This window comes from Pinus tabuliformis, chromosome 5_2 (genome assembly GCF_031772625.1).
Source record: "Pinus tabuliformis cultivar Carrire ecotype Pingquan chromosome 5_2, CPIR1, whole genome shotgun sequence".
Lineage (NCBI taxonomy): Eukaryota > Viridiplantae > Streptophyta > Pinopsida > Pinales > Pinaceae > Pinus > Pinus tabuliformis.
Window position 1 is genome coordinate 1,120,438,159 of NC_142306.1, and position 72,089 is coordinate 1,120,510,247.

At 36.9% G+C, this 72,089-nt stretch overlaps 1 protein-coding gene across 1 annotated transcript; it reads left to right on the forward strand.

The window, feature by feature from the left end:
• The first annotated feature begins 43,754 nt into the window (after positions 1-43,754).
• Positions 43,755-58,651, forward strand: LOC149163149 (tubby-like F-box protein 1). Its single transcript, XM_089437547.1, has 4 exons — positions 43,755-44,630; positions 52,113-52,200; positions 54,118-54,247; positions 57,621-58,651. The coding sequence occupies exons 1-4, from the start codon at positions 44,271-44,273 to the stop codon at positions 58,267-58,269; spliced, it is 1,227 nt and encodes a 408-aa protein (XP_089293673.1). The 5' UTR covers positions 43,755-44,270; the 3' UTR covers positions 58,270-58,651.
• Positions 58,652-72,089: the final 13,438 nt, after the last annotated feature.

Consider the following 72,089-nt stretch of genomic DNA (forward strand, 5'->3'; position numbering starts at 1 on the left):
CACTTTTTATAATTTTAGTCAGTTAGCTACCTCGTTTTTAACTCATTTTCAGTTGCCAGTCCGATATGACAATGGCACGGAATTGTTAACTTTGTTAAAGCAATTGACATCCACTTACATTTCAGATCATATTCATGAGTGGAGACGTCGAAGGCGTTTAATGAAGGTTTTTATTCCGTATCAGATCTTGGCTGAATGGTTCGTAAAATCTTTGTTGCCAAAAATCACTGAAGATGTAGCTAAAGCCGGAGTAGTTACTGAGGAGCAAGTAATTGCTCAAGCACAGTACCTTGACTTGGTCTACACTCAGTCAGGTACGTTACACGAGAAAATCCCCGATCTTCCCAAGCAAAATCAAATCACTGCAGTTCCTTCGGGATCTCATGCCGCCGATGGTATGATTGGTACGGTTAACACTAAAAGTAAGAAGAAGTCTTCTAAGAATTCTTCTCCTATCATAACCTTACTTGATTCCCCGACAGGAGATTCTTTTGCGGAGATTTCTGCCGATATTCACGTTGTAGATTCATCTACAACCAAATCAAAATCCGGTGGGAAGAAGAAAGGAAAGAAGAAGAATAAAACGGACAAAAATTCAAAGGAGAAACCTGAAAAATCGGAATCCAATGATGAAAAACGCAAACCTCATTATCCTTGTCTCATTTGTGATGATGAACATTTTACAAGAGACTTCCCTCATCCTGCAGAGGTTGCGAAGATTGTCAAAGGTTCCCAAACGCCTGTTGTTTTGAAGGATCCTTTTCCAGCTAGCTCATGATAGTAAGATGATAGGTTCTTCCTCGAGTGCCAATGAAGAACCCATACTGATGATGTCCCATGTTAGGATTGCGACTCGATCGCATGATTATGGTAGTAAAAGTCTTGTTGATGGTAAAGAAGCAGAATCTTCTCATTCTAATCCATCAACCTCAGCTCCCGGTTCCGATCCACTACAGATCGAGAAACCTAATCCAGACTTGGTAATCAAACCGCCCACCACGGGTATACCTCGAAAGTCAGCTTTCAATCCACATGCGAGAGCGGCTCAGAACTATAACATTGTTGAGGATTTAGCTATTTCACCCTCAGCAATGTCGGCTTTGGAAGTGCTGCAATCATGTCCAGCACAGCGTAAATTACTTTTGTCGGCTATAGGAGTTGTTGACGTTCAGGACTCGAATCTAATAATTTTCGATCTAGAAAATAGTACACCGCGTTTACCTCATCAAATGGCTTTCCAGATTCTAGTGATAGTAAAAAACAGGCCTATTCATCGGACTGTGATTGATGAGGGAGCCTCAACGTGTATTATGTCGATACAGTGTTGGAGATTGCTTGGTTCTCCTTCGCTAAATCAATCCCCGACAATTCTAAAGGCCTTTGATGGCCATGGGTTTCATCCTTTTGGCATTCTACAGGATTTGCCTATAGGGGTTGAAGGAAAAACCTTTAATCTAGATGTGGAGGTGGTTGATGCCCCTTTAGATTACAACCCTCTCTTAGGTCGAAGTTGGTCTTACGCTATGACAGCTGTTGTTTCATCGGTCTTTCGGGTTATAAAGTTTCCTCATAATGGAAAGATCGTAACAATAGACCAGCTGGCTTACTTTTCATCCGACCCGAAGAGCCCATTGCGGACGAATCCTTGTTTCTAATCAGCACTTTAGATCCATGGTATGGGGATATCATCGTTTATCTCCAGATCCAATCCTTTCGGCCAGAAATTTCAAGGTCAGAACGTCGGAAAATATGATTCCAGTCCCAACAATTCAGGATTATTGGAGATACTCTTTATCGCCGTGGGACGGACTCTGTTTTTCGACGTTGCTTAACTCACGAGGAAGCTGAAAGGGTTCTAAATGACTGTCACTCTGGAGCGTGTGGCGGTCATATGTCTGGGTATGCCACAGCCCAAAAGATATTGCGCGCTGGCTACTTCTGGCCGTCTTTGTTTAAAGATTGTATTACTACGGTCTGAAAATGCCACAACTGCCAAATTTTTTATCGAAAGATGCGCGCTCCACCTGCTCCTCTCCACCCTATAATTGCCGTTGGTCCTTTTGCCAAATGGGGTATCGATTTTATTACATGTAACCCTCACTCGGCCGGGGGGCATGCGTATATCATCCTTGCGGTAGATTATTTTACCAAGTGGGCCAAGGCGATGCCTACATTTGAGGCAGACGGCAAGACAGCTGCAATTTTCATGTTCAATCACATAATTGCTAGGTTTGGTGTCCCACAAGCGATAATCACTGATCATGGGCGTCATTTTCGAAACGTTATGATGACCGAACTTACAGGCCAGCTTGGTTTCCGTCACGATAGTTCAACCCCTTATTATCCACAAGCTAGTGGTCTGGTTGAATCCATCAACAAAGTTTTATTCATCATGATCCGACGAATCATTGGGATTCATCGGTCGAATTGGCATAACATGCTATTTTCAGCGCTTTGGGCGTACCGAACTTCAGTAAAAACATCAACAGGGTTCACTCCTTTCCAACTAGTTTATGGTCTGGAAGCTGTGTTGCCCATTGAATGCGAAATCTCGTCATTGCAAATGGCCATCGAGTTACTTCCAGCCACTTCCGAAGAGGAAAAGCGTTTGTTATACTTGGCTCAATTAGATGAGAATCGACGTGATGCTGCATTGGCGATCGAGACTCACGCAAAACGTATGAAAGCTCAGTTTGATCGAAATGTGACCCCTCGAAATTTTCCGGAAGGAGATCTAGTCTTAGTTTACGATCAAGCTAATGATAAATTAGGCGCTAGAAAATTCGTTCCTATGTGGCATGGTCCCTATGTTGTCAAGTGAAAGCTAGCAAAAGGGGCCTATGAATTGGTAGATTTTGACGGGGACTCTTTGGGTAAACCCAGAAATGGTCTTTACCTGAAGAGGTATTATTCTTAAAGAATGGGTATGGAGATTTTTTAGTTAGGATAGCTTTTCTTTCTAGCTGGTGTGTTTTAGTTTAAACAGTGTGCTTAGCTTAGAGAGTGTTTTTTCGTCATTATTCCTGCTTATCTTGGTTTTACTCTTGATATTGTAGATGTCGATGCCTCTCCAAACATACATTGGTTTCGCTGATGGTGCTTGTCGTAATACACGAAACATTTCTTCCGCAGCTTGGGTTATCTATTCGCCCTCTGACGAGTTAGTATCTATGCATGGGGTAAGCCTCGGTCAAACAACGAACAACATTGCCGAGTATAGTGCAGTGATTGAGTTATTATCTGAATCTATTTCATTTGGGATTCGGAGTTTGATAGTGAGGTTAGATTCTGAACTCGTTGTATTACAGCTTAATAGAGTGTATGCCATTAGAAATCCAGTGTTATTAAGATTATTTTTGAGAGTGCGTCTCTTGGAACGTGAATTTGATTATATTGAATATCAGCATATTCCAAGATCTTTAAATACATTAGCAGATGCAATTGCTTCTCAAATGTTAAGTAGACATTTGCAATAATCATACATGTAAATTTAAAACCATTCCATAACATGATTTACAAGATAAGCCGGTAATAGTGATATATATATAGGAGTGTGTCAAAAAATACATCGTCCTCGATCATAGGTTGAAAAACACCTTATGATCGGCAAAAATGATAAGTACAAAAAACAAAAATGTCATATGTGCCCACAATAGGCGATCATCCTATCACTGGTGATGATCTCGATAAGAAACCACTGCACGGGCCAACTTGCAAAGGAACCTCCTAAAAGGTCCTGGGACCCCAATCACATAGCGCTGAAGTCGACGAGGAATGTCATCTATAGTGGTCTCCGGAATATCTCCTGTCAAGTGCTCGAGATGACCCTCCAACTTGGCCAAAACCTCTGCTGATTCGTCCTGTGGGGCTGGCGTGGCTGCAGCTGGTTGTTTCCTCTCGTAAGGCCGGAGAGCGGCTGGTGACTGTGGACCCACATCTGCATTTAAAACTTTTACTATCAGTTTTTGGACGATGAAAAATAATAAAAAATTAAAATAGGAAAAATGTTGAAAATGATTTTACCTGAGTCATCCCACTGCTCTCCTGGTGGAAGAGCCATGTCTGGGTCACCACGAAAATCTACCCCAGCGTAAGGGAAGTCCTGAATAGAAAAAACCTGGTTTTCCAACCATTGGAAATACTCAGGTTTGAATCGAACAACCTCTGTCCCCTCGTCCGGATGACGGGCCATAACTGCGACCCATCACATCAGTTTGGGCTCTCGAGGAAGCCCAGCTCCAACAGTAAGGTGCTGCGGGATCAACATGGGAACCCTCTCTAGACCAAAGCTCACAACTAAAGCCCCATAACCAAAGGTCTTTAGTTGTCCGTTCTTGGCTTTGGTCAGTTGGCCTTTCACATTGACCAACACATCATCGCACCAGTTGAAGATGGTGCCTCGAAAGCAGTCAACTGCCATACGCATCTGGGATCCGGTGGCAATATGTAAGGCGACACGCAAAGTCTAGTGACAGTAAACGCAATCACCATGAGTTCAGGAAGGGATATGGTTTTTATGTCTATCCCTTTGTCTCTAGCCTGGCTGTTGCAGAACTCTAGCCGAAGGCTATCGACAGACTGGCCACCTAGCCTAGCCCCGAATAGAGTCAAGTCTTCGCCTCTCTTAGGCAAACTAGTCAAGAAATATATGTCTGCTGGCTCGATTTCGAGCTGGTAGCCACCAATGAAGAAGCACTGGTCCTGTATGCTCCATCTGTCAACCAGCCACTGTAAGAAATCCACTTGGGCCCTCATGCCAGGTATGGCCCAGAATTTGTACAAGCCGCATGCCTTCAAAGCATCAAGCGAAGGTTGATGATTCCATGTGGTAGCATCCACGTCCTCATTCTCTCGTTCACGCCAATCTAGCATGATGTACTCTCTGCATCAAGTCAAAAGACAAATTAGAATGCTAGAAATTAATTTGTTTGGGCCAATTTTGAGAATTTTTGGGTTAAAAACCCTTGCGGCGGGGACCGCACCCTCTGGGTTAGACACAGTGCGTGGGTACGCACCTTGCCTACATGGAAGGTGCGGACCCCTGACTTTTTCCCCATTGAGAAAAATTCGGGGTCCGTGGGCTGGCAGTGGTACACCTGCGGGCCCCTGCGCGCGGGTTTTAAACCTAAAAACCCTCCAAAAAATGAAATGAAAGCCTAAAACAAGAAATGAAACGGTTAAAAATGAAGAGTAGGATGATGTGGATTACCTGGAGAAGACGGCATTCGATTCCGACGGTTGGATTTTCCGCAATCTTCACGGGAAGTTTTCTGATCAAAAGCACTATTTTCTCACCCAAAACTCAAACGGTAAAAATGAATTGACGAAAGCCCTTTTTATAAGTTTTTTGAGTAAATAAATTGTAAATTTGTTTATGTTTCACTTTGGAAAGGTATTTTCGCAACATTTTTATCCATTTCAAACAGGTATGAGTAATGTTTGTGTTTTTGTTCAGGATAACGGATTATTCGGGAGAAATCTATCATTTTTGACGAAAAAAAAATTAGAGTCACCTTTAAGCTCTTTTCTGACTCCTGAAACATGAAAAGATTGCCGAGTTTTTCTTTTAAACTCGTTAAAACGGAACTAAAATACGGTCCACTTACAGCTCTTTTCTGACCGTAAAAACATGAAAAGATTGCCGGATTTTTGTCGTTTCAAATTCGATATTGGTTATAAAACGACGTGTCATTGATCGCTTTTTTACTTTTTCGGATCAAGGGCACTAATTATGAAAAGAAATCCTTGGTCGTAAAGATCAAGCGGTTCTCTCAAGTATTATTTTATACTTTTTCGGGCTTGGGAAACACAAATTTACGAAAAAGGTCAACCCTGCAGTCTTCTTAAGTTTTTTCAGACTCTCTAAAATTGAAAAACGTCAAGTTTCTCCTATACTGGACTCGTTAAAATTTCACAGTAAAGGACCTATTCAATTACAAACAGGAATGAACCACTCCTTCTTAGGGTTCGAATTTAAACTAAGTTGGACTCATCTGAAGGATGAGCTTATAATCAAGCAAATGTTATCCTCCTCAAGCTTGTCAAAAATAAAGAGGTACTTGCCAGAAATGGTGGGGGAAAAGAGAGAAAAATGAGCCTGTTTGTCATACTTTGTAACCACTCTTGAACATGACACTTTTATTCACCTGGGTTGGGAAATCCTTTGCCTAATAGTTGATCAAACCACATTGAAAGTCTTCAGCCGGTTTCTGGGTATTAACTTTGGGTCAAATTGTCACCAAGCCATCTGTCGTGTCATTATGTGTTCAAGAGGTCACTGCCAATAAGCCATTCATCTGCAAAATATCTGTCATCCATATTGACCATCCCTGAGTCAGTCCTTGCAACTAAATTTCTTCAACTTGATCTATGATTTCGTGTTGTGGGCTTGCCTGCGAGTGATCGCTTTCTATCGACTTCAGCTCATTATCTAGAAAGATGATCTAGAAATTGTCAGTACCTTGGGATCTGCATGCCTCAATGGCAGGTTTCTCGCCTTTGACAACAGGCTGCATCATTGACCTTCGATCAAAGGATTCCGTGACATGTTCGACATCAACACATTTATTCACATCTCATGGATTGTACTGGGTACTTTGAGAGCCATTGACATCACTAATGGTTTCTCTCACACTTGTTAACAGTTTACATCATTGACTGGTAATCAAGTGGTTTCTACCATGTTCGACATCAACACATTTATTCGCATGGATAGAATCGTATTGTTTCGAGAAGTAGAAATGAAGACCCTAGATCTAGTTTCCACAATCCAGGATCCGAGGAATTTTGTATTCATTATATAATGGACTATTCATAAATAGATGGCTGCGCCCATACTGTGTCCACATGAGTCTATACTTGTGATGTATTACAAGATCATTCCTGTATCAGAGCAGTAGTTAGTTTTCTAAGTCAGTTTTGATCTGAGTATGGGAATGCCTACCTCAGCGATGATATGATCTCATATATATATCTTGCTTTGAATGTTTTTACAGGTTCCAACCGGGCTCTCCACAAGATGATCCTCGAAATGATAAAGTACTTCACTCTTCCTAAATGATAAATGAAATCCTCATCTACTACAGACTTCGCACTTTAGGGGGCAATCTGTTACACAAAAATATCGTCACCATGATTATTTGCAGTCAGTATGGGTCTATCATCACTTGTACTGTCCTCCTAAGCAAGTCTCAAACCTCAGCTCTTCAAGTCAAGTTTTGAAAATGAGAGAAAGACATTGAAAATCAATAAAACTCTGGTTCCGCACTTTCTCTCACTATTACCTGCGGTCCCGCACCTTCTGTTAACAAAAACTGCGGACCTGCCCGCTCTGTCCTTAAAGGTGTAGGTGCGGACCCCTGTGAAAGTCAAAAAGGCGCAAGTTTATTCTAAAAAACTCACTTTGGGTTAATTCTAGATGATTCTAGAAGGAATTTTGACGTGGATTGGCCGCTCTTAGGTGGTTCATGCATCCCAAAAGGGAAGGAGCTAATCCCTTGATGAGAGGAGCTATCCCTTTGAAGGAGGGCTTTATCCCTTTGAAGGAGGACCTAGTAACTTCCCTCCATTGCACTATAAATTCAGGCATTGGGCTGGTTGCTGGGGAGGTTAGAAGCTAAACATTTTTTAGGGTAAATGCTGGTGAAATTAAGACTTCCTAGTTGAGCTTAAGAGGAGAGATCACATACCTTTTTGGCTTCATTGGGAAGAGAGTGAAACTTGTCAAAGTAGAGGAGACTTCTTGCTGGACCCTGGGAGGAGCTTGTACAGCGTCAAGGCACAGGTTGTAAAGTTCTTCTTCTTCTTTTGAATTAATACAATCAAACTCATTTTTCTCAACAAATTGTCTCATGTTATTTGTTTCATGAATTCCTTGACTTTCATGTTAAATATGTTTTATGATATTGGCTTTTCAGGTGCTATTTAATTTGTTTGCTTGTTTGTGTTTGCAAATTCGCGACAAGGGAGCTCATTTGGATCGAAGGAGCGAAGGCTTCCACAAAATTGCGTTGGACCTAAGGTAGGCCTAAAACACTTGTTTGCCTTTGTTTATAAAAGCATATTTAGAGAAAGATAGTGTGTGATTGGTTTGCTTGTCATTAGGTCTTCTTTAGATTCTAGGAAGGTCTATTTTGTCTGCAAGATCGACTTATTCTATACCTTGTAGTGCTCACCATTAACTCCATATTAAAGTGGTAATATGGCGGCTCGCACCCTGATTGGGGCCTTGACCTACTGATTAGCCATGTTGAAGTCTTTGTGTCTGATCCTGCACCAAGATTTCGTCCAAGGCCCGGTACCATTCATCCCTTGGTTGAATTGGCCATACTTTTTCCATAGGGTCATTTTGGTGACTACATCCTCAATTGGCTAGGAAGTCCGCTGATTAATTTCCTTCTCTTCTAACATGATTGACCATGATGTAATCAAACTTATGAATCAACTCTCCTATTTCTTGGATTAGTCTAGCAGTTCACCAGTTGTGGCTGAGCTTATCCTATTTGGTTCCATGGTTCAGTTTTGTTAGTGTGTTGATGACCAAGCTGGAGTCTCCCTCCACCACTAGATTTATGTATCCCATTTGAATAGCTATTTGCTGGCCTTGCTTGGCCGCGGCGAATTCAGCTTTTTATTGCTAGCGAACCTGCAGGAGTACATTGCATAAATTAACTAGGTATTGGTATGAAAATCCCTTAAGAGACCACCCAATCCAGCCAATCATAGGTTGCCTTTGAGGCCCCATCGACACTCAGTTTTATAAATCCCTCCTCCGGGGTTATGAAATGGTTCAGAGATGTCATTCCCATCTTGTATTTTTTCCATGCTGAGGGAGCTATCATTTCCGGTGATAGATTCAATTTTTGTAAGATTCGAGCCTCCTAGGGGGATGCTTGTCATTCCTCCTAGTGCCATTGCTTCGCTAAGATCGCTTCCTGAAAGTTCTAGATAATTCCTTCCCATACTTTCTCTTAGGGTAAGGATTGATTCTTGAAAATTCGACGGTTCCACTCCTTCCATATAGCCCATAGGGTTAGTCCCAAGGCCAGTCCCCAAGCTCTGTTTACCACAGGTTGGAGAATATATGATCTCTCCAAAGGAGTATTGTTTCATGGATACTATGGTTATCCCGGTCCATTCTTCCTAATACTCCTTGTAGTTGTCTCCATTTCTGTTCTGCAAATGGGCAGGTATTGAGCATATGTTCAAGGTCTTCACTGTGATGTTGGCACAACCAACAGAACGAGGTTCCATGGAACTCCCTTCTTTGGAGTTGGTCCCATGTTAAGATGCGCCCTCTACTTACTAGCCATAAGAAGTGTGACACCTTTGGCCACCATCCTCCCTTCCATATCTTTTTCCATATCAAGCTTTGCCCTTCCTGATCTTGCCCCATCTGTAAATCATATGCCTCTTTTATGGTGAAGGTACCTTTAGTGGTATGTCCCCATCTCAGTATATCAGGGCCATTTAGGACAGTTAGTTTTCTGGATCCCAGTTCTTTGTCTAGCTGATTCCACTGTTCTGTCGTAGGAGCGTGTGGCCAATCTACTTGCTTCTTCCATCTTCTCCATCCTTCCTCCCCTTGTTCTTCTTTCCAGAATTGCTCGACTGAGTGAATGTTCCTATCACTGGTGTATATGAGTATATCCCTTAGATCCTGCCTTTCAAGCAATCACTCCCTTTGTTGCTAGGAGTCTTGCCAGAATAGTGTTGTTTTTCCATTGCGGATTTCCCAGAAGGCATGTTGTTGGATGAGATTCCTATTTTGGGATGCCAAGTTCCATATCGTTGATCCTTTGGGAGGGTCCCTATATCAGAGAATGTCTTCTGTTCTCTTCGGCATGTTATATTTTCTTGTCCATATTTGTTTCCAGAGGTCCAGCCCTCCTCCTATCCATCTCCACCATAATTTTTCTCCCATTACTTGGTTCAGAATGTAAGGGTCTCTGAGGCCTAAACCCCCTTCCATCTTTTTTTTAACAAGAATCGGCCATGACACCAGAGCCCACTTCCTAACTTGTTGCATGCCACCCCATAGATATTTTTTAAAGATGTCGACCATTTTGGAACAGGTCATTTTCGGGGCTGCCATTCCAAAAAGTTGATAAATAGAAATGGATTGAAGTACATCTTTGAGGAGGATGGTCCTTCCTGCTAGGTTGAGGGATCTGAAGGCCCAACTACTGAGTTTTCCACTAAGTTTTTGTAGCATAGTTTGCCAGCAGGAAGTCTTCAATGAATTCTTAGATAGGGGCATTCCCAAATATTTAGACAGAAGGGATCTAATGCCAAACCCCAGGACCCAGACAAGATAAGCTTTAACATTCCCCTGGGTGTTAAAAAATAAAATACATGATTTATCATTGTTAATCATTGTCCCATAAGCCTCCATGAAGGTATGCAAAACCTCTTTTATTCAGTGAACTTATCTCAATGAGACCTGACAAAAAAGCATGATGTCATCCGTGAATTGCTGGTAGGTGATGGCCAAGTCATTGTCCCTAATCCTCAATCCCCTAATCGATAATTCTCTGACTTCATTCTTAATAAGAACCCCAACCCTTCTGCCGCAAGAATAAAAAGGAAGGGAGATATAGGGTCCCCTTGTCTAAGGCCATAGGAGGGGTTGAAGGTACGGGTAGGAGAACCAATGACAAAAATGGAGATAACTGGGGAATATATCATGACATATATCCAATTTATCCATCGTTGGTCAAATCTGAAGGCTTTGAGGATGTTATTGAGGTAAGCCCAGCTTAAATGGTCATAGGCCTTGGAGAGATCCAACTTAATCATCATCTCGGGGAGCTTTCTCGTCTTTAGCGAATGCACTATTTCTTGTGAGGCTACAAACCCATCAAGGATTTGTCTACCTTCCACAAATCTAGTTTTCTCTAGGGATATGAGGTTGGGAAGCAGGGGTTTGAGGTGCTTTACAATTACCATAACAATGATTTTGTATATAACATTACATAACGCAATGGGTCGGAACCCTTGCGGATCTTCAGATTTTGAAGTTTTTGGAATAAGAGCAATGAAAGTGGCATTAAGACTAGGGCATACCTTCTGATTGCGATGTGATTCTTCCACCACCTCTAGAATGTCCTGTCCCATGAAGCTCCAAGTTTCCTGGAAGAACTCCGTCATGAACCCATCTGGGCCAGGGGCCTTATTTTTTTGCATTCCTTTTACAACCTCTTCGACCTCCTCCAGCGTGATTGCACGCATCAGAGCTAGATTTTGATCCCTGGATACAAGTTGGGGGATGTTGCTCGTGATCCTTTGTATAGCTTTGGAGCGGTCCTCCGGTGGTTCTATAAGGAGGTCTTTGAAGTGGTTCACCAGTAATTCCTCCATTTCCTCGTGTTGAACCCTGCAATTCCCCTCTACATCTTTCAAGGAGTAAATTTGATTGTGTTGCCTATGTTGGACCATGGCTTTGTGAAAGAAACAAGTGTTTCGTTCACCTTCCTATAGCCAGTTCACCCTTGATTTTTGTTTCCAGAGTATTTCCTCCTGTTTTCTTCTTTCCTCCAGTTGATTGATTAACTAGCCTTCTTCTTTCACTAGGTTATCTAATCTCCCTTCTTGAATGATCTGTTGTTGCAGATCCTCAATCCTCTTATTCAACTGATGTTGATATTTCATAATATGCCCAAATTCTTCCTTGTTCCATTTCCTTATCTTGTGCTTGAGTTCCTTCAACTTTAGTTGGAAGGTGTGCATACAATTCCTCCCTTGCTCTTCACTCTTCCTCCACCATTCTTCAATTTTTTTTAGCAAATCTAGGTCCCTTAACAAGAATGCCTCGAATCTACATGGGCGGTTCTTAGGTCGTGACTTCAAGTGGATCCCCAATCTTATCTACTAATGGTCAAAGCCCATACACTGGAGGATCGAAGCTTCCATAAATATATCCATGCTTATGGTTTTCTCTGAAACCAGATATCTGTCTAAGCATGAGGCAATCTAGTGACTTCCTCCCCTCCTATTATTCCAAGTATAAATTACATTAATTATTGGTAGATCTACTAGGTGAAGCTCCGCTATAAGGTCCCCAAAGGATTCCATATCAACTTTTGTTTGTCACATCCCTCCCTTCTTTTCTGCTAGGGAGGTAATCATATTAAAATCTCCTCCTACTACCCACAGGTCATATGGGTACAAATTCCTCAGTTTTGTCAAATTATGGAGAAATGTCCCTTTTCCCCTGGGATGTGGAGCCCGTAGACCCCTGTGAGCAGAACCCATTCTTTGGATCCAATATGTCAGAATTTTCCCGAGAGTATTTTTGGTAGGCTGATCCATTTGTCAAACATTATCTCCCCAGGGTTCCAAAGGATCGCAAGACCTCCTGCACTACCATTTGCGTCCTAGGCAATTACTCCGTACTGTGGTTTGAATTTTTTTAAGATTTCCTTCAATTTTCTTTCACTAATCTTTGTCTCTTGTATTATCATAATACTTGGCTTATCTATTTTTAGTCTATCCTTAAGATACCTTTGTTTGCCTCGACTATTGAGGCCTCGTATATTCTAGGATGTAATGATCATTTCAATGGTTTGTTGGGTTGGTGAAATACCTCTGACAGCGGTACTACCCTTCCAGAGTTTACAAGTAACTCCCCAACCATCTGTATGGATTCATTCAAAGTTATTCGTCCACGCTTCTTTCCCCCTTTTCCTTGGGGTCCAAGATCTTGGGCTTGGTTGGCTTGGGAGCCTAAATGCTCCGGTTGAACTATAATAGTTGTACCCTGTTTGGCTTTGTATTGTTGAAAGGTTTCCTTATATAATTGCTTCTGGTCTTCTGGAATGAAATGTTCATCCAAATGCCTCCATTCTTGCAGTAGGTGTTTCATCACTTGTTCTTCTACACTGAGATCTTCCTTCTGGTTATCAATCTCCATATGGACTTGCTCTACCACTTGCATGGGGTTTTCTTTTCCTTGAGGTTCCACTACCGCCTTTTGCTTGGGCTTGTTCCCCTCTCGGGTGGGGGGGTTTGGGTGTTTTCCGATTCCATTGGATTGTCAGGGATTGCCACTCCTTCCTCCTCCTCTTGTAGGACTTCATACTAGTTATGGTTTCCTTGTTCTTTTTGATTCTATGTAGATCTATGGTTCCCCGAATGCCTCTTATTTATTTTCCGTCGGTGGACCTCCTAGAACCCTTCACCATCTTCTCTTTTCATCGCTTCCCCATCTGTTTTCACTGTTGCATGGCTTTCATTCTGGTTTAGCGGGAAAGCATGAAACAGATGCCCATATTCATGGCAGCACCGACATCTGAAGGGAATGTGTTTATAGTCCAGGGGCTACTGCCATACCTCATCATGGTATTCCAGCTCTATGAAATCCAACAGTGGCTCTGTGATGTTCATGTAGATGCAGATTCTAGCATAGGAGGTGTACCTTCCCCGTCTCATGGAGTCTGCAACCTTAACGAAGGTTCCAATAGATTTTTCGATCCCCTCTAGGATTTATGGGTCCCAAAAGTCCATTGGAAGGGCAAATAGTCGTAACCATACTAGGGTGACAAGAAGCTTTTCCTGATCTGGGTTGTAACATTCCTCCCAGTGTCTTATGAAAAGCCCTGCATTGTTGAAAAAATATGGCCCATCCTCAAAGACTCTCTCTTTGTCCTCCAGATTGGAAAATATCACTGTAAAGAAGCCTTTTGCTCCCAGTTTGAGATCGATGTGGCCCTTCGACTGCCATCTGAGCTGGATCCATTTGATCAACTCCTTCTCTGTTGGCCAGGCTCCAATAAATTTACAAATGAGGGCATGATCCTTCATATACTTCCTGTATTCCTCCAACTTGTTGTTAGGGATGACGAATCTCGGTTTCTTGGCAACCCGTGGTAGGCATTTGTCCTCCCAAACTTGCCTGCCATTGAGCTCCTAGGACCAAGGGTCCTTTTCCACGGCCTCCATTGTTGCCTGTTGCCGCTCCATGCAAACTAGATTCCCCTGTCACTGCGTTTCGGTAGGAGGGGATCTCTCCCCTTGTTAGAGGACTCATGACCCCAATCAACAGGTGGCCGCAGTGTGCTGCGATTGCAAAGTTTTTTCTCCACCACAGGTTTCTGCAAATTTGTAAGATTTAACTGATTGAAACCCTAACCGCACTTCCATTTATATTATTTTTTAATATTATATTAAATTTTATTACTTTTTAATATTATATTAAATGTTATAATTAACTTCAATTAAATGATTAAATGGAAATATTATATATTTTTCTAATTTACTTCCTTAATATGGGAGGTGTTATTATGAATATGCCTTCTTTCTAAGTTGTTAAAGTGAGTTGTCATACTTCTTTCTGAGTCATTAAAGTGGGTTTTCATACTTCCACGTTACTTTATATAATCATTTTTTATTTATCAATTTAGTAAAATTAATAATATTAATAAATGTTTATCTGATCTTAAAAATTTTATTTTAAACATTTTTTTTACTAAATTATTTTATATATATAGACATTTTAACATAATAAGACTTTTTTTCCTTCCAACTTAACAAAAATAACTTTGAAATTAAAGACATTTTAACTATATTAAAAAATAATATATATATATATATATATATAATAAAGTTATAAAGTTAAAATTTATAAGATCCCCTAAATAAATAACAATAAGGTTAATAATAATAATTATTGTCGTTATCCCGGATGCGGGTGTCTTACACGCGTAGCAGCCCAGAGGCTCGTCACATGGGCATGTGTCAGCCCGAACGAGCCACGCAGTACCCGGCATACGGTTTCATAAGGGTGCCTGCAGTTGATCCTCTGCGAGAGTTATTACCAGTCCTTTCAGTCTTTATGGTCCTCCTGCGAATTGGTGAGATGGCGCTACAAATGCCCGGAACCTCTGTCACATTCCGCATTCTTTCGTAGCGTATGGGCACTCGGCGGTAGCGTTGGAATATCCTCTGGTTCTGTGGGGGATTGCGCAGGGACATTCCTGCTCTTTGGGAAACTTGGCAATGCAGCGCGAGCGTCTGAGATTGAGCAGCCGTCGAGGAAGCTCAAGGGGTCGAGCTTCAGCTCAGAGGTCCGCAATTTCTCCCTCTTCCTCAGTTGAGGTAACTTCTGACCATCACCGCTCCCATGGTCGAGCAGCAGGCCGTGGCAGGGCACCTGGGTATGGGGAAATCCTGGAATGCGGACACACAGCGCATCCCACTGTCAGGTATAGAATACCCTGCACTCTGGCAAATTCCACATTCATCGTATCGGTTTCTGTTGAGCATTGCGGTAATTCTAGAGGTCAGGTGGAAGCACCGCAGGGAAACCCTCCTCCGGTTCAAGGGATTGTACCCACAATTGATATGCAGGTGCCTACTATTGATCTGCAACGCCCTATCAAGGAAAGCTCTTCCCCAGCCACTCAGGCTGCCCTTGCGGGCCCCAGCGAACTGGCTCAAAGGATCAAGCTCTTCGACTCGGATGACCCCCAGCAATTCAAGGGTAAGGTGGAGGACGAGCCGTATACCACCGACGATGAATAATTCAACCCACAGTTCGCTCTCAGTAGCCGGGAAGGGAAAGCTTTTCTCTGTTTTCGCTCATCGTTATCTGTATGTGTTCGGTTTCAGTCTAGATTTCAAAATCTATGTGTTGGCTATCCATATGTTCTATGTGTCGGCCATAAGCAATGTCATGTGTCGTAATGTTAGTCTGTCATAGCATCCAATTTTTGTACCTATTCAATTTCGGATATGTCTAAACTTGGGCAAACTGTCAATATCTCGGCAGGAGTTACAGGGCTAAGGCCCTGTTGTAATACTGATGTAATTTTTGACTTTTTGTAATATAATAGAATAGCCTGATTCAGAAAAAAAAAAAAAAAAAAAAAAAAAAAAAAAAAAAAAAAAAAAAAAAAAAAAAATAAAAAAAAAAAAAAAAATTGTCGTTATTATCATTAATTAGTTTCATTATTAGTATTAATTAATCAATTAACTTTAATAATAATAATTATTATTATTATTATTATAATTTTTAATTATTCACTTTATTATTATCTATAATAATTTTACACTATTAAGAAGTATAATATAAAATAATTTAATTTCTTAATATTAAAATTATTAACTAGTTGGCTTTTTCATTTTCATACCATTCTATATTAATCTCTTTCCCTTTGCGCTCTTCTCTGTAGGTATTGTCCTAAAGATGAGTCTTGCTATAGACTCGAAATGTCAATTCATAAATGGCTACTATGGAATTAGTTTCGAACACTAAAACTCAAGATACCCTCCACAGAAATCTTCAAACAATCAAGAATATGAGATATTATAACTATTTTTAATCACATTCAATGGAATTTAATGGTGATAAAGGCCACTATGTTATAGTTTTTTTGTTGATAAATTATATAAAGGTAAAATTATACTTATATAAACATATCAAGGACTCTTTAAATGCAAAAAATGATAACTTTCAAGGTTATCGCTATCATGTTTTTAAGCGTATATATTTTAGGTAGTTTACCAATGAACCTTCACATTTACAATGGGAAGGTATAATTAATTTACTTTCCCTGTTATTTCTATCCTCCATTGAATCTGTACTTTATATTATGTGACCACTCTTATAGTTTTCTTAGGTTTCTCTATGCCTATTCGAGTATCCTTGCTAATTTAAAAAGGTCCAACTACTAGAAATATTTGTCACATTATTATGTTAACTCTTAATTTCATATTAGTAGTGCCCTTAGTGTGAAAGATCAATTGTGGCATAGTGGCCCTAATGGGCTCATAAATCTAAGTTAAACATGAACCAACAACTTACTAAACCCACCCCAATACCATGAACATATTAATACCTAACTCATTTGTTGAACTATGTAAATCTAAGTTAAACATGAACTAACAACTTACTAAACCCATCCCAATACCATGAACATGTTAATACCTAACTCATTTGTTATGTAACTAGGTTTGGTATTCATAAATGTATTTGAGTCACAACGAAATGTATTTATCAAAAGAATAAAGAAAATATTTTAATTATTATTATTATGACTTATTAAAGCATGGGTTTCATGCTTATGTCATCATGTTTTAGGTCAAAGTCCCCATTGAGGACTTCTAGGATTTATTTTGAGTCATTAGAGTCATTGTCCATTAAAAGAGACCCTTCTTGGGCTTTTGAATCATGTAAAAAGAATTAATATTGAGTCAAATATGTTATTTGTCCCCTCCACACCAAGTCGGCCTCAAGGAGATCAAGTCAACTTCAAGAAGGACAATTTGACCTCACTAGAAGGCTATATATACAAGGCAATTCAAATTCATTTGGAGCATTCACTCTCTCTCTCATAAGTTTGATATCCAGAAGCAAGAAGCTGGGAAGTGCAAAGTTGGAAAAGAGCTGGAAAAGGGTTGGAAAAGGGTGCGAAGTTTGGAGGGAAGAAAGAAGACATCAAGATCAAAATTTTGGGCCATCTATCTCTCACTCAAGTGGAGTATCTAGGGAGATCGAAGTTTTTCTTTGTCTAGTCGAAGTTGTTGTTGCTGCTACTGCGACCAGTTGTTCGAAAATCAGAAAGGCAGAAAGATTTTCTTATATACATAATTACTTGTGATAATTTTATCTTTATGTTCTTCTTTTATCTTTTAGTTCATCAAGTAATTACCTAAACAATAGCACAAGGACAATAGATGTAGGCAGACAACCAGGAAAAAAACCCTATGTAGGGGAAAACCCAGTCAACAATTCTTCCTTCAATTGTTTCTTGAGATAATCCAAGACTCTTGACCTAGACAAATACTTCCTTCACACCAAGTCAACCCTCAATCCTTCTTACATATGATAACCCCTCAAAAGAAACTTTGACCTAGCAACATTAACTTGCAGTAGCAGCTTCAACCCAGTGGCAGCATCAATAACAACTTCGACTAGACAAAGAAAACTTCGATCTCCCTTTATACTCTTCAAAAGTGAGAGAGAGATGACTCAAAATTTCGATCTAGGTGTCTTCTATCTTCCTCCAAAATCTCTCACTCCTTTCTAGCCTCTTTCCGACTCTTTTCCAACTTCGCACTTCCTATCTTCCAGCTTTTGGATATCGAACTATGTGGGAGAGAGTAATTACTCCAAATGAATTTGAACTACCTTGTATATATAGCCTTCCAATGGGTCGATTACCTATCTTGAGGCCAACTTTATCTTCTTGAGGTCAACTTGGTGTGGAGGAGACAAAATTTATTTTTGACTCAAAAATAGTTCTTTTTACATTATTCGAAAGCCCAAGAAGGGTCTCTTTTAATGGATAATGACTCTAATCAATCAGAATAAATCCTAGAAGTTCTCAATGGGGACTTTGACCTAAAACAAGATGACCCAAGCATGAAACCCATGCTTTAATAATTCATAATAATAATAATAATAATACTAATTTCTTCATTATTTTGATAAGTACATTTCATTGTGACTCAAACACATTTATGAAGACCAAACCTAGTTACATATTTCAACACTACCTCTTAACTAGGGAGGTATTCATAATGACAAGTACAAGGAAGATCTCAGAACACGTGAACAATGAAGAATTTTCAGCGCCACAATGCCATGGACTAGATTCTTGACCAGGGAAATCTATTTAAGGTCCTTAAACAGTTTAAGCACTCACAATGACATTGACTAGATTCATGACCATGGAAATTTATCCATGTGGGCCTAAGATGGACTAAGGCTTTCAATCTCTCTAGGTACTATCAGGATTACGTGCTAACCATCAACCCAGGGATCTAGGTGTGTAAATGTGGTCAAAGCTCTATGACCAACGCCGCCCTCCCTACTTCGGGAACTAGACATCAACAGAAAGTGTTGGCTAGATGTCCTCCCAAGCAATGTGTCTCACACACAAAGCCTCAACTTTCTCTATTATTCCAATCGGTAAAAAATCATCCCCAATCAAGGATATCAGTAACAAATCTCTCTCATGTAACCCACATGCTATCAAACCTCAGAGATATTTATCTGTACAATCACAACCCCAATCAGTAACAAAATTTCAAAAGTACTTAAGTAAACACAAACCTTTGAGGTCTTCCAAACAATTGATGTTGGTTCTCAATTTGTCACAATAGGACTTTCAAATGAATCTTGACAAAAGATTCCTAAATCATACATCTTCCTTTCCTATTCACTTGCAACAACATATTACACAAATAGATCCGACTTTTCTTATCTCAATAGCCCTTCAAAATACATTCTCTAATTTATTATTTCAAGGTTTCCATCATGACTATGATATGGCCTCCCTCTAAACTAGGGAGATTCCTTTAATCCAAGCTCCCTCTTAACTTTAGGGAGATTTATTTCATCCAAGCTCCCTCTTGACTTAGGGAGATTTATTTTATCCAAGCTCCCTCTTAACTTAGGGGGATTTCCTCTTCTTTTCTATGACATTGGAGAATCTTTCATGGCTTCCATCCTTCTTATCAGAGTTATCATGACCATCATCATTCACATAACTTTCTTCATCATTTTTTTACTTCACGACCATCTTCACCATCTTGAAGATTATGTACATGCACAACTTAGATAGAAACTACAACAAAAAATATAGAAGCATGAAGCTAACCATGTAAGGATCATATAATAATGGAATCATTCAACTTTATACATCAAATCCCCAAACTTAGTTACAAACAAGAGACACATACTCGTCAGCTTCTTGCTAAGGTTTTTGTCATAAACCCTAGACTATATCATTGATACTTCAAACATAACAACCTTCATTACATCTAGGGTTTCAATGTTTCTTCCAGAGGTATGACATACCCTACTACAACATACCTAGAAGCAATTTAAACAAGAGTAGATTTTCAAGAGGCTTTTGAATAGAATTGATGAATTCTTAAAGAAACATGAAGAAATTACTTGGAGTTGACATTAAGACTTCTTGGAATAGTTTATTGGAGCAATGTTGTTGTTGTTGTTAAGGCAGAAGACTAAAAAATCTATTTTTGTAAACCTAAAGAGACTTGGAAGATTTTTTTTCAAAAGGATTAGGAGTAGACCTTGAAGAAAGTTTTGTTGTAGATTGAACAAAATTAGGGATCATGGAGAAATCCTTTTAAAGCATGCATTTTTAAGCAGTTTTTTTGACCATTTAAGTTGACTTGAAGGACCTTTGGACAAAATAGGAGAAGACTACTTGGAGCAAACATTTTCACCCTTGAAGAAGACCATTTGGGGAAATTTTGAAGAAATATAGGAGTCCTTTGGAGAGACATTATGGTCCTTGAAGCAGACCTTGAAGACTAGGTTGGATTCTAGATTGAGAATTGGAGTTCTCATAAGAGGTTGGAGCCTCCTTGAGACCAAGTTGGAGATTAGGTTATTTTTTTATGATTGGAGTCCTCATAAGGGGTTGGAGCCTTGTTGAGGCCAGGTTTGAACTTGGGTTGATATTTAGGGATTGGAGTCCTCATTCAAGGTTGGAGCCTTGAAGGAGTTAGAATTTTCTTGTATATGTTGGAGCTTGATTATTTGTAAGAGGATTGGAGTCCTCATCATTTTCATTAATAAAATTATTTTCTTGTTGTACATCTTGTGTTCTGGTTTAACTATTGATCTTTATTGGCATAATATAATAATTGTAAAGAAATACTAATTCACCCCCCCTAGTATTCCAACAATTGGTATCAGATCCAATACCTTTAAGCACAACCTAATAACTAGAAGGTAGATCCTACGAACATAATTTGAAAAGTTAAGAAGGGAAGGCTCCAAACCTTATAAAGATGTCCTCCTTAGTAAAGAAATCAGAAATCAATCAGGTTAGCAAAGCTCCTTTGTTTAATGAAACAAATTATATATTATGGAGCTCCATAATGCAATTATTTTTATAGATCTTGGTTGTGAAGTATGGAAATCCATTGTTATTGGAGATGCAACTACATTTGAGTTAAAAGAATACAATACAAAAGCAATGGAAGCAATCTTGAGTGGTCTATCAGATTATGTAAAATGAAAGGTGGGTCAATGTTCTTCAGCTAAAAGAATTTGGGGAAAGATATAAAATCTCTATGAAGAATCTAGCTTTGTGCCTAATGAATCAGAACTAGAGCATGTGGAACAAGAGCACAAGGATGATCATGAATGAAAGGAAGAAGGTGAAGGCACCAAAACAGATGAAAGACCATGAAGATGAAAAATACATTGAAGAAAATGTTGAAGTAAAACTTGAAGTTGAACTAATGGTTGCTCTAGAAGAAATAAATATTTTGAAAAAAAAAATAAAGAGCTTGAAGAAAAGAATAAAGACCTTGATCGTACAAAGGAAGAAGTTGTTCTCCTAAGGCTCCAAGAAGAATAAAGATCTAATGAATTTAGCAAGCTTGAAGCAAAATTGCATCAACTAGAAAAGAGACACGAATAAGAAGTCAACCCCCTAAAAGTTTAGCTAGAAGCAAAGAAAGTAAAAGAAATAATGAAGATACAACTAATAAAGAAAAAAAGAAGATTGTGATAGGTTTGAAGAAGTGAGTGTTTCCTTGAGAAATGAAGTTGACAAGCTCAATAAAGACTTGAAAAGTTCTTGAGTGTTAGATAACATCCTCAGTTTCCAAATATATCCATTTGGAAAATCAAGTATTGGCTATATAGGTAAGACTTCATGCAAAAATTATGAAAGCCTTAAGTCACCTAAAAGATCTGAGAGCCATATCCTTCAGAGCTCTAGTCTTAGTAAAGGAAATCAAGATGAATTTGGAAGGACCACTTCACTAAGAAGATATGTAGATGATTTGAAGGTTTTCATATACAATGCAAGTAGTAGTAAGGATCAATAAAGGGCTAAGCCTCCTCCAAGGAAGAACAACTTCAAAAGATCATCAAGAGAATGTTATTCATTCAGGTACATAAGAATATTTTGTGGTTAATGTTATTCATGCAAAAAATTTCATCATAAAGTTAGAATGTTAAAGCATACTACAAGGATGATTGGAAAGGTTATCATCAAAACCATAGAAGGAAGATTGCAAGCAGACAAGATATAATCCCCAATGGTTATGAAAGTAGACATTACAGTTCAATGTAGAATGATTTCCATGTCACAATTTTGGACATATTGCACAAGATTACATAAGTGGCATGGAATAGGCTCATAATAAAATCAAAGAAAAAAATTATCTGAAAACTCTACAAAAGTTTGGAGGAGAAAACAGGTTGAACCAAAAATTGAAAATGCTCCAAACACTTGCTCAATTTGTTGATCGGTAAAGTGTCTCGGGTAGGATCTATGATCCCTTAATGTTTATAAATTGAGGTTCTTCCTAAGTCAATTGAAAGTGATATATATTCCTTCTCCAAGTCTTTTGTGAAATATCTACTCCTTCATACTCATAACCCTTCTATATTCCTCAGCCATGTGGCCATCTTATTACTCATGATTACTTGTGTTGGTTCATGTCTCCCATTTATTCAATATCCTAAAGTTTGTAATGATTTAAACTCTGACATGATGTTTGGATGCCAAAAATCTATGGTAGTTCCCATAAGATGTAAAAGATGCATTTTGGATGACAATGGCTTACTTAAGAAATATCTTTGGAGAGGCCTAGTTCTTTGATTAGGTTACAAACATGTGGGAAGCCTATTAATTATCTACTTGAAACGAACATCTGATGCATTTTGTCTTCTCTACAATTATTTCTTTTGATGAATTTTATAGTGAAATAAAATACATGGGCTTCTCAAGCACGAGGATTCTCCATACATAAGATGTATTAGTTACTTGTACTTGCATTTTGTTACAGATCCTAAGACATTATGGGTTGGTTTGAGCCTTATATTAAGAAAGTAGAGAAGTTGTCCAGCATGGTGCAACCATAATAAAATATCGATACAACAGATACATTATTCCCTTGACCTTGTGCAAGTGCAAGGAAGGTCCATTTTTGAAACATCAATGATTATGGACAAAGGGCACAACAATGAAAGAGGTCAAGTAGTTCATAATTGAAAATCAATGTTGAGTCTTCCATGAAGTCTCTCCAAAAATAGGATGCTACAATTGAAGCTTACTCAAAGGTAGATAAGGTGACAAAGAGTTTAACCCCAAGTGCAAGCTAGGCAAGAGAGATTAAATTCATGCAAAAAAATTGAAGACAAAATTCAAAAATGCAGAAGAATAATAGTAGTACTTCTTTCTATTTGTACAATCCTACTTCACCTCCCTTGAAGGAACAAAGGTGAAACAAAAAAACATGGGACAAGTGTGGATCAACATACCAGGAATATAATTGATTATTTACAAGTTATTGTTCATTCTGGTTAATTGTTTTCTCAGTAAATAACATTGGAGGAGCTTGAGAAGTTTGACCATCTTAACCATTAAAAGAACTATTTGAAATGTCATGAACCATTGTTAAGATGTCTATTCATACAAATTCACTAGGCAACAATTATGATCTCCAACCAAAAAGGCAGCAAAAGGAGATAAGAAAGGCAGGAAGAGTATCTGACAAGGGAGATGCAGATAGGGGTAGCACCCCATTTTCCATTGATGACAAAGGGGGAGAGTATTGTCATACATGACAAAGGGGAAGATTTACGAGAGATTTTTCGGCGTAAATCACAAGATCTATCATTTGTCGACGCGTTTCGAATCAACTAGTATGGTTCATCGCCACGACAAGTTGAAGAATTAGATCCAGCTTTGCATGTTAAATAGCTTGAGCAAAGCCTCGAACGGTTTAATATCCTTTAACTAACTATTAAATTAACATCCAATTAAATTAAATTATTTTATACATATAATTTATTTATTTAGAGGTAAGTTCCCTTATTTTAATTAACTTCTTTTTAATTATTAATAACTGGTTTTTTGACCCTGGTCTCTAGTCAAATTTAGTCGTTGGTCTATTTAGCTGTTGGAGGCTCTGCTCAAGCTATTTAACATGCAAAGCTGGATCTGATTCTTCAACTTGTCCTAACGATGAACCACACTACTTGGTTCGAAACGCGTCAACAAATGATAGATCTTATGATTTACGCCGAAAAATCTCTCGTAAACCTGATATGGATCACAGAAGCCTCAATTCAATAAAGGGGAAGATTGTTTATATGTTGTATTTACTATAATTGATGGCCCAAGCAAAAGAGAAATCATTTATGATCCACCTATGTGAAGAATAAGGGTTCATTGGTAGCCTTTATGAAGCAAATTTCATTCATACAGAGCAGCTTTTGGCCTCCAATTTTGATGCCACCTGTAGAAATTATGTGTATATTTGCAATTGTTCATGAAATTTTAATCAAAATAACAAGACACAAACCTACTCTACTGCTCTGCGGAATTCAATTAAAAATTAGAACATCAGTCACAAACACGCAATGAGAAATAACACACATGCACATAGTACCTTTCCAGGGGAAAGCAATCTGCTAAAAACCCCTTTCCCTACTTGCATTAATATGATTAATAGAGATGTATTACAATTGCTTTTCTCAATTGAGAACAACTTGCAAGTGAATAACCTATCTCTCTGCTCACTAAGAAGCTTTGACCTATACTTAGTCAATTTCTTCCAATGCTTGAGCCCCTATTTCCTTGAATAATTCCTTGAGAAATTAGGCCCCTATTATTTAGGAAATTCCCCCAAAATGATTGCGCAATTCCCAAGGTTGATCATTTGACTGCATGCAACACCTGTACACTCAAGATTAGTTTATAACTGATGTTACACTACCTTGGAATCTCCACCACAGGTGGGAACTTGAATTCTCTGCATGCACTAGCTATTTTTGGTTGATTGATCAGTTAATTGGATAATCACTGAGTTACACTGAAGTCTCACTACACAACTAACCTTCCACTAGTTCCTCCAACTATTAGAACTAGTTTAACTGAACACAACTGGATATAACTAAAATGGATTACTAAAATTTAGCAATCACACATGCTTAACTAAACTCCAAGCCCTCTAACTTGAATTTACTGAGTAAACTGAGTGACACAAGCCATGTCACACAAGTTAACTACACCCAAGTTGTCTGCTGATGTGAAAATTTGAATTTTCCCAATTTAACCAGGGAAAAATCAAATTGAAACTTTATTGTTGCATTTTTCAACACCGCGAAGCTGTGAGTCAAAGTTGATAACTAAAGAGGATGTTACAGAGGAAGTTATGAAAGCGAGGTTGTGTGTGTATCATGATAAGGGCCAACCTATTGAGGAGTTGTATCTCAATAGAGGAAGGCTACTTGAATTTGGATCATGAGGGGGCATTCCTGAGTCATGGACAATTCATTACCTTGAATATTGAAGAACATGACAATAAAGATGAATTTGTTGCTAGAACTTCATTAGTAAATCCTGCCTTGAATAGTTACAGTTCTTGTAGCTACGACAACCAACCCAAATAAATAGACATTAGCTACTTAGAAATTTCAGTGGATATAAAATAGTTGGTGACAATAGATTGTCTCACTACCTCTTACATTGCTTGAGGTAATCATGAAAAGGAACATATAATATAAGTAGCATAAACACCCGTTCAAAAAATATAACGTAAACATAATTATAAAATGACAATTGGATAAGTCGGCCTACAAGAACATGTCGATTGCTACCAATAGTCAAGAAGGAAGTATATAGGTTCAAAAATTGTGAACCTTTAAGAATATTGAAGGGATATTCACTTGATTCCTATCTTTGATTTTCTGGCAGTTTTTGAATTCTTCTATTTATGAAATTCGATCGTATGTAGATTGAACTAGCCCAAAACAAAACCTCAAAATTCACATTGACTATCTGTAATTTGGCTCTCTGTGATCTTTGTGATTTGACCCGTCTATGACTATATTCAACATGTAGTATAGTTATAGACCTTGGCTAGTACAGAAACAAACCTCAATCCTTCTCCTTGTGACTTTGTTCATATATGTAGCTCACATTTCATTTGGATTTTAACTACATTTTGGATTATTATAGCTTGATTTTGCATCATACTTCAGACTATTGTTACTTGGCCTTGGATTATACATTGACTAAATGAATTGAACTTGGACTACATTCTATGATTGTGGCTGAGACTGTGAACTTATAATTGTGACTTGGAAAGTGGACAGAGAGTCAAATTCTTGGACTGTGATTAAATTGTTTTGGAACAAAGTCTTGCATATTTCTACAACAACATATGAAGTGTTTTTAGAGCAATTGATGGTATCAATATTGAAGTTAATTAAATGATATTTTGGAGCATTCCTAAATCCAATTGAATCAGAACTAGGAGTAGACCTTTTCTTGTAGTCTTATAGACAATCTTTGAGCATATTTTTGAGGTCATTCTTGAAGAAATATCTTTGTATCTTTTAGAAATTAGAATTGGACAGACTATGACCCTTCCCTCCTATGCATATTTCCAATTAGATTTACTAATATAGCCTAGGGTCTGCATAATTTCAGTCTTGTAAATAAACTTTGAACCATATTTTTGGACCAGGCCTTGAAGTAGCTACAAGAGAAACTTTTCAAGAGACTTTTGAATAGAATTAATGAATTCTTAAGAACACCTGAATAAATTTCTTGGATATGACATGAAGACTTCTTGGAACAATTTGTTGGAGCATTATTCTTCTTATTGTTAAGGTAGAAGACTCAAAAACCTCTTGTTGCAAACCTAAGGAGACTTTGAAGCATATTTTTGAAAAGGATAGGTGCAAAACCTGAAGAAAGTTTTGAAGCAGATTGAACAAAAATAGAGATCATGGAGCAATCCTTTTTATAGAAGGCCTTTTTGAGTTGTTTTTTTTATCATTTAAGTTGAATTGAAAAACCCTTGGACAAAATAGGAGCATACTACTTAGACAAGACATTGTGATCCTTGAAGTAGATCAACTGGAGAAAATTTGAAGAAACTTAGGAGTCATTTGGAGCAAGCATTGTGATCCTTGAAGCAGACCTTGAAAACTAGATTGGAGCGTGGATTGAGGATTAGAGTTATCATAAGTGGTTGGATCCTCGTTGAGACCTGGTTGGAGCCTTGGTTGTTTTTTAGGATTGGAGTCCTCATAAGAAGTTGGAGCCTCGTTGAGACCAGGTTGGAGCTTGGGTTGATATTTGGGGATTGGATTCCTCATTCAAGGTTGGAGCCTTGAAGGAGTTAGAATTTTATTGTACAAATTCAAGCCTGATTGTTTTTAAGAGGATTGCATTCCTCATCATTTCCATTAATAAAATTATTTTCTCATTGTACATCTTGTGTTCTGGTTTAACTAGTGATCTTAATTGGCATAATATAAAAATTGTAAAGAGATACTGATTCACCCCCTATCAATATTTCCAACATGGGTGAGAAACTGTTTGGCATGGATGGCTTGAATCCACACATTTCTCTTAATGGAGTAGGTGAATTTCATTACTCCAACAATGGGTTTCCTCATCTGATCTGTACAGAATTAGAGTAGACCCTCAGTCTTAAGCAGAGTGTGGAAAGCCACAGTACGCCCCAAGCCATGCCAAATTGAATGAATAAAATCCTTCAGACACTACCAAGTAGAAGATAGTCATAGTCAAAGTTCATATCTACTGTGGGGAACAAATCAAATAAGCAATGGTCAACCATGTTGTTTGTACATGCATGATTTAATGATGGTACTCCTTAAGTGTGCAGGTTGGACTGAGTTTCAATTCTTAGCATGGAAAAACACTCTAGAGCCCATTCTATGATTTACTTCACTTGCAGTGATTGAGAAACTAGACATATCAATAGAATGGTGATCCATGCTAGAGTACACTTGGGAAGAGTGATGCGCAAAAGTTTCATTATCGATCCCAATGTTGAGTGTGGAGAGCTCTGATTGAGAGAATGTTACTGAAGTGTTGAAGTCAAAGAGATGAGTGCTACTATGTATGTAACTAGTGTTGAGGGCCGATAATAAAGGGTAGAATGTTTGTAATGTTACCGAGGAGAACAAAGGGAAGAATCTTTATAATTTCACTAAGGTGAATAGAGGGCAATGATTTGGTTATTACAGAGTGCCAAAAAGTAAATGTAGAGTTGTTATAAGGTTGAGTAAGAGCCAAAAATAGATAGTGAGTTCCTTATTGACTATGGTTTGGAGCCTACAAAACAAGGAGTTGGTTCTTCCATCTTAGTGGATGTGTGAAGATAGATTGGAGGTTGGTGCCTCCTACAAGTTGGTGCTTGCAACAAATCCATGAAGTTGTTTCTTCGTGGTAACCTATAGCTTGAGGGTTTGTGCCTCCTGCAAGTTAGTTCTTACAACAAATCCATGAAATTGGTGCTTTGTGGTAAGTTGATAAGGTGTTTGCAAAAGAGGGAGTTGGTGCTTCATGTGAGTGGTTGCTCACAAATACATATGATGTAAATAGAGTATGAGCTCATATTTTGCATCACAATAACCAAATATTGGTGGTTTTTCCCTTTTGGTTTTCCACGGTAAATCCTCTATGTTTATATGTGTATGCTACTCATGGTGTTGGTGTGTATGTTCATATGTTGATTTGATTTGTTTTTTACATAACATGGTCATGGTTGCTCACATGAATGGTTTCCAAGGAAAAATAAATATATATTGGCATTAAAATTAAATTAGCCTTAATATTGATTCACTCCCTCCTCAGTATTAACTATTGTTTTTAACAAATTGTGACTTCCATATATATGTGCATATATGGAAGATGGATTTTAAATATGTGCTTCATATATATATGCACACAGATATGGAAGAGTGCTTATATAGAAGTCTCACATATGAAAATATGCAAGTGTCTTATGAAAAGTCAATTTCCATATATTTGCACAAGCATATCTATGTGCATGTATGTAAATTGTGCATATATAGAAAATGGTTTCTACATATTTACATAGATATGGAAGCATGCATTTATGGAAGTCACGCATATGCAGAAATACATAGGTGCATATAAGAAAGTCAACTTTTATATATGTCTTTGCATATCTATGTACATATACACAAGCTACTCATATACAAAAGATGACTTATGCATATGCACAACTTCTATATATGCACATAGATATGGAAGCGTGTATATACAAAAGTCACTCATTTATGGAAATCAAAGTGCATCTATGAAAGTTGACTTTTATATAGCTACTTTCATATCTATATGCATATACAAAAGTGCACACATATGGAATATGGCTTCTATGTATTCTTAGTTTTTGTATATGCAAATAGATATGCAAGCACATATATAGAAGTCAGCTTTCATATATGCACTTTCATTTCTGTATATGTGTGACTTTCGTATATGCACACTTTCATATCTATGTGCATACAAAGAAGTTGCAGATATACATAATTTATCTTCCGTATATGCATAACTTTTATATACACATAGATATGGAAATTTGGGGCAACAAACTATCAGCGTTATGTTCTTTCAACTTGGTTTTATCAAGTGGCATGTTTCTTTATCAAATGTCACCACACTGAAACAACTATTTCATAAATGCCACAAATAAGCTAGTTACAACATTTCTCCGTAGACTTGAACCTACACAATTGGGGGAAAATTGTTCACTAATCTGTTCAAGCTAAGATCCTTTGAATACCAAGTGGCATGTTTCAACAAGTAAAATTTCCTGCAAAATCACAACTGCGTATACCCTTTTATGAAGTTTCGAGTCCATGGGGTCCTTTGCTAAGCTTGACATATTTCTTAATTTGTTTAGAGGAGAGAAAGATACCCCTATGTTCCCCTTACCTAACATCTTGGAAATCTTATCAATGGTTCCTTAGATGTAAAGAAGAGTAACACAAGGGTAATCACTACGTGTATTATGTTATCTTCTTTTTTCTACCATCCCGCACCTTACAAATTGTCTCTCTAATATATTGTTCACTATATCCATTTCTTGCAAGGACATTTCCAATATCATTAATTTCTTTCTCTAGGTGGTTAGGTAATCTAGGATCCTTATTGCTTAAGTCACTAATGCATTGATTACCTCAATATTCTATGTGGATGGTGATGTGGCTCTGCTACAAACATGGATTTTTTAATTTGCATTGTTTTTCTTATATACCTAGCGGGCCTAGGATATATCTTGATTCCTCAAGGCAAGCATAGAAAGAAGGGTTAGTGTTTTTTTCCTCTCCATTGTAACATTTTTGTATTTAGATTGTTTATTGAACTGATTTGTGAATTCTTCCAATTTGTTTCTCCCATGTGAACAATAATTATAGGTTTATTTTGTCCATATATCTAATCCCCCACTTAGGTTTCAAAGGGAAATAATCAATTTGCTTCTTCTCAAAATACTCCACAAAGACGCTGGTAACAATAAGTGAAAGGGGAGAACCTCTTGCCACACCTTCTATTTGCTTGTAGATTTCCCTATAAAAACTAAATTTTGTTGATCAAAGGTAGATTTCCATCAAAATTAGTTTCTCTATGCAAGACATTTCTTATAAGCTCCACACTTCTTCTCAAAATACTCCTTAGAGAAGTCGGTGACAAAAAGTGAAAGAGAATAACCTATTTCCAAAACTTCTATTTTCTTGTAGATTTCCTCATGAAAACAATTTTTTTAATCATATGTAGATTTCCATCAAACTTAGTTTCTTGCTCTAAGGCATTTCATATAACCTCCACACTACTTTGTTGATTGGAATCTTTATGAGGAGAGGAGCTACGTTGAAATTAATTGTTTAATCCTCCTCCTCAATGTTCTATGCTTTCATCATGTTCACAAGATGAATAGAATATCTTAATAATAATGAGATTCTACTTGAAAGATATTTACATTTTCCAACCAAGTATGTGTGAGTTCATAGGTTGGAGGACCAATTTTGTTTGCAATGGGTCTTAGTAGATTCCAATTTCTATAGATATTTTGTAGACCATAAAAATGCATGGCATTATCAAGTTGCTATAGTGAGTCTTCTTCTAGTATCATCATCAAGGGAAGCATGCATATACAAAAGATAACTTTTTCATATCATGGGCACACCAACACATATACTCTCTAGTATAGAGTTCTTGTAACTGACTGATAACAACCCTCTATATTTTGACAAGCTAACTGATAATGACCCTATGTATTTCGACAAGGGAACTAGCTGGACAAATTGACTTGGCTACAACACAAGAATTGTAGGAGAAGAATTTGTCCCTGTTGTAACACAAAAATAGGTTACATATTAGTGGGTCAATAGTGTCAATCGTGGATAACTATACTTGACCGTAGCTTACAATGTTCAACTACAGTCAATCACATTAATTAGGGATTTAATGGATTAGTGATTTGGACACATTAGTTGGTTGGTTAATCAATGGTTAAGGAGATGTGAGTTAGTGTGTTAGTGGTGAGGGAATTATTAGATTAATGGGTAATGGGTTAGGTATTAAGATGTTGATGGTAGTGGGGTGGGTTTAGTGAGTTATTGGTTCATGTTTAACTTATATTTATGGGCTTAGTGTAATGGAAAACCCCATTAGGGCCATTATGCCACAACTGATCTTTTACACTAACTAAGGGCACTATTAATATAAAATTAGGAGTTAACATAATAGTGGGACAAATATTTCTAGTAGTTGGACCTATTTAAATTAGCAAGGATACTCGAATAGGTATAAAGAAACTTAAGCAAACTCTAAGAGTGGACATATGATATAAAGTAGGGATTTAATGGAGGATAAAAATAGAAGAGAAAGTAAATTAATTATACCTTCCCACTGTAAATGTGAAGGTTTATTGGTAAACTACCTAAAATATATACTCTTAAAAACATGATAGTGATAACCTTGAAAGTGATCTCTATTTTCACTTAAGTGCTTGATACGTTTATATAAGTATAATTTTACCTTTATATAATTTATCAACAAAAGAAACTATAACATAGTGGCCTTTATCACCATCAAATTCCATTGAAGGCAACCATGGTTTGCGGTCACTAAGTGGCCGCTACATCCACGGGCAATAATCCACACATATCCATCCAAAGGTGGCCTAATATGTCGGGCCTAACCCCAAGGGCATCGAGGAGATTTGCTCTCATGACCTCCCAATAGGCAAGGTACTTAGCAACGAGAACTCGACCAATTGAGCTAACCCTTGGGGCTTAATTAAAAATAGTTATAATATCTCATATTCTTATTCATTTCCACGACGAACTAAGGATGTCTTATCAAGACTGCTTATTATTATTATGATATAGTAAGCAGTACAAGTTGATGTAATCATAAAAATAAAATGATTGGTTAATTTATTATTATTATTATTATTTAACATAGTTAAAATATCCTTGACCTTATATTTATTTTTCTAAATATCCTCTATTCTTAGAGAGAAAAAAAGTCTTATTATATTGAAATGCCTTAATATAATAGAAAAAAATGTTTAAAATAGAATATCAAAAAAACATCTACTAAACTATTAATTTTAATGAATTGATAAATAAAAGTTATTACATAAACTATAATAGCTTGAAATTATGATAACTCACTTTAATAACTAAAAAAGGAAGACATATTCATAACAACTGCGGCACAGTAGCTACATGTAGCTTAGTTTAAATATAGCTAAATTAAAGTAAAAATATTGAATTCAAGTTAGTGTTAAGGTTAGAATCCAATCAATTTAGGTTTTACTAATTTGTAATTTGAGGTATTTTGTTGATTGTAATTATGTACGGTGGTGGTGGAGAATCCAATCTTATCCAATGATAATAATAATGTCTTATTGTAGTGATAACGTTTTGTTAAGAGGGTTTTACATTTTTTATGTAAAGTATAGATAGATATATTTTAAAGGGTTATTGTAGTGATAATGTTTTTGTTGAGAAGTTTGTTTACAAGGTTTTACATTTCCTTGTAGAGTATAGCCTACATATATTTTAAAGGGTAGTTGTTCTTGCCAAATATATTTGTGAAAGATAGATTGGATATATCCTTTAAAAAAATATAAATATTAAAAATGAAGTTGCTTTGTTTATTTAGTTATTTGTAGTTTGAATTGATAACTATTTTAATTTATTATTTATAAAATTTTACTGATTTCTGTATATAAAAGAAGACTCTTTGCTTCTGCCAGAAGAAAAGATGTGGTTAGGTTCTCTAGTGCCTTATCCGAGCAGAAACTATCCTAAACCACAAAGTGACAAACAGGAATGGCGCTTAAGAGATAAAGAGGATTACTTTCAAAACTGGTGGAGGTCTCAAAAAATACCCACAGTCTTCTTTGATGGGGCGTCTAAAGGGAATCCAGGGACAGCTGGAGCTGGGGGAGTCATCTACTCTCCGGACGGTTACTCTAAAGACATCTTCTATTGGGGATTAGGCCAGAAGTCCAACAATCAAGCAGAGCTTCTAGGGCTTCTCAAAGCCTGCCAAATTGCAAGAGACAAAGGTGTGAAAAAGCTGCAAGTCTTCGGAGATTCAGAGCTAATAATAAAAAATTTAAACATGGGGGATCGATTCAATAATCCTAGCCTCAACAAAACGTTGGAAAGACTGAAAAGAGTCCTTCAATACTTCGACAGCTGCAAATTTTATCATATACTCAGAAATTTAAACAGTGAAGCGGATCAAATGGCTAACAAAGGCAGTGCTATCATGAAAGGGCTTATTTTTGTTAACAAAAATAGTTTTGTTCAAATGCCCTGAATTTTGTAATAGAGGAAAAGAGGCAGAGTTCAGAAATCTGCATTGTATATGGGGACAGTTCGAAAAAGTCACATTTGCTTCCAGATAAATAAAAATCATATAAACATTTCAGTTAAAAAAAAAAAAAAATACTGATTTCTTATAGATATTAAGTAAAATTATATAATTAAGTCTGCACATTTAGATTTTTACTCCTACTTATTAACGTGTTGAAGAAAACATAGATAATGGTGGGTTGTAACAACTCTTGGTAAGTTCCCATGAGGCGAGGGCTTGTTGTTGATTGATTGTTCTATTAAGGCACTCGTTTGTAAAGGTCAACCTTGTGGGTGAGCCTGTTAGAGGTAACTTTGGTCAAGCTCAAAGTTTTTCTAGGCAACAACGTGATGTGATTGTGGGTGACAACTATGATTGTATGGTTCTTGATGCCTCCACACGTTTACTAATCATTTAAATTATTAAATTATATAGCTAAGGTAATAATAATAATCAAAATTAATGTAACTTTAAAATATGGTGGCTTATACCTTTAGTCAGTGACTTTATTTCCATGCCATTTGTTTGTTGATTCTTCAGATGGTCAAAGCTTGGTCATATTGGTGCTTGATAAACTACATTATGAACCCAAGAGATCGAAAAATTGAATGAGTATCCTCATCCCTCATGACTATGGATGGAATTTTCCCGTCGTTAGGTATTTTGTTCGTCAAATACAACCAAAAAATTATCTACTCGACTTGACATACAATTTTTTTGTTTGTTAAAATGATTCAAATGGGCACTAGAGTTGCAGAATGATGTTTCATATTTGAAATTACTACCTTTCTTTAAGCGATCTGCCTTATTTTCTAAGTTGTACTTTTATGGGCAACTTCCAATGGTAAATCAATACTCGCTGCTAAGTCAACATTTTTCCTTACAGTTTGAGTATTTGTATGTGTTAATTTATTTTATTTGTTTAAATCCAAAAAGATAGGAAAGACTTAATCAGATGTATGGTTTGATTTTATAAAACCTAATGTACAAGTTATTAAACAATGTGCAGTTGAAATGTTTATGTTTGGAGAAGCTTCTTGTATTTCAAAATCACACCATTTCCCAAAAGGAAATTGAAGGAAATGTTTTGCAATTTCCCCAGCAATGTTTTGACATCAAATAAAACATGGATAACTATGTTGGCCAAGAAGAAAACCTACCTACAGTACTTTCACAGAATCGACAAATTCACCAACATAACGAAACAAAGTATCTTTATCATTCACAAAAATTTTCTCATTGATTTCTCCTTTATTATCAATTACATCTTCGCAATTATTCTCTAAAATTCTTTTGTAAAAAATCAAAGAGGTTTCCACCATAAAACCCACAAAATCGCTAAAGCCAAAGCCAATCTATTAAAACACCTTTAAATAACCAATTGCCAAATTCATAAAATTGAAGCTTCCAAAAACATATTCAGATATAAAAATAAAAAAGGTAGTGCAACTCCATCCTCGTGTCCATATCCTCCATCTCCCTAGCTTGAGATTCAAAACTTGGAACTAACAAGTTTTCATTGGTGGTTTGAATTCCTATAATCTTTTCCTTGTTTACTTCTTTTTCTCTATTATCTTTTGCCACTTTTTGACCTACCTCCTTGGGAAGGTGTTCTTCTTCATACTCATCTTCTTCACTCTATTTATAAGCTCATTTAGTAGTCATGACCCCATTGTGATGGAATTGAGATTTTCCTTGAATTGAGTTTATTTCTATAGTGCTTCTGAGATTGGATTGACTTATGGGGTAAGAAGGGCTTCCACTCATGGGTTTGTATAGTTCGACAAAACATTTTTTTTCTAGATGACCACTGGAAATTGTGGGACATTCACCTTTGATGGAGGATTTATTACTTGTTGCACTAGTTTACTTTAGTTTGAGGGAGAACTTCATATTTGTTTGATATAGTTTCCAAGTTACCCTTCTATCTATTTACCACTAATGATGTTGCATGTCCAAGATTAATTGCTTGTGATGGTCCCCATTTCTTCTCAACCATTTGCCAATAGTCCTCCTTTTCAACTTAGGCATGAGTTGTGTGTGACTTTCTTGTAATCCTTTACAAAATGGCCATATTCACAATAAGTTTTGCATTTGAATGGTAATTTCTCATACTCTAATTTTTTAACATGTTTTTAGTTGCCTATGTTCAAAAGAATGGCTTTTGGAATCCCTTTTTCTAGATCTACCTCTACACATATTCTTACACATGTGAAAGGTCGTACTTTTGGTTTTGATTTATCAATATATTTTCCAAGAGAGTTGCCAATAACTCTTAGACAAACATCATTCTAACAATGTAGAGGCAAATGAGGAAGATGAACCCATATGGAATAGTTGAGTACACCATCTAATCCGGGATCAATGTTAGGATTCTAATTATTCATATACATTCCCTTGGTTTCCATAAACTAGGGTCCATTTTGAAAGACGAGATCTTGATCCTCTTTCAGTTAAAATAAAAAACATAGAACCTCCTTTCCACAAAAGTAATAAGTGACCTTATCTTTAATCATGGGCATCCTGTTTTTGTGCATCCATATATCCATAGACCTTGGAGATGGCCAAATCTTAGTAAATTGGCCAATGGGACCCTTATTAGCCAAAGCCAAAGCATATGCCTAGAAGTAGCAATTGGGAGCTTAACTTTAGGAATTAGATCAATTTTCGTAAAAAAATATAGATAGGGGTGATTTTTGAGTAGATTTCCCCAACACATCTATCAAACCTTGAAAGGAAATTGCATCAATATAGGGAGTGGGGAGCGGGGGGGGGACATCCTCCTCCCAAAGTTGAATCCATGTCTAGAAGAATCGAAGAACACGTAATGGGCATCTAGGGTTTCAAGCAGCTATGATTCCTAAATCTCCTTGTATTTATACTAAGCAAATTATGTTGCATTTCACATAAATGTTAAGCATGGACATTGCATATCTCCTACATTATGATTACATAATTCACCTCACTTTTGTTGGCATAATGAAATAACATGTTTTTTTATTTCATAATCATTAATTGGGTGGTATTTATATTATCTTATGTGATGAATTTGTTCTATTGAATTAGATATCCCATGTGAAAAATTTGGTGTTTGTACCATATTTTCTATGCATAATTGACATGAATGAAGTTTGTTAGTGTCCATTCCATGTTTTTTTCCAATGGAAAAATCAACCATTGTCAACAAATCCAAACCCACCATATTATGGAAATGTTACCTCCTTTACGCACAATATCTTAACTCACTTTTAAATACCACCTGTGACCATAGGGAAATCTAATAGTCATATTTAGTCAATTAGTTCAACTAATGAACCTTGCTATCTTAAACTAGTGATATTTCAAAGTTAACTCCTTCAATCATACTTTGTGAGGCATAACTTTGCAAGGTCAGATGTGTGTACAATACAATTGGTTGCATCAATGTTGGTGCCTTTGAATTGCTTTTCAACCATAGAAAATCTTCTCTTCTTGTCTCTTGAAGTATGGCCAAACAAGATTCACTCACTTAAACAAGGCTATAATTTCTTAAAAGAAGTAGGATTTGAATGTCAATACCTTTACATTTTAATTTTAAGCATTGCACACATGATTTATTATTACATGACACATTGCCTCCCTCATGTAGTAGAGTGCACTTAATTTTCTTAGTCCAATCATACTAAATTCTATAATCACACATCCATTCAACCTGCAAATAATGGACACTCTTTTGCAATTGTGATTTCAGGGGGGGGATATCTAGAGCAATGAACAAATTCGGTGCCACACAAATATTCAACCATCCTCACCGTGACTTAGCAATGAACTTTATGAAGATGATGAAAACAAAGTTAATAAGTGAAAGACATGGCTTCCTAACTTTGTGATGAAGATTTTTAACTATTAAATGGATTGGGTCTTGTAATGAATAAATCATAATCATAATTAAAGAATGGTGATAATAAGAATGACATCCAACTCCACACTAGTATAATACAAACTCACTTTGATATAATGAAATAGATTTCAACTTTGCTTCTCTACTCTTCATGAGCAATAATTTCACTAATCCATAAACGAGTGTTATTTTTAGTTTGATCCACTAATATAATGCAATATAAACATAAATGCTTAACTTTTTTTGTCTTTATTTTTTTAAATAAAAATATCAACATCCATATTATTAAAAATTACAAAATGATATTATCTTTAATTTGATTCATTAATGCAATATAAATATAATCTCTTTTTAATAAAAACATCAAAATTTTTATTATTAATTTTTTATATAAACATAAGAAACAAATAAATGAAAAAAACATCAAAATTTAATAAAAACATGAACATTCAACTGTTGGAAATTGACAACTAATTATTTTAATTTGGCTAAAATGTATTAGTTATTAACAAGTTAGTTTTATACTGAAACATCGGTTATGTAACTGAGGAGGCTCATATAAAACTGATGAATGCCCAAACTATTGTAAGGAGAATCATTTATTGATTGAATAGAGATTCCAATCCCTTGCCCCGTGGATGTTTCCTTGACACTCTGTCAGGGTTTTACCATGTAAATCCTGAGTTATTACTTGTGTGGTTGTATTCAGTGTTAGAGTTCAAGAGAAATAAATATAACAATCAAGAAACATACATTCAAACCATGTACACCATGATTGTCTGGGAAACCCCAATTGGGAAAAAAACCAACAAATAATAGATGTATTATTGTCCTTCGCTAAAACGTAGCCAAGCCGGCCAACAACCTGAGCTTTCACCACTCAACCATGGCTCCCTACAATGGAGAATACACAAGCCTTTTAAGGGATTCAACTATTTGTAATACCATGAGCTCAATACCATGAGTCACCAATACTAGGTGCCCAAAACCACAACTGTTAACCATAACTGTTGACATAACCTCAACTCCACCATAGGGTCAAGTTTATCTAACAATCCCCCTTTTAAACTTGACTTTGGGTTTTCCTTGGCCAAATCTAGCCAAATTTGCCAAGTGAGCTAGCCACCACTCACCTCCAGGCCCTACCCAGTCAATGTCAAGGTATTTGATAATCTCACAAGCTATCCTAGCTCAACATGCTTCATCATACCACCACATGCATCTCCATATCACCCAAGTGGACATTCAGACTTTACCAGTGATTTACTGGGGTACGCATGCCTTACCAGGTCTTATAGTCGTATACCCATTTACATGAAAATTTTCATTTTATTTTTATTTTGTTGCTATCTTGACCCACACACAACTTGAATTGCTACAAGTTTAACCATGCATTTCACCTTGTAAGACTTCTATCCCACTATTTAACCCTTCTCTTGTAAGAGAATTTTTATTAAAAAAAATATGAATTTTTTTATAACTCCACAATGACAAAGACACGCCTCTACTGAACCCCTCCTCATCCTTTGGTTATGAGGAAATCAAATAGAGGGAGAGCGCGGGTAGGCTATCAGTTATACCCTAATGAAATAAGCCGGTGGAAATGGTGCAGACCAGATCGCCATGTCCATGCTCCTCCCCTCGCCATCATGGACCCGAGGGTACTTCTTCCACGCAGAAATTTCCCACATGATTTCGTCTAGCACTGCCCAGATCTCATCCCTTGGGTTCTCCCGGGGCGGAGGAACGAGCTCCTCTAGCACAATGCTACTTCCTATCTCGGTGGGCAGGGTTCTTTTCCAATCAGCTCTCTCTCGACCATGGCTTTGAACAACAGTTCCAGAATGCTGATATGCTGGACCTTTTGTTTTTTCATCACCCACAATCGCTGGTGTGGCTTTAGATGGCAGCAGGAGGCAGGAGAACCATGCTCTTCCATTGTTCTAACTTCTGCTTCTTGCAGTACTCACAAACGATACAGGTCACCTTATCGCACCTCCTTGTTCTGCGTCATTTGGCGACAATTTCTGTTGCACCTCGAACAATTCTAGCCACCAACTTCTCTTGACCTTTGATGTGATTCTCAACTCATCAATTTCTTGGTCAAGCAAACCACCGCTCATGGATTGGATTCAAATGCAACCTGGAAGTAGGCAGCATGACATACCATTTTCATATCCAGTAATTTGCATTCCAAAACAGAACTGCTTACTCCTTTAACAAACATTTTTATATGAGAAGAACCTTCATTAATGCCATTTGTTTAAATTCTGGTATCTAAGACTACGAAAGGGAGATTCCACGCAGCACTCCCCAAAGGACTCGACTCAGAGGCATCACGAGAAACGACTTTTCCTCACCCATAACTTGACATCACGAGGAACAACTTTTTTTCGCCCATAACTCGAACTAGCAACAACCCAATGTTACTGCAAAACTATTTTTCTATTCTCGTGTCAGACTTACTTACCCTTTGCTATTCAACACTAAATTTTGAAGTGCAGATCTTTGCTGACTTTTCCTTGTCTTTCATCGATATCTCTAGCAGGGCGTTTTATTCCAAGGTGCGCGCCTCCACCACAGCCTCAAAATCTAATTTAAACTTTCAAAATTTAATTTAAACTTCCAAAAAATATTCCCAGGCCTTGGCAAAGGCTTCAGACTTCATTTTATTCTTGCTCCTCATCGAACCAGGCCTTGGCAAAGGCTTCAGACTTCATTTTATTCTTGCTCCTCATCGAACCAGGCCTTGGCAAAGCCTTCAGACTTCATTTTCTTCTTGCTCCTCACCGAACCATCACTCAACGGACACTGCTGGTTTGTGCAACGAGCTATTGCTTCAACCAGTGCCACCAACGCCACCACTTCGTCGATGAGAACATTTTGAACAACTAGCCAGGGCCCTTGCCAACCAGACCTCTGATACCACTTGTTAGAGTTCAAGAGAAATAAATATAACAATCAAGAAACACACATTCAAACCATGTACACCATGATTGTCTGGGAAACCCCAATTGGGAAAAAAACCAACCAACAATAGATCTATTATTGTCCTTGGCTAAAACATAGTCAAGCCGGCCAACAACTTGAGCTTTCACCGCTCAACCATGGCTCCCTACAATGGAGAATGCACAAGCCTTTTAAGAGCTTCAACTACATGTAATACCATGAGCTCAATACCATGAGTCACCAATACTAAGTGTCCAAAACTACAACTGTTAACCATAACTGTTGACATAACCTCAACTCCACCATAGAGTCAAGTTTATCTAGCATAGACTTCTCTTTTTTTAATAAAAACATCAGACAAATTTCATTTTTCCAGTTTGAATAAAACTTTACAATGTAAATTTCCAACTTTGTAGTTTTATAATTTTAAAAAATATATAATACTCATTTGATTTAATAAATGATTTATCGAGTTGAAAATAAAATATCCTTCCCATTTTTGACTTTTTATATTTAATATCTTTCCAAAGGAAGTTGCCAATGTGCTGCACCTTACATCCTACTTAATTAATTTTTCTCCTTTGCTTGTCCATTTGCACATAAATGTTACACATTCTTTGCGGGTAAAACGTCCCTCCACTAACTTCGTTTTCGTGCTTAGCTGGCTTCAATCACTAGCTTGAGAGGTCGTACAGCTTTTCTACCATGTGTTATTCATATGCATTTTGCATTATGTATAATATAATATAATATATTCCTGCCTAGATTTTATTGTATATATTCCAACATATATTATATTTAATGTTAGCATTTTTAATAGGTTTCTTTGTGATTGTTAAGGGTTTAAATCAAAAGTTTTTATAATAATTATAATGGTTGACTCTATGCTATCCTATATTATATTATATTCAAGGATTCTATTTCGATGATAACAATTAAGATTATATAAATTATAAAAATATTCATTATTATTTATTAATTATTTTTAAAATTTAAATATTAATTATTATTAAATTATATAAAATTTTAAAATAGAAAATGGGTAAATAATTTAAGAAAAATTATATAAAAGTTTGGTCTTAGTGAACGTTAATCATCATCATATATATGGATATATATGTGTATTAAATAATATCAATTAAAATTATATAAGTTTTAAAAATATATATTATTGTTTTAAATTAATATATATATTTTTTAAATATTGATGATAAAGATGATTATTATATATAATTAGATTTTTTTTTCTTAAGGTTTAATAGATCATATTGGTCTTAGGGGACGTTAATCGTCATTATCATTATAAAATTTAATATAAAAAAGAGAATAAATATCTTAAATAAATAAAATAATTAAAATTAATAAACTCAGAGAAAAGGTACATTGATTTAAATTAAAATATTTGAATCTATACCATTGACTAAAATTTATAATTAAAAAGGGTAATAAATCAAATATTAATATAAATAAAATAATTATATTAATATTATTTTTTTGTTTTTTATTTGGTGATAAAGTTTATCGTTATTTTTATGGTATTTCATTGATGTAGTATAAGACAGAGTAAGTGATTCTTTTTATATATTACAAGGAGTCCACTTCAAAAGTCTAAAACTATCCAAAAATGCCCATTTTGCTTTCTCAATTTCAACCCATTTCACTTTCTCAATTTCTAAAACTATCAAGGAATGCCCATTTCGCTTTCTCAATTTCAACCCATTTCGCTTTCTCAATTTCAACCTTTGTATATTGATTAAAATAAATACATTAACATGGATTAGTATTAGGTCATGTTAAGGAAAACTCTTTAGAAACTATAAAATTTAACAAAACATTATTACATTTTTCTAAAATCATAACTCAGAGAAGAAAAAACTATTACCATATTTTAACATAGAAACAAAAATGTCATTTCTATACAAAGATGTGACTTAAACTCATACAAATTTAGGAAAAAACAAATTTTAATTTATACATTGACCAGTGAAAAGCAATGAAAATTATGTACCATGGGCACAAATTGCACTAATTGGAATGCCTTATTATGTACATTAATGTTTGTTGTATTAATGTATGTACCACATACATCCAATAAAATAGATGTATAAATATAATTTTACAATTTTTTTCCTATAGAAAAAAAACAATAAACTTTATATTAAAATATAAGAGGCTATTACATATTCAAGATGATACATCTAATGTATCATAGCTATCAAGTACAAAGAAATAAATGGTTCAGTGATCACTAGTATTACACCTAAGTATTTCAACAATAACTCAAAAATCAAACATATAAATATTACAATGTATATTCACAACTTTAATGTACAATATAGATAGGTGTATATCTAAGTATTTCAACAATAACTCAAAAATCAAACATATAAATATTACAATGTATATTCACAACTTTAATGTACAATATAAATAGGTGTATATCGTGATTGGAATTTCCATTGTTTTGGGGACGAAATTGTGACGTGGTGGCCTGGTTAAACTAGGCGACTCCTATATCCAACTCTATAGCAAAGTTAATGCGGCCTGACATGGCCGCTCGATACCCAGATATAACACGCACGCAGTAATAATTAGGAGAAAAAAAAACGACGTGTTATATAGGGGTATCGAGCGACCATATCAAACCGCATTAACTTTGCTATAAGATTGGAAATAGCATTTCCCGTTAAACTAGAACAAAGGGATATATACACATAAATAAATCGTTGTATATTTACGAGCGTTAATGTGCGTGCATGCATAGCGTATATCCCTCGCCAGGAAACACGGCTATAAAATGTCATAGCCAAACGTGCACGGCAGGAATAGTCAAGCATGGACTATGAGAAGGTTCAACTCACCTCACCGTCGCTGCCGCTGCGTTGAAGTAAGTAAGGGTTACGTGTATGTGGTCCCGTCAACAAACGTGAGCGTCAGATTCCATAAAGCTGACATGCACGAGGGCCGATTACTTTATAATATACTGAACAATAAAGACGTCCATCATACAATCCCCAGGTTTCGAACCTCTAACCAACTTTTAGTGTCAGTAGACATCCAAAAGTACGTTAGCTGACGGCCATCTTCAGTGAGGTGTGGAGATTTTTCCAATAAATAGTTTATAATATCCGTGATGCTGGCTGAGTCAGCGAGCAAAGAATATGACGTGTCAAGCTGCGATTAGGCTATAGTAGAAAATATATCCGTCGTTAAGCGTGAGGTCCTCGAATGGTCAGATATAAAAGTGATAAAGCCTGGAAAAGATATATTCTTTCGACATCACTCTTTGGAAGCAGTGAGTGTGAGAGCGAGATCGAGATCTGGGGTTGGAGTCCCGTGGAAGACGCACAGGGTGGCAGACGGGCGTTTGGAGGAGTCGAGAAGTATTCAATCGGGTAGGAATCTTTCGCTTTCGTTGTTTGCAACTTGAATTGTGATCGTGAACAAATTTTGAGGCGATAATGCCAGGAGGGAAGACAGTTTGAAAATAGCTAGGGTTTGCGAGTGGCATCCATTAATTGACTGACAAACCCTATATGTTTTCTGTTCCTTCTCCTCCATTGACCGGGAGCTGTCCCTGTTTCCTATTTCTAATGCTCCATGGCTGATTCCTCCATCATTGTTTATATTCTTTAGACTTGTCTCGTTTTGTCGAAAACACGTTCAGATCAGTCGATTTGAAGGTTTAGTTGCCAAAACTTATTATGAGGCGGCGGCACATGGCAGGCACACCAATTACAGTGGAGGTATTAGGGTTTTGAGGGTGTCGAGGGTTGAAGATGGCTTTGAAGTACATAATTCAGGAAATGAAGGATGGGATGGAGAGTATTTCCAGGAGGAGCTTTGAAATTAACCTTTACAGAGGCCGATCTCAGAGTAGTGTTAGGGATGAGATAGTACAAAGGGAAGCAGAGACAGAGAAGGACGAAGAGCAACAGCATGTTAATTGGTCAAACATGCTTCCCGAGTTATTGACTGAAATGATTCAGAGAGTGGAAGAGAGCGAGGGAGCGTGGCCAGGTCGCAAAAATGTCGTATCCTGCGCCTCTGTTTGTAAAAGTTGGAGGGATATTACCAAGGAGATTGTCAAAGCACCTGATCAGAGTGGGAAGCTGACTTTTCCCTCTTCTCTGAAGCAGGTAGTTGTTCTAACTTTTTCTGTTTTCCTTTTTGTCTATTTGCAATTAAAGATGCTTTAGGCAGTTCTTATAGATAAATTTACCATTCTTGACTTCAAAAACGGGTTGGTGTTTGGACTCGGTGAGGCCGAAGAGTGAAATTTAACTTTGAAAAAAGCTTGGGATTTGATTCAGGAAATCAAAAATCTAAAAGGATATATTAAATCTCCGGAAAAAAGATAACTCTCATATTGAAAGTTTACAATGTTCATATAATGCAATTCTTCCACGATAATTACCTTCAAAATACATAAGTGATACGCCATGCTACAAAATGTCATGGACTCTGGACAGTTAAGAAGTCTGCTTGTTGTCTAGTGTAAAATTGGGCCCAAAAAAAACGCAAAATGAGTGTTTTTTAGGCTATTCTTTCTTTTAATAGACTGGCCCTTGAGTCTGGCATGGTGGGTCAATTTGAGTGATACTGACCAGTCAAAATCGCAGGAATGACTCAAGGCCGAGTCAAATTTGGAGGAGTTGATTCGACTGGGTTTTCTCAAACAACAAAGTGAAACTCTGGAGCTGACTTGGAATTGAAAGAGTTGGGTGACTCTAATAATAGGCCGTCCAAACTGATTTTTCAATAATAGAAAGCTTGAAGAGGGACAATTTTTTTGATATTGAGTTTCTGCTGTTAAGGGATGCTGTTATGTAATCTCTGGGGTTGTACTCTTGACGGATGGAGAAATAGGTTCTCATGGCATCATATACAATGGCCATTCAAAAGAAAAAAAAAATATGACTTTTCTATAAATTTCCATTTTGGTCTTCTGCAATCACCTCTGTTGAGATGTAGAATTCATTTTGATCTGTAATATTATTGTCTGTTTTCCTTGTATATAAACAGATCTTTGCCTCTCAACAATATATTCAATACATGTTGAATTTTCACAACTTAATGTTTCTTAATGTTAGTTTACCTGTGTACCTTGGACAATGTTCCAGCTAAAGCACTCTTCCTGTTAATTTCTCCCATGAACTTAGCACCCGGAAAGCCATCCATTGAATGGAAGCACAACTAGATTCTTAACTTACTTAGCCAAAGCAAATTTCACTTTAGCCAATCTCAATCACAATGACACTAACAGGTTCTACCAATCAACAACTCTTCATTAAGATTCAAAACTTACTTGGTCTCCTGTTTGGAATAATGGCCCAACTGAGAAAACTACAGATTACAATGCTTTGGATCTGATCCAGCAGAGCTGGCCCTAGATTGGTCCTCAATCTCCTTGGCTGATCTGGATCTCCAAGCTCCCTTCTGCACTTTCTCGGGCCCGGCACACTAGAGTATTACACTCTTCACTCAGATGCCTCTCTCAATTTTGTGTTGTTGTATGGTGTGTCTTCCTCCTATCTTTTGCCTTGCTTTTATAACTTTAGATTGAGCTAAATCCCTAACTCTATTCTTCAGAGTGATAAGTGATCAAGATTAGATCTCACCTCACTTGAGATCAAGGGCTAAGATTAAAATATAATCATTTAAGTAATTATTTCACTTTTCGTAAGTTCACTTTAGCAGTTTTGCTCAATTAGCCAACATAATAATTATGTATTTTCTTAAGTCAAAACTTATGCTAAGTTACATTAGCAACTCGCTTGCTCTTGAGCAAGTGTCTTAAGGAGATTTGTGGGTGACTTTTACATGCTTAGACACTTAGGCCTATGCAGAAGCACCTGCTTGAGATACAAAGTTACAAACATCAACACTCCCTCATAGAGAGGGAGGCACTCCCCTCTCCGAAATTGACTTCAATCCTGGAACTGCATTCGCTATCATGGCTACTCCCTCTGAACTAGAAGCCTTCCCTGCCATCTGGTCTTGACGCATCCTTGAAGTCCCACTCCCCTTGGTTTGTTTCCTAGAAGACTCCTACTCCTAAACATGCTGTAAGGTCAACTCATACCAAGAGACATTCTTGACAAACTTGGAGGAATTTGTCAACTTCTCCTCTCCACTTGAACCAGAAGGTTGACTCCCTCTAAGTTGCTCAACCTTCGGAGCTTTCTGCTCCTTGCTCTTTGTCATTGCTCTATTTCTTGTCATTGCTTGAATAGGCTAGTCCTTTAGCCTACACATGTTGCTCTCTCCAACTCCTATGACATGTCCCTCATCAATGCTAGATCCACTGGGTCTAATCAGTCCCTATCCATCTTGGAATGTTACACAAAAACCCTTCTTCTCGATCTTAGAAACTAAGAGTTAACTCCACTTGAGTTGTAGCACCCATAGCACGCCGTCCACTTCTAGCTTGCCTCCTGACTCAATTGGAAAATCATTGTTCCAACCCCATTCACTACATGTTTGGAATCAACTCGAAACTGTACTTGCAATTCTAAGTGACACTTAGTCAGGTTGTCAAACAATTGACGTGCCCCTATCATATGCCGTGTGGCTCCATTGTCGAGCAACCACACACCCACTAGTAATGTGCCTGAGTTAAGGTAGGAAATAAGTGTGAACTCGACTGATTTGAAACTTGTTGGACTCCTTTTGAGCATTTGCCAATGCAACTACATTTGATTGCATGCCCTTTCCCTCCTCCTTCCTCTTTAGATAGCGTGAAGCATAGTGTCTTGTCTTATAATAGGCAAAACACTTGACCTTAGTCAAGTCCTTCTTCTTGAGTTGTGAGGTTGACTCCTCACCCTTGCTATTTGAATCTTTGCTCCTTGTTTCCCAATTGGCAAGAGAAAGATTCTCATAATCCCCACTCTTCTATTGTCCTTTAGACAATGATTTCTTCCGGATCTCTTTCTAAGTGAAGTCATCGTATAGTTTACCCCAATCTGGTAGTTTTTCTCATGCTAAAACACTTGGCACAAAGGTAGCCCAAGGTTTTATGAACCCACTCAGGGGCTATTTTTACAAGCTCCTCATCTAACACAACTACCCCAACAGTGCCAAACTCATCTCAAACTTGTTGAATCCTAATGAGTGAGGTTGATGCCATTATGTTTTGTTCAATCATATTGGCGTACATGAGCTTTTGCCTCAACACCATTTTTCAATTTTGATTATCACCTTGATATAGACTCATCGGAGCTGTCCACATCTCGTGTGCACTATTCTTTCTTGATATGTGAGGGATCACATGATCCTTCACCCTGGCCATGATGATATGTCTGGCTTTCACATCTTTCAAATTGTGGGCTGCCAAAGATGTAGTGTTTGAAGGAGTTGTAACTTTGGTTTTACAAAATCCCATAGGTTGTTTTCCATGAGAATCAAAGCTATTCTGTTCTTCCATGGATTGAAATTATAAATACCCTCCAACCTGTCCCTGAACTTCAGATTGATTGTTGCCATCTCGAAATCAGAAAATCGACTGAAAATGTATGGTTGTCACACCCTGATTGGTATGGTTGTCACAACCTGATTGGTATGGTCTCCTTCTCTCCCTCTAAGAGTTGACCTCCGCCAATTATTTTGCGTCTTGATCACACTCTTGTGGGCCCCAACTATGTCTCTGTTCTACTGCTAGTCTGCTTGACTTGCTATGTTGTTGGCACCCAACAACCCCTTTGTCCACACACAGAGCTTTATTCCCTAACTTATGCGTTCTCACACCTCGACTAGGCCAATCTACCTATGTTGCAACCTTTTCCTCCACCAGTTGACAATCCTGCAGTGACAACCCAATCTCTGCTAGCCTCCTTCGATTGGGTTTTTCCCTCCACCTGTTGCAACCTCCTTTATGCCGCCTCGCTTATGCATCTTCCTACTGACATTAGCTTCTTTGCTCTTTGTGTCGATCGGGCTTGGATTGTAAGTTGATCCATTCCCTGTAGATCCACGACTTGGTCTCCTCTACTGCTGCATGCAGTCTCACTGTCGTTTGTGTTCTGTCCATCCAAATCGCTCAGCTCCAGACGATCTCAAATTGTTTGTTTCCTGCGTCCCTATTAGGTGGCTAGTCCTAGCAGCCTTAAACTTGTCTGTGCAACAATATCATGCAGACTTGCCTTGAGCTGGTGCCCTGACCTCTATTTATGTTCTCGGCCTCAGAATGTGGTGTTACCTTTGTTTGCACCTGTACCAACATCACGATCTCTACCACCAACAGTGTTACCTACCTACTCACGGTTTTCTTTAGCGACTTCGACGTCCACGCAGTTGGCCTTCTCTTTGCTCGTTCTGTCACCCTATTCCTTGGCTGGTGGTTGCTCCATACGCCCTGATCTTCAGCCCCTGGCTATTGCTATTGGCCTGACACTCTGTGTAGCTAGGTGGTCTGGTTGGTGGCTAGGCTGTCAGCCACCACTTGCAGTCCCTTTTTTTATTTCCTTAAAAAAGACTCGGCCAATAATTTTATATTCACCCCCCTGCACGATTTTTTTTTCGTTGTATGGCCTTTGGCCTTTAGCCTGCTTAAAAGAAATTTGCAACTTCGTACAATTCTATATGAACTATGCACCTTGATGATCCTGTATGAAATTTGCACCTTGATGATCCTGTATGAAATATGCATTTGCAAGTTAAAGTATTCTTAGCAGAAATTTTGATTGGTGTTTTCATATTTAACAATCTATATTTTTAGGTTAGTTATTAGACTACAAAATCTACTTACCATGGACTAATATTTGACACTTGTTACCAAAGTTCCACAGGGATGCACCCCTTGGGGTGGGGTGCACACACCTCTCACACCCCATGCACCTAGGACGGGGGGCGTTTGGGGAAATGTTTCCACATGTCCCCCTTTTGGGTAGATGTGCGAGGGGGGGGGGGGGTTTCCCAGTGTGGGGGATGTGACTCCCCAAAAAGGGTGCTTTTGGGCATCCCCCCTTAAAAGGAGCTAGGTGTCCTCCCTTAATTTCGCTTGAGAACAATAATTTATGAGTGGGGAAGGTTAATATTCAACCCTAGGGCCCTATTAATGCTATGTAATTAATGGTAATGTTAAATCCTTTTACTTGATTTTTTAACATTACCATGAAATAACTCAGGATGTTTGAGTGGTTCCAACCTCATCAGACTTCATATGGAGAAAATACAATTTCATATCCCATTCAAGATGAAGCAAACTTAACAATTTTCAAGATTGGGGGGTTGCAATGTTTCCATTGGATTCTATCAAGATGAGGATCTGGAACTAGCATTTAATCAAGAGCACTAAGCCCAAAATCACCCCTTTTGAGTGGGGGACATTTCCCCCTCAATTTTGTCTAATAACCCTTGAAATAAAAAAAAAAAAAACAAAATTTTAAAAACAAAATTAAAAAAACTAAACTAGAAAGAAAAACACATAACAAATATCAAAACCTAAACTAATTTGCACTCCCTATTTCACTCATTTGACTTACCAAGCTTACCTCTACTTGGCTTACGACGAAGTGCTCTCTGACTTACCAATTAATTGTTGCCTCTCCTCCCCCGAGACGCTCCTTCAATGTTCATTTCCCATTTTCAATTTTCAGTTTTAACTTTCGAGTCTTGACTCTAGAAATCGATGAACTTAGACTAATTCTTTGACTCGTCATTCTTTACTATTTTTTAGTTTGAGTTATATCAATTTACTATTCTAGCCTTCAGACTTCAATGTCTACTATAGTCTATTTTGCTTGGCACTAATTAGATTCTAGAATGATGAATGATGAATTTAAATTTTAAATCAATTTTGAATCTAGAAAGATGAATATGGATCGATGTTTTCCATTATTTAATTCAATTATGTATGGATGAACGAATTTATGCTTTCATTATTGAATATATATATATATATATATATATATAAAAAAATTATATGCCCTGACATTCCCCTGTCCCCCCAAAATTTCCCTAAAATTTGAGGGTACTCCCACACCCACCCCTGTGCGTCTCCCATATATATATATATATATATACCTTGATGCCCCCCGTCCCCCAAAATTTCCCTAAAATTTGAGGGTACTCCCACGTGCCCCCTATGTGTCTCCCCACACCCGCATCCCCCTGTCCTAGAGTCTTGGTGGAACATAGAGTTACGACAACAGGGGACAATTTTTTTTTTTTTTTAATACAAAGATCTTTTTACTCTTTAAAAACACGACAGTTGGTTTGTTAGTCCTCTCTTTCTACTGGCTAAGTTCACATTGTATTTCCTGGAAGGATCAAATTTGGATTTTTTTTATTTGACTAATTTGTGTGCCTACTTATGTAGTTTGCTGATATTTAAATTAATAGTGAATTAAGTTAATACTTTGTTTTTGGGTGTGATCATGGGTGAATTTGTTGTAATTATGCAACTTTAAGGCAAAGTTGAGGATACAAGCTTGCATTGTTTGATATATTAGATGGATGTTTGAATATTTCACATTTGATGTGAAAGATGCATCATGCAACTAGGCCTAAATTAAATTTGCTGGATGCTATTTCAGGCTGTTCTCTGGATTTAAATATATGAGCCTCTACATGTATGTTGACAAAGAAGAGCCTAGTACAGACCCAATTATTACAACCTCTATATAGAAATTTTGTAACAGAAGTTGCCTTTCACCATAGTTGATTTCAGTATTATAAGATTAATATTGTTACATTGCATGGATTTGTAGCCCATCCATAGTAACCATTGTTAATGGATTAAAGAAGATTTGGCACATAAAAAGGAATACCAAAATTGGAGAAGTATATAGAAGCTGTTTGCTTTTTGTTAGTTGCATGCAAAGGTTAAAATACAGTTATCAATATGCATTTATGTAGATTCTACAGTATTACTTTGAATGCATATGTTACCTAGCTTTAATCCTCAGTTGCTTACAGGAGTGAAAACTTGTGGTTTAAAGCTGTTAAAATTCGAATTCATCAGACAAGATAAATATGGAAATATGAATTTAAGTTCAATTTTATAACATGATGCAGATGGATAATTATTTATGGATGAGTCACTAGCAATCATAATATTATTTCATGTTCTGAGTTATATCTTTGACTTAAGGGGTTTTGCTTGAACATCAATGATTTTAAATATGGTTATCAAATTATTAATATGTATACATGTAGATATTACAATATTTTTTGAATGCATATACTGCCTGGATTTAGGTCTTATATTTTGACTCAAATTTGTACATCAAAGGCATATAGCTTAGACTCTAGAGAAGTAACCCATTATACCTCAGGTATACAGTAGTCAAGAACTTCCATGTGATTTATGGATTTCAATTACCAAAGGTTTCTTGTATACAGAGCAACATGGAATTTTCGTTAATTTCAGATATTGATTTGTAATTTTGTAGTGGATCCTTTCTAGATGAAGTTGATTGGGTAGATATTTTACAGTCTTCACCTTTGGGCTATTAACTATGTCATATGGAAAGGAGTCCATCTTGGATGCATTCAAATTTCTAATGAAATTAGATGACAGGATAGCAGGTTTGTTTTCTATTGCTTAAAGTTTGTGTGTCATAAATGAAATCATACTGACAATGAGGGTTTTTGCCTGTCAATATTTCTTGCTGCAGCCTGGTGCACGTGACCCTCCGATGCAGTGTTTCATTAAAAGGCGCAAAGAAACATCCACATATTACTTGTATCTCGGGCTTACACCAAGTATGCATCCATCACTAATTTGAATTTCAAATCTGTCATCAACCATGATGCTTGATAAGTTTGAAGCTGAAAGGCTACAAACTTTATTGTTTATTCTCTTTTTGATGAAAACCTATTTTAAGTTTGAAGATCTGTGCAATTTCATTGGATATTTCGTTTGACTTGATCTTTGGAGCAGTATGTAATTTGCATTTGTGCCTTTAACACATTGAGGGAGAGCCTGAAAATAACCTGTTCTATATGTTTATTTTTCACTAAGTACAGTATTGGTTTTCTATTATTTTGTCAATACTCACATTGTAGTTGGTGTTTATTAACAAGAGTTGTTGACCTTATATTGTCCATTATTGACTTCTTTTCTTTATACTTCCTTGTGAACACGAAACTGTGTACAGTTAGCTGAGATTCACCTTGAAGTAAATTGTTCTGACCAAAAAGCTTTTGGTTGTCTGAGCTCCAGTTATATTTTGTACAGCGTTTGAATAAGTTAGGAATCCATGGAAGCTACATTTGAAGAGATACATTTTGTACCAAATTGATTGGATTATGCATTTGTGATCCTTTTGCTATATTTCATTTGATCAAGGGGTGAGGTGCGGGGGCACAGATTGTTGAAAAATTAATTGAATGGATGCTCATGATTTGTTTGGCTTTTATTGGTGATTTTAGCCTTTTTTACATTTGGTTAGTCATTTTTGCAAATACTTTATTTGAGTACAAATTCCTATTTCGACAATACAAAGCACTTCATTCCTTATCGAAGTGAGGGGATTAAATTCTTTGTTTAACTCTTTCAAGTCAATGGACAGAATACTTCATAAGCACAATAATAAACATAATATGATAATAAGAGTGCCATTTTTAACTAATTTTTATAAATGCAATCATGAGAGATGACCCTTGTAATAAAAAAATGTTTAAGTTGCTAAATAAGCATTCGTGATTCCAATACCAAGAAAAGGCATGGAATTCTGAACCATCTACTGCGGTAATTGTGTAATATTTTAGTTAATTCAAACATCTACAGACTGTACCTTGAACATCCAGCAACCATTGACATATTACACTTCAAGTTCCAGTGAAATTTTAGATTACTCTCAAGGTGGCAACATTTACTGAAATGTGGCCATAAATGAAGACTCTGCAGCCACCACAAATTCAAATGTCCAGATTCAAACCAAAGGGGTTGCCATTTTCTTTGAAGTAAATATTTGAAGCCAAGAGGGCAATTAGATTAAAAAGCCCCTTTAATTTAAGACAACTACACTTCTAATGATTACTGGTAAGATGCAATAATTGACTTGATAGTAGATACAAGAATGTCTCATGCATTGAAAATTGTGTTAATTTAATTTTTGGAATTAGTTTTTCAATGTTCGATACAACTTATGTATTTTAATAAGAAATTGCTGCTTCAGTTTTATGTATGTGACCTATTGTAATTTATAATTTACTCAGAAACTTAGTGGAGTCTTGGAAAGGCAAGGTAGATTCAATTCATGTGAACATTCTGTTGAAATCAACCTCCATCGAAGGAAGAGGATTGATGACATAAATGAAAGATGTTTGACAACTGAAAGCAAAATGTGTAATTTTCAAAATCAGAATCAGTAGACACCTTTTTGAACACTGTAACCCTTCTAATTTGCAGACTAAAGCTTAAATTGCTCCCACATGTCTCATTTTTGGCCATGTTTAAGAAATTCTCTGAGCAATATCATCTAGTTTTATAGTCCTCTAATTATGCTAATTGAGTAGAGTTGTATTGTTCATTTTCCATTCAATTTGCATGCCATGTTTTTCTGTAGCTTTTGCAATCTTATTTGTTATATGTTTCATGTTATTTTATCTTTTCCTCTACCTCTTTATATTTTTTACTGATCTCATTATCAAGCTCATCCACAACTTGATTTGCAGCGTTTATGGAAAATGGGAAATTTCTATTGGCTGCAAGGAGGTTCAGGCATCCAACTAGTACTGAATACATAATCTCTCTTGACGCTGATGATCTGTCCCAAGGAAGCAATGCTTATGTAGGAAAACTGAGGTATGTTACTATTCCAGTGATTGACATCCATATTAGGGTTCTGCTATTCAGTCATGCCTGCAATAGTACTTAAAATGGGATGATTCTTGTGACAGAAATTACCTTCAAGTTCGTCATGTTAGGATTTTTTAAATAAATTATTATTTCTTATTGAGGTCAATTGTGTATCCTAAGGGTCAACATTTCTTCAGTAACTTTTATCATCTAGAGCTCTCTTTAAGATAAGAGAATTTTACAAATGTCCAAAAATTGACCAAAAAGATAGGTCAATGGGTGATCAATTGTGTATCGTAAGGATCAATATTTCCTTAGTAGTGTTTATCATCAATCTAGAACTCTCTTTAAGATGAGATAAGATAATTTTATTGTCTAGCATATGATCAGAAAGATAGTTCAATGGGATTAGGAAGTAAAACAATGATACTAAGTTTTAGGAACATCCTAGTGTAATAAAAGAAATACATGAAATAAAAGTAATACATCAAGGAAAGAAAGAAAAGAAAGTGTAAGTATTAGATGTGAGATGAGGAGGTAGAGAGCAAGGAGGAATAAGTATTTGTTGCCACATGTTGGTACCTAAGCAGGTACTAATGCATTATTTGAAGATGTTGTTTGGAGAGAACCCAGGGTTGAGAGGCCTTGGACAGGTGACTTGGGAGGAGGATGGGAGCTATAAGTAGAGACTCCCAATACTTGAGTCCGAAGGAAAGAGCCTCATGATATAGGGTTAGCATAGATTAGAATACCAATTTGGTCCATGACGAGAATAGGTTCTCCTGAAACCTCATGGGAATGACTTCACTGGCCCTAGAGGGAGAAGTTATACCTGGTTTCGACTCTCACCTCATCGTGTATGATATATGTAAACAGCCAGATGCCAGTGGTTAGGATATTAGATGAAAGTGGAAATGGATGCTCTTCACTCACAAAATAGGCAAAAATATCTGCCCCCCGAAGATGAAATTTTCCTTACCATTTGTAGATGGCATAGCTCACATATCCTCTCCTCTTGTTGAATACAGTGCCCAAAACATCCGACACTGATGAACTCACAAGGTTAATATGTGGTCCGTTGATTACTTGGAGCTCATTCAGTGGATTCCAGTAGATCAGCAGTGCATTTTTCTTGGCAGTAAACATCTTGATGACCTTCGTATATTGAAACTGCAATATATGGGAGGACACTACTCTCTTTTTGTTACTGCCCTTGCATGGAGCAGTGGGCATTGGAGTGCCTTCATCTTCAAAGGCTTTTCATTCAAGGATGTGATCAGGAATAATCCCTCTAACTCAGCTGCTCTGAATCCTCCTATGTCTAGTTCATATATAGTGGAGAAATCTAAAGAGGTGTCAATTCTGGACTCTGGAGGTCACTGAGCTGCAGGTCATAAATCTTATCTAGTTTTATGAATCATTTGCAGTAATTGGTAGATTCAATGGTTTCTGGCCTCCTACATCCAAATTGTTCCAGTGTATCTATTTGAATTGGATAAAGAAATGTGAGGTATATCTCTTCTTCAAGAGCCTCCTTATTGTTCTGTTTGCCAACTCTCCTGATTATCAGAAGGTTTTAGAGGAGGGTTCATGGCTTTGGGGAAGAGTGGGTTTTTTCATTACCCTATGCTTCCTAGATTTTGACCCAAATTCTAAGTTTGTCACCAAAATGTTAGTTTGGGTTTGCATCCCAAATCTGCCAGTACACTTTCGGCATTTACCAATTATAGATATTGGGAGTGTACCTTGGGTAGATTCTTAAAAACAAATATTGGTGGGTTAAGTGGGGACTCTTCACATATGTCTGAATCTGTGTTGAGATTGATCTCAACCATGGTTTATAAGACAAGATATCACTATAAAAGGGCAATTCTCGATGGACTCAGGTCTTGGATTATGGTAATACAACTTTTTGGTGTTGTATATGTCAACAAACAGGACATCTTCAACGTTCTTGTCCCCAAAGGCAAGATCACCCAAAGTGGAAAAAAGGTCACAACCCCAAACCAAAAAGCTAACAAACATGCGAACAATAATTCTTGGTCAAAGTTACCAGGAAACGGAAACAGAAACAAAAACAGAAACAGATACATATTCGAATACGGATACAGATCCACCAGATTTTTGAAAAGCCAGGATCTGGATGTGGTGGGGAAACACCATATATACAAAATACACTCATATATATATATATATATTTTTAAATTTAAAAAAACATTTTTAAAGTTAAAAATCAAAACCATTCATGAATGACACCATTATAACTTAAATCATTAGTTAATTCATAAATCCGAAGATTGAAGTCATGATGCACCATGCTTTATACAACAGGAATAATTGTTAATACAAAATTAGTGTCTCATCGATGATCACTTTATTGATATGATGTATGGTAGGTCTAACTACATGTCAAAAAATGGCTCTATATGCTCATCAATTGAATATTTCAACTCTACATCTTAATCAAGCCGTCATCTTCCTTGACATTTGGCTTAAAATCTAAAAATTCCCATTTAGTTACAGTGGTAAATAAATATTGTACATTGTTTGAGAACATGCTATAGTGGACTCTTCACCTAGAGTCGGATGGGAATAATCTAATTAAGTTATTAATGGCACAACCATCCTTTGTACACTATATATTATTATCTATGTATTGTCTTAAAGCTTTCTTGTAAGGATTATCAAAATTTGATTAACACTTTGATGTGTCAAACCTTTCCTAGTAGCTTTATCATGTGCTATACGTCCTATAGGTATTTATTATTAATCTATAAATTTGACAGTTTTTAACCAGAATTTGTTTTTATTTCTTCGTTTTTAAATTTGTTACTAGTTCTATATCCTTGTCTGGCAATGTGCCTTTCACAATAACTATTAATAATGTTTTTCTTTTTAGAAATTAGTCTTTTGGTGATTGCTCAACTACAGCAAAATCATGGATCAAAGATTCACAATCATTGCTTGACTTGTGAAGTGATCGGAATCAATAGTTTACCAGTCATAGTAAAGTTATGGGTTGAAGTTTATGGTTAACTTATAAAATTGGCAAACTTTTCTACCTGAATTTATTTTTTGATTGTCCACTTATTCTAGCTCCTCAATAGTCAATAAGTGCCTTTTACATTACTTTGAGTATTGCATTGCTTTTAAAAAGTAGCCTGCTGCTGATCGATTAACCACAACAAAATTATGGATCAAAAAATCTGGTTGACTTATAATGTGATCAACCAACAATTTACTTATAAATTAAATTTATGGATTGAAATTAGTATTATAGTTTTAAAAGGGCAGGGATATCAAATAAAATTTCCATCATCAGTAATGTTTTGCTTTAAGTTCAAGCTTCCAGCTTCAATTTTTTGAGTTTTGGTTGCAGCTCTGATTTCCTGGGCACTAAATTTACTATCTATGATAGTCAACCACCACATAATGGTGCACGACTCTCAAGCAATCGAGCTGGTCGGCGGGTAGCATCAAAACAAGTCTCTCCTCGAGTTCCAGCTGGAAGTTATAATGTTGGACAGGTAGCTTACAAGTTTAATCTTTTGGGCTCAAGGGGTCCTAGACGGATGCAATGCCTACTTCATTCTGTACAATTCTCAACCATGGAACACACAGGAAAAGTTTCGACTTGTAAAGAAGTCTCAGATTCCACAATTGATAAATCAATATCCACATTGAATGGAGAAGGATCTAGCAAATTTTCAGAATCTTCTGACATTCCTGTTGGAAAATGTGCACCTATAATTTTGAAGAACAAGGCTCCAAGATGGCATGAACAACTGCAGTGTTGGTGTTTGAATTTTCATGGGCGTGTAACTGTGGCTTCTGTAAAGAATTTCCAGTTAGTTGCTGCCATAGACCCTAGTCGGCCAGGAGCACAAGTTGATCAAGATGCAGTTCTTCTCCAGTTTGGTAAGGTTGGGAAGGACATGTTTACGATGGACTATAGATATCCTCTGTCAGCCTTCCAGGCATTTGCAATATGCTTGACCAGCTTTGGTACTAAACTTGCTTGTGAATGAGACCATATTTGTGATGTAGCTTCTCAAGAAAGAAAAACATAATTGACAAAAATGATTTGGGGTTGATTATGAAGATGTTTGTCATCTGATGTTTTAATGAAGGGTTTAAGCAAGATTATTCACTAGAAGCTTGCTATAGGGATATTATGACCCACGCTTTTTACTCGGAGATCTCAGTTAACAGCGGAAGTGTTGTGTATTTGTCCTAGTATAAACTGTATTATTATCAAATTGTGATCTAGTGGGCCCAGTTGAGGTTAATTTCTTGGAGACCTCATTTGCACCATACAGCAGATTTCCAAGTTCCTAGCAAAGCTGAATTTGCTACTGTTTTGAAAAACTATTTAGCTGATGATTGGGATTGAAGTGGTTTATGCTTTAAGCTTGTACAGATCATCTGGAAGATTGGTTTTTCATTCAATTTGGTAGCTGCAGGAGAAGAAAAACCATAGGATATACACTCCTTGGTAGAAAAAAATTGTGTAGCTTCTGGTTTAAACCAGCTACAAACTAACAATTCCCAAAGTTTGCATGCTCAAAACTGTGGCCATATCAACTCCCTTATATACCTTATTAACACAGTCCAGCATGATAATGAGTTGTTGTAGTTGTGTTGGTGATTGAATTGCCAAAGAGGTTTGAAGCATCTATCTTTGCTGAAGATATCTTCCAATGTTCAGTGTTGTACTTATTTCATGAATCCCTATTTGTTTGTCTCTTGGATTTTTTTTCTTTCTAATTTTAGGATTGAGTTCTAGCTGCCAGATTTTCATAGCTTTATTGGGGATAGCAGGTTGGTGAAGCAGACCTCGTCTGTTCAGCTGGAGATAATATCGTAATCTTGACACGGAGATAATATTGTAATCTTGACACGCTTCACAAAACATATAAATCACTATACTAGATTAAATGCCTTGGCAGCTGGACATATCCTTGTTAGCATTTGGCAGTATGTGCAGGCTTTCCTTCTAGGGTTTTTGCAGTTAGGTAACTTGTACATCATGCGCAAGACATAAACAGTGATGCTGCTAGATTTTAGAACTTAGGACACGTGTGCAGGGAATCAATTACGTTTCAAAATGAGTACGTTCAATTCCAATTATGGCGTTATGTGCAGGATTTGCTTATAGTGCTTTTGTAGTAATGAATGTTTCCACAATTAGCAAGACAGAGTAATGCAGCTAACATTTGAAAGCTTAGAGCACACATGAAATCAATTGGATTTCAAAATGAGTATGTGGCTGTGTTTATAATCAATGCTTCTGCATTCTTATAATGATGCTAATGAAAGTTAACACTCGCTTTATATGCTTTCGATAACTGTTTGTTTCAGGTATGTAAATCCAGACCACATTATGGAGAATGGTTCGGCTTCTACTGAATATTATAAATTATCTCTAAACTGTTTTGTGCTCTGACAAATATTGCATTGGCACTGTTTTTGCTACAAGATTGTTCTAGGTTAGTCTAATTCCCGCTAATACTATCAATATATGGTAGTGTATCATCGACATAGAAAAGAAACCACAGAACATGCTTTGATATAAAAATAAAGTTTTGAAAATTGTTGTTGCTCTATGATCAACTTTCCATTTGAATTAGTAGCTCTTACCTGCATATGTTGACCCTTACTTTCGTCTTTAAGAGTCTTGGAGCAGTTGTTTTGCTTTTCACCGATCTGTTTATGCTCGGGGCTCTTGAGCAATGCCTTCCACATGAAGCTTCAATTCAATGCACATCTGTTTGTTCCATTACAAGGAAATTTCACTATTTTACAAATAACTCTTCTGCCCACAAATACTCTTGTTATGAACTTTTGTAATTAAAAGATGTCTCTGTTGTTAACACCGGGGGACGACCTTTGAGACTGCTGCAACAACTAATTTGTGAAATGAAGACCTTATGACTACTTTTCTTCGGATATAAATAAAACATAAAGAAGAGAGTCCAAAGGTGCAATAAATTTATAGTTCTGGGAATATAATAAATTCAGACTGTTCCGAGTAGCTCCTTCCAGTGAATGCTTTTGACAAAAATCAGTTGACTTTATATTCTAGCTTCATGAAATATGTACTTTTGTCCAAAGCCAGGCCCTTGAAATTATTGGAAAAATTGCTAATATTAGAAACAATGCCCCAAGTTGAGGATTTGAAATGCCGATGTTTCTGGAAGATGAACAGAAAGATTAATACTGTGGTAAATTTTCCAAGAAACCTACAATCAAATACCCTAAGTTTTGACAAAGCCATAAACAGGTAAAAGAAACTAGAAAAACGAGTCATGCACTAACATAATTATACCAAAGAAGGCTCAGCACGGCGGTCACAATTCAGTCGAGTGCCCAATAATCCCAGGCAAAGAAGAGTTGCTCTGAAAAGTTAGGGTCAGTACAGCCCTCACACCCATAACCCAAGTTCATTCACAAGGTTCCTGGAATCCACCTGTGAGAGGGGTCACGTGCTAATCATTAGAACCATCTGCAGACCATGGATTGATCGAATTAGCAAGTCAAAGTGAACTTCGGTAATTAGGTATTGAACAGAGGCCAAAGCTGTCGTTTTAGCTATTTGTATGCGGTATTTGTATTTGGAGGGGAGTCGAACCTCGATGGGTGACTCGACAGCCATTAGTAGTTTGAACAAATATTTATTTTGAATTGACGAATCTTCTATATGACAAAAACGGAAAACGTTAGCTGAATGATAAGTATAGTCCTTGGAAGATTATTTAGTCACATTCTTGGTTTCTATAAAATATTCGTCGATTTAATGCTGGATGATTTGTATTTTATGTAATATCGCTAGACTTGTTCTATGTAATATTCTTTACTTGTACCAAGTATTAAGGCTAATTATGACCCTTTAAGTAGGATTAACATGACTTTTAGAATTAAAATGAGATAAAACATAATCATATTTTTTAAGTGGGATTAACATGACTTTTAAATTAAAATGAGCGCCCTAATGTTTATTTTGTTATTATGGTTATTATGTTTTGTTTTTTTCTTTTGCTTTTTGGTTTAAATTCCAATTTTCTGCGTGCAGTGTAACTCTTGTTTTTGGTAACCATATCGATTTTCTATTTATATTTATTCCTGGCTACTTCGAATATCTGGGATACCTAGAATTTCTAAAGTAAACAACCTTGAATCTTAAAATAAAGTAGCAATAAATTGAAACTAATTTGAATGGGTATTTATATTTATTTTTTAATAGAGGTAATTATCTTATTGTTCACATTATTATCATTAATGATTCATTTATATTGAAAAAATATAAAATTATATTTAACGTGTTATAATTATTTTTATCTCTTTTTAAAATATCTTAAATTTTGAAATCAAAATGAGATAATATAGTAGTTCAAATTAAATATAATAGTAACTGTAATTTTAAAAAAAGAATTTGAACCCTGCAACTCTATGTTTAAAGGTCAAATCAATAGCTTATTTGAAAAGTGTTACTCCATCATCATTTTTTTATCATGTCTTATATCATTTACTCAGTAGCCATTCTCACTTTTTGGGTTAAAATTACAGCTTTTTGTAGTATGGGTAATGGTATCATAGATTATGTGATATCTAATATCTATGTACAATAAAAAGTAAAATTTGTCATCTTAATTGACTATGAACTTGAATGAACTTGATTTAGATTATAGATATTTAACCATAAACTTTGTTATGTATGAAAGCCCATAGAATTATAATATTAAAAACAACTTCATGTTTAACAAAATTAAATTTGATTTTTTGAGGACTTTAATAATTTAAATCTTTTTTTTTGAGGAGTTTAATAATTTAAATCTTTTTTTTTTGAGGAGTTTAATAATTTAAATCTCCTATAAATTAAGGACAATCTTTAAAGCCTTTATCATAGTTTTATGGTAACCCTACCTTTATGTTGAGGGATCACGGCAAAATGGAAATAGAACCACTAACCTTGTAAAGATAGAGTGTATGAATGATAGAAAATCCATTAGGAATGCTTTTATTGAGTTTTATTATTTGACAAGATAATAGGTATCAAAAGAAAAAGATACTCTATAAATAGGAACCAAGAGAAACAACTACACCTCTCTAAGCTAGATTTTACGAGATTCTAAAGGCAAATTTTAACTCATAGAAATAAATAAAACAATATAATTCCATTTGAGGATTAGAATTCCTACCTTAAAAAGCTTTATGAATCCCATAATGTTGTGTATAATATTCAAATCCTTTCTAGAGAGGAAGAAGATTAAGTTTGGCGTTAAGTAGCTCACAAAAAGGAAAGCTACGGACATTAAAGGCTATTGAGCATGAAAATAAAATTTGGAGGGCTTACTATCACCCCTTATATCTATAAGTTCTTCAATTTCATAAACAGAGTTAATGCCAAATTGGTTTTTTGTTTGTTTGTTTGTTTAGAAGTAAGGTAAATTCAATCCCTCTAATTATGGGATTGTTATGACTATCCCTCATTAAGTCAAGTTATATGGCATTATTGTGGCAAAGAAGATCAATGTTTGTTTAGAACACCTCATAAAAAGAGTTAAAGGCCAAATTGGATTTAGAAGTTATCATTCCATTGTGGACCACCTTGTTATGGTTATGATCATTTTGGAGCACTACAATAATTAAAAAAAACATTAGACATAATGGTTAGAATTAAACTTTGGAATATATTGAAAGTGGTAAAAGATCCTTTCGAATTTAGAGTTGTTGCAATAAGGTTGTATGAGAATGCTATTGCCAATTTTAGAAATACCGAGGGTGGTTGGAAGAAATTAATGGTAATATGAGTTAAGCAAGATTGTCACATGTACCTTACCCTTTTGGCATATACATTGATAAGTTAAAGTGTTCCTTGGAAGATGTAGGATGTGTGAATATGTCTTTAGTTGGACTAATGGTCATCTTTCTCCATGCCTATGATATTGTTCTTATGGTGAGGGGTCCTTATGATTTGGACAAGGATGTAAATATTCTCAAGGACTTTCCTTTAGTATGGGTATGATTGTTAATCTGGGAAAACAAAGTTAGGATAATCAAATCTAAAAATATCACTTATTTCATGACAATAATAACTTGGAGGAACTTACTTCATACAAATATTTTTGAAGTGATGTTAACCACAAGCTCAATTGAAACTTTAACATTGAGAAAAATGATAACAAATGCTGTAAAACGTATTATGGCCTTGAAAATAATGTTAAATTAGCGGATCTTTCACTTTGGGATAAAAAGAAACTCTTTGACATTCTTGCCACTCTCGTTATCTTCTGTGGTTTTGAAGTTTGGGGATGCATCATCTCTAGAGAATTATAGAAAAAGATAGAGTAAATCCAAAAGCATTTATAACTTAAAATTAAATGCACCCTATCTTGATATGAGGACATGACTATGACTAGGTACTTAGTGTAAAAGAACAAGATAAGCAAATATAAAAGACAAGGCTGCCTAAGGTTGCCTCAAAATCCAAGCAAAAACAATTACAAGCCAGTAGATTTGGCATAAAGATGCCAAGTCTTGGCTAAAGCATTGGGTACTGACAAAGAAGACACTTTAAGGAATAACAATAATATTAAAACTATATTGCATTTAAATTTAAGAGGAAGCTGTGATGTAATAAATAATAAGATGATATAAAAAATTAAGAAAGCACAAGGAGGTGATCAACCATAATCTAGAAAATCAAAAGTACATCTCCATTCTAGCAAACATAAAAAAGGAAATTAACATAGCTTAAAGCATAACAAACTCTCATGAGATTAATACTGGAACAAGACATTAGACAAATCTTAAAACAATGTGTCAAAATAATTTATTATCTTTGTGACACTAACAAGGTTAGAGGTGAACATCACTTTCACTTGAAATGTCATATGCACACCCAAATTAGGTCTCACTTTTAAAATATTTATTACGATATACGTTTTCCTAACATTCTCTTCAAAACTATGGTAATTTATGAAATCCCTTTTAAAGCTTACATAAGGGGAATTTTAAGGCCTAAAATGGGTCTCCCAATGAAAATTAAAAAATAATGGTAAAAATAATAATAAAAAGAGTTATGCATTTTTAAAGGAAAGGAAAGAAAATTGTTTTTTTATTGTATTTTTGACTTGTCTTGTTATAGGTTTACTCAAATTTCAAGAGTGAGCACTAATTAGATGCAAAATTGTATTTTGCATTTAATAAGTACCCACTCTACATACTTTTGAGTAGAGCTCCACACAGAGAAATTCAAACATACATGAAAACTTTGCATATGAAAATACATTTTTTAATGTATTTTCAATGTTTCTTTGTGTGCGTCTACTCAAAGTGTAGAATGGGTACTCGTTTAATGTAGAATCCAATTTTGCATCCAACGAGTGCTTGCACTTGAAATTCGAGTAAATCTATAAGGATATAAGTTAAAATATGATTAAAAAAGTTAACTTCTTTCTTTTCACTTTGAAAATATTTACCCTTGTGAATAACATTATCATCCTAAAATCTTATTGGTTCTTTTGAAGTTGGTTCTGTTAGTACTTATACCTTCTTAAAAGTCTAATAGATCAATGCTGATATCAATAAAGATTAATAACCACCGCAACTACCATCAATACTTTTACATATTCATTTATTTAATTATTTATATTTGTGTTTTTTTTTTTAATTGACTTTTTTTTTTAATTGTTAAACACATAATCCTTTGGGATTAAGGTAAATTTTAAATAATGATGAGATGGAAAACTTGTTAGACAAACTCACAACCCACATAGTTGGAGAACCTTTCTCATGTGTAATAAAAATTTCATCTCATTCATGAATATTATGTTGTAGTATTTTGAGCGATCCTCAATCTAACACGGTATCAAAGCTTAGTGCTCCTCTCTCCAATCCCTTCTACTATCCTCCTGCATACCTGTCTCGTCATGCAAGCGATCTACGTAAGCTCTATATTTGTGGAAGACCATGGATCACCAAGTTTTGTAGAAACCCTTATATGTAGAGGTTGTGCATGGATCAACCTTAACGCAGTTGTGATTAAAGATATCAATCATCCTAAGAGCTTAGGTCCCAAGATTGTTTGCAGAAAATCAACGTCTTTGAAGTTCATTTTTAGCTATGTAGACCTGGAACATAAGGTGCTTTGGCCTCTTATTAGGCAAAGGGAATCCAATTTTTGTATCAATTCTTCTAGGGCACAGAAGAGTGAGATCCAGCGTATCTATTCGATTGGTGGCCATGATAACCTTTTGTGGTGGTTGGTGCTACAAAACATAGTGAGGTCGTCATCCAGTTGTCTGTATTGCACTATGTATTGTGCTCTATTGACTTGAGGCCAACATCCAATTGTCAGAGATTTCTCCTTGCATCTCAGATACGAATCCACCATTGCTCTCACTTCTCCACTATGGCTTCTTTTAACCCCGTGATGCTCCACTAATGTTGCTTCCTCCTTCGTCGGCAATACTTCTGCATTTAATTCTTCATTTTCCTCTTGCTCCTTGGACCAGGAAGGTGATTTGTTTGAATTGCTAGCTTGGGTTGACATTGTTCGATTTCTATTAGGAGTGTGTGTTAGTTAGGTGGTATGCATTTGCTTGTGGAGGTTGCAATGAGCCGCAACACGTCTTCAAACACAACAGAGTCCATTGAGAGCCACAATGTTTTTAGTGTTTATCGAGCTTGTGATTTATTGCGGGAGGTTTTTTTCCTCTTCTAATATGCTTTGGGTTTGATCTCTAATTTGTTCCCTTGTTTCCGAGTTTCATAAGTTGTTTAGTGTTTTACTTCGTCTCAGATCTTCATGTGTGATTTTGCATATGCTTTGTGCGCACTCCTTTGTGCCCGCACAAAGGTATCAACCGAGTCTGCAGATTTTGTTTAATTGTTGTCTATTGTATTTATGCATTTAATTAGTGCTTATGATATGATTTGACACCTCCCTTATTAGAGGAGAGATTGATACCACGTGTATTTGAAATTTCCATGGTGTTTTGGTTTCTCTTTGTTTTCCTTGCCTTCAATTTCAATTCATTAGTGCGCAAATAAATATGTGGCAACCCTGGCATTGTTGAGGGAGACATGGCATACTTAGGAGGTTTTATCAAAGTTGTTCAAGCATTTTTATATGTAAAATGCATTTGTTGGGAATCACGATTGCCGTTAGAACAAAACTCGTAGGTGTTAGTCAACGATCACATCGCCAAAGATAAGGATCTACGAGAGTCGGTTAGTCCATGTCACGAAACACAAGGGGAGTGCTGGTTTATCCAATGTCCAACAATCTCCCCCCCCCCCCCCCCAACGCGAGTCAGGTGTGTATCAAACTCGTGACCCACACTCAGATACCACTTGTTGGGAATCACGATTGTCGTTAGACCAAAACCCGTAGGTGTTAGTCAACGATTGCATCGCCAGAGATAAGGATCCATGAGAGTCGATTAGTCCATGTCACGAAACACACATGGAGTGTTGGTTTATCCAATGTCCAACAACATTCACTAAATTCCATAGTTTTAAATGGCAAGGAAAACTATGCAGAGTGGCTCAAAAAGATAAGGAGCACTCATTTTTTATGATCTATGGGACGGAGTTGCGAAGTAGAAGCCACAGAAAAGCCTAACAATGAATTAGGGTTAAAAGTGAAGTTGAAGGAGGAAGGACCAACCAAGCCTACATCTGCCAAAGACCCTGTCAATTGGAAGATCAAGGACAAGAAAGCTTTTCCCCTCATTGATGCTATAATAAGCGAGGAGGTGAGCATACACATTGTCTTAGTCACCGATTCATATGGTGCATTTAAGAAATTAAAAGATATGTATGATTCTCATTCAGAATTAGAACTCATACAACTACTTGTGAAGCTTTTTAACCTTGAACTAAAAGATGATGGACCCATGGCACTAGCCTCAGAAATCAAAGCTATCATGCATAACATAGATGCCACCAAAGTTAAGATAGATCTTCCTTTCATAACTTTCATAAAGGTACTATATCCTATCTACTCTCACTACCTTGAATCTTTGCAAGAAAGTGGCAAGATAAAAAAGATGACATTTGACCACTTGGTTGAGAAAGTTGTAGAAAGAGAAAAAAAACTTTGGAAAGAAGAAGAAAACATCACATTCCATTGAAGAGATTGTATGCATTTCCTAAAAAGGAAACACTGATTCTACCAAAGGAGGCAACCACAAAAGAGAACGAGGGAGAAGGAACTTTAGATGAAGGGGAGGTAGATGGAATCAGATAGATTGATTTGATCTGCATTGTGTCTGTTGTGGAAGAAAAGGAAATGAAGCCAAAACATGGAGAATTACATGGGGGAAGATCAATGAACAAGAAGAAAAAGAAAAAGCTCCAAAGAAAACAAAAGGTAATGCACTAGAATCAACTCATTATAGAGTCGCTCACTGTAGTTGGATTGCATGAAGATGTGTTTAACATTGCATCTACTTCTTGGAGAGACACATGGCTACTTGACAAAGGTGCCACTTGCCATATGACATTTCAGAGAGAAGAATTTGAGTAGTTTGATGAAAATATAGATGGTGTGGTATACTTCGCTGATAGATCTAGTCTCAAGCTTTCAAAGATTGGTACAATAAGACTCAAGCTTCTTGGACTATCAAATTTTGTCCTAAATGTTGTTCTCTATATTTCTCAATTGTGGAGGAACCTGCTATCCCTTGTGCACATTCACCAACAAGGACTCTCCATTCATATTTTTGATGGAAAGGTTGAGATAAAGAAGACTTCCGACAATAAGATCGTGATTAGAGAGGAAAAACACAGGTTATTGAAGCTAAAGGGGACATTCACATCTTCTGGACAACATTATGTGATCCAGGTGGATATTGGTGGGCACCCGCCAAGTCCACTTGGACCCCCACCATTGTTTCTTTCAGCTTTTCAGTTTCCTTAATTATAGCACAGTTTACTATTTTTAGCAGTTTTTCAGGTCCTGAACTTCTGGAGCCGTTTTGAGGTCCTAAACGACGTTTTTTGGGAAAACTGGGAACAACATGGGTCCATGGACCGACGTTATTCTTCACAAAGTTTTAGTTCTCGGATAGATCTTTCTAACGAGATATTGTGCGCGTAAAACAGAGATCGCATGCCAAAGTTACGACCTCGGGAAGTTGATGTACCAATTTACCCAAATGGGGCCCACAATTTGGCGTTTCATCTTCTAGGGTTAGGTTTTTGGGTGTTTAAGGTTTTCCATTGTTTCTCAACAATAAATAGGCATTCGAGCCTCATTGTAACACAGTTTAGAGGCATGCAGCCACCACATCTCTTCTCAGAGATAAGCTACCATCTCCCTAGCTAGTTTGTTTCCATTTCTGTTTGTAAGCATATTTCAATATTTTACAGTAATGAAATGAAGCATTATTTCTAATGTATCTCTATATGTATGGTTATATCTGTAATTTGTTGCATTCCTGTTTAAATCCGGATTAGTGGGATCAGAGCGGTCTGCTCTTTCTCTGTCTTTCTTTACATGTCCCCAACGAGGTTTGGATATAAGGAGTTAGGGCTTGAACTGGTCGAACCTTTGCAAGACCAGCCTCGCAAATCCTGACGGCCTCCCATGGCTGATGAAAAGAAAGATGAGGGGGAAGGAGATCCTATCAAATCTTGCTCGAAGAAGCCCTCGAGCGACAAAGGAACGCGATGATGGACAACTTTGCCCAAATCCTTCAGCGGCTACCTAGGGGCGACACATCTACTTCCAGCAGCTACTCTGGAAGTACCACGCCCTTTAAGGTACAAGTTAACTTTGACATTCCCATATTTGAGGGTCAGATAGATGCAGACGCCATAGATAAATGGTTAAATATGCTAGAATGGTATTTTTCTGTTCATAATTTTTCCGGTTGGAAAAGATTACTTTCACTCTTCTCAAAGCCACCCCCCACGTCAAGGACTGGTGGGAAACCTACTGCGAGAAAAAGGATGAAAGTATGACCTCATTGTTTTTAGTCACACCCACTTAGAATTCATTCCGAACTGCCATCAAAGAGCAGTACTACCCCGTCGGAAGCTATGAGGATCAATACATAAAGTGGACCACGTTGCGACAGGGAAGGGACCAAGACGTGCCAGAGTTTACCAATATTTTCCATACCCTTCGCACGAAGTTGGGTATCAAGAATTTGGAGCAACATTTGGTACTCAAATACCGCGACTACCTGCACAGGTACATCCAAGAAGAAATAGAATTCCTGAACATCTCCTCGCTCAGCACAACATACCGATATGCAGTCAAGATCGAACAAAAGTTTAAACAGAAGAAGTGAGACTTTGGATATGCGAATCCAAAGCAAGGGAAAGGTGCCCCCAAACCGCAAAACAAAAGACAAAGCCAAGGTGGGGCGGCCCAAGACAACCCGCCATCGCTGCAAGCAAAGAACAATGCCGCGAAGCCGAAAAAGGACACGGGAAAGTGGTGTGAGTTCCATAAGAGCTCCACTCACAACACAAGTGAGTGTTGGGCCAAGCAGTCACTAGTGGCCGAGCTAAAGGTTTCAGAATCAGATGCATGTTCCGACTCTGAGTCGGAACCCGACAAGGGGAATGACAAAGGGAAGCAGATTATCGATGCGGAGCACAACACCACCGTTGCCACCATGAAGATCAAGAAGGAGGAACCCGAAGATCCAGAGGAGGAGGAGCGTCTCTTCCACTTCTAGATGTGGGTAAAGGGCTCCCCGCTACAGTTCATTGTCGACAACGGGAGCCAAAAGAACCTCATTTCGGTAGAGGTTGTGAAGTGGCTGGGCTTACCGACCACAACACATCCACAACTGTACACCATAGAGTAGCTTCACCATGGATGGGATCTTCGCGTGAGCCAACAGTGTCGCCTTCCATACAACATCAAGCCCTTCATGGATGAGGTATTGTGTGACGTTGCTCCCCTTGATATTTGTGATGTATCATTAGGACAACCATACTTGTGGAAGTGACATGCTGTGTATGAATCAAGGCCCCATGCTATTATTATTACTTTGGGAAATAAGTTGTACAGGATACCGGAGGTAGCATCGCCTACCACCATATCTTTGGTTACTGCAAAACAATGCAGTAAGCTCATTTCCAAAACTGGGAAATTTGTTTTCCTGATGATATGCCCTTAAGGAAAGAAAACGGTAGCCATGACCTCCAGACAGGGCCCCTCCGCACGACAACTATAGATGGACAAGGTCATGGAGGAGTACGAGGACATCTTCACCTCCCCCGCAGGGGTTCCTCTACACTGTTAGGTCAAGCACTCCATCGATTTGACCCCAGGTGCGTCGCTACCCAATGGACCATGTAAGTTTCAACCCTGTACAGAAATTACTTGCATACGAATTCTAAAACACAGAAAATAAACAATTCGAGAGCATAACACATAAAACACATATACACCGAGATTTTCCCCTGGATCCCAAAACCGGGACTACCAGCTTGATTTTTCATTATTTTCATTTCAATGTTACAATACATATTTATACATGCCGAAGCATCTAATAACATGGACCGAAAACCATCGCATCCAAAACCATGTGCAAAAATCATGCACAAAACCATAGGTAGGTCTTCCCAACATATCATAGGGTCCAAAACCAAAATTTTTTGAGGCGCTGCCCCGGATCCCATAGAGTGGAGTTACTTGCACCCCTCAAACCCCCTGTGACTCCCCCCGCTACACAATCAGTGCAACGAACGGGGGGCTCTGCCCCCCTTCTAACCCCCCGGCTAACTACGTGGGCTAGTTGTGAAAAGAATATGACATAACCCAACATTCTTCCACTTGTTGTTTTCTTTCCACAGGGGGCCACAAGAGAGCTTAGTCATTTATCCAGCCCTGCAATGCCCATTGTTTTTCTACACCAAGAGAACTTCTTAGAGCTCACAAATTTTGTCAATGCATCTGCAATATTCTTCAAAGTGTCCACCTTTACCAGCGACACTTTTTTGTCTTCTATCATATTCCTCACAAAGTGTTACTGAACATCAATGTGCTTTGTCTTTGAATGATATGCAGGGTTCTTTGCCAAGAAAATTGCACTTTGGCTATCACAGTCTATCCTTATAGCCCTCTATACTAACTCCATACTTGAACACAATCTCTGCAACCATACTGCTTCCTTGCTTGCATGAGTGGCTGCCATGTATTCTGCCTCTGTAGTTGATAGTGCCACTACAGATTATTTCTTACTCATCCAACTGACTGCACCTCCAAAAAGGTTAAACACATACCCACTTGTAGATCTTCTCTGATCTAGATCTCTAGCACGGTCTACATCAACAAAGCCACGAATATCCAACACTTTGTCCAATCCTGGTCTTCCTTGGTAGCACAAACCATAATCACTAGTGCCACGCAAATACCTAAAAACCTGCTTCACTGCTGTCCAATGCTCCTTCCCTGGTTTTGACATAAACATGCTCAATACTCCCATTGCATGTGCAATGTCTGGTCTAGTATAGATCATCGCATACATTAGGCTACCGATTGCACTTTCATATGGAACACGGGACATGTCCTCTTCCTCTTCTTGTGTCTTGGGACACTGTTCAGCAGATAACTTCACACCTACAGGAATAGGAACCTTCACCGGTTTACTATCCTACATATTAAACCTCTGCAGTATTGTCTCGACATACTTTCTCTGTTTTAACCAGAGCTTCCTCTTTGTCCGATCTCTTTTAATTTCCATGCCCAAAATATAGTTTGCAGTTCCAAGATCTTTCATATTGAATTTGAAGGACAAATGGGTCTTCAAATCATGGATAATTTCTTTGTCATTTCCAACTAGCAACATATCATCCCCATACAAAACCAGATAAATAA

Coding starts and splice junctions, on each gene's coding strand:
- LOC149163149 (XM_089437547.1), top strand. CDS start 44,271: ATGGCTTTGAAGTACATAATTCAGGAAATGAAGGATGGGATGGAGAGT. Junction 52,201..54,117: donor GTATCTCGGGCTTACACCAA/GTATGCATCCAT, acceptor CTTGATTTGCAG/CGTTTATGGAAAATGGGAAA. Junction 54,248..57,620: donor GCTTATGTAGGAAAACTGAG/GTATGTTACTAT, acceptor TTTTGGTTGCAG/CTCTGATTTCCTGGGCACTA.